The sequence below is a fragment of the Eutrema salsugineum genome, unplaced genomic scaffold (assembly GCF_000478725.1).
Source record: "Eutrema salsugineum unplaced genomic scaffold, Eutsalg1_0 scaffold_3, whole genome shotgun sequence".
Classification (NCBI taxonomy): domain Eukaryota; kingdom Viridiplantae; phylum Streptophyta; class Magnoliopsida; order Brassicales; family Brassicaceae; genus Eutrema; species Eutrema salsugineum.
This window is the reverse complement of record NW_006256756.1, coordinates 11,040,621-11,112,709: the sequence shown is the minus strand read 5'-3', so window position 1 is coordinate 11,112,709 and position 72,089 is coordinate 11,040,621. Positions and strand designations below refer to the sequence as shown.

Genomic DNA, 72,089 nt, shown 5'->3' with positions numbered 1-72,089 from the left:
ACCGGGGTGCGGAATACACCACCAACATATGATGGACTGAGCTTTACACACGACGAACTTTCTTAGGCTGCACGGAACTCAGTTTATATGCTGTCATCTATAACTACTTCACCAAAGATTACCGTTTCTATATTCTCTGCCGGAAAGTCAACAACAATCGCTTGGTCATTGTCGGGTCGCTTCCTTGTATGGTTTCCTATGTAAGTTATGTCCCAGTGGGTTGAAAGATATATGTGCCGGGTGACTTTTCCGATAATAAAATTACGTGTAATGTGTTAACAAGCATCAACTGTAGGTCTCACACGGTGCAGCCCATCTCTCACATTCATGTTTCCATGTATAATAAGTGCGCTGGAATGATCGACGAGAAGATTTACTAATCGGAAATTGGTGGTTTGATCGATGACAAGATCAGTGGGAATAGGTAGTGGAAGAGAGTCATGGTGTTGGACACAGAAACTCAAATGTGGGAGCCTGGGATGATAAAGCAAGACATGGAGCTAGGCTTTAGGTCGCTAATTGGTGGTGTGGTGATGGAGGATAAGATTTACGTGAGAGATTAGGGAATGTCTTAATTTATTTATGTACCAAACGAAAAAAAAATGGGTAAAACGATATGCTGAATTCTGAAAGATGGGATCAAGCATGTGTCGTTGATGACGTATTGTACTATTTTGATGTTTACAAGAACAAGTTAATAGCGTATGATCTAAAACAGAGGTGTTGGAGGGTGGTGAAAGGTTTAGAAGAAGTGGTGCCTAAGACGAGCGGTTCATGGGTGTCAAACACTGTGAGTTTCGGTGGGAAATTAGCTCTTTTCTTTCATAAAAATGATTGCTTTGGAAGGACGCCAAAACAGAAAATTTGGTGTGTGGAGATTGCTTTGGAAAACTGCAAAGGAGGAGAGGTTTGGGGTAAGGTGTTGTGGTGTTGTGGTGTAATGTTGTGATTGGTGGGAGATTTATCATGAAAATCTGTTTAGCTATTAAGGTTAGAAATTTGTTCAGTTCGTTAATCTATGTAAAAATATTCGAATTTGAATGCTTTTTTAAGAATCCACAATGTTTGGTATGGATTTCATAGTTTACAAGGTCTAGAGGTTTAGATGTCCCAATCTTACATATATCTGCCCCTTAGAGGCAAAAGAGCTGCAGAAGATATGTCATATGATTCTTAATCTAAAGTTTTCTGTGAATGTGAAATTATAAGAAAGCAAAATTGCTACAGTATGAACATTCATCGCAAACTTGGGAGCAAGCAAGAGATGCATTTCTTAAGGAGTCTCAAACAAAAATGAAGGAGAAACTTGAGATTGTTCACACATATGTTTGCGGGCCAATGCAAACACCACTTGATGGATATCAGTGTTTCTTATTGTTACTAGATGGTTTTGCTCACATTTGTTGATTGTATTTTATCAAGAACAAGTTTGAAGCCCTCTCAGTATACAAAAGATTCAAACTCTTGGTGAAGACTCAATCAGGATGTTGATTTTAAAAAGTTACGTACGATCTGATGGCGGCACATAATTTACTTCAGCCGAATTCAATCATTTCTGTCAAGAATGTAGAATCGACAAGCAAGTGCCAGTGCCATATTCACCCCAACAAAACTTAGGTCTAGATCAGTTTTCTTTTGTGAATGTGAGATTATATGAAAGAAAATTTGCTAAAGTATGGGCATTCACTAATAGATGGCTACCTCTCATTCTCACTCAAAAGTTCTTAAAACTAATGTCATGACTTAGTTAAAGAGTTTAGTAATGAGGAATTTTGTTCCATCGTTTGGTATATATACTCACATTCTCACAACTATGGCTAGAGAGTAGAGACAGCGTACTTCACAGCAAGAAGGTGGTTTCTTATCCGACTGAAACATTGGTTCTTTCTATGTATGATTCTATGTCTGTTTCTTCCAATTCCTTGTCTTTTAGTTCCAATGGTTTACAGACGCATTAGCTGCAGAAATTTTGGTTAAAAGTGATTAACGTGACTATGGGTAAGTGGAAATTGAATAGACCAACAGATTGTGGTTAAAAGTTGATATTTTTGTCTTTTACAGAGGTTTGTAGTAAACACAGCAACTTGTTCTTCGATTCTGATAATAATAAGATGAATTTTAAAAAGTCCCCGATAAAATGTTCGGTATGATGTAAATCACTTATCGAGAATATAGGAAATTGATATGTCTTATTCCCAAGATCATGAGATGGATATCAAGTATTTCAGAGATATAGTCATCACCACAAGTTTCCGATGTCAGACAAATACAATAGTAGTTATGGGCTTTATAATAGGCATCTAATTAATAATTCACTAGATTTTGACCCGCACTACGCACGAGATTAGAATTAACTGTAAAGTCTTACTGGATTTTTTGATACGTTATAATTTCTTCTGGAACAATCACAAACACTTTTTTGACATTGTTGAAAAAAAGATGGCTTTTCCCGGATGAAATGAAAATAGGATTCATGTAATGTAACATAAGAAATGGATTCTAGAAGCTAAAAAGGGTATCCGTTCTTGGTGGAAAAAAATATGAATGAAAGATCCCACTTTTTTGGAGAGAGATACTATTTCACCTTCGTCAATCGAGTCTAGTTTTAATGTTTTTAAAATGAGAGATATATTTAGTTACAAAGGACTAATGATATAAATATTGAAATATGTAACTAAATAATTCTTGAAATATGATAGTATTTTAAGTATGGTTTACTGTATCGAATTTACTATAACCATTAGATTAGTTTTCTAAGTATTTGATTAAATCATACATGTTTGAAAGATTGTTGATTGTTTGTTTTTTTCAAAATCAAGCTCAAGCTAATGGCCTAGCCTTTACTCGTATGGTGATTATACATTAAAATCGTTCAAAATCTCAACACAACTATCATTATATATGTCTCTTGCTTATACTCGTTTTATATTCAAAATTCATATTATCATTTTTATTTTTTGTAATTTCATATTTAAATCATTCAATTTTAGAAAAATTTATTTATTTTTCATGTGAAACTTTGAAATTTTTTTATCATAACCATGAAATTTTGAAGATTTTTTCTTTAAAATTATTTAAAATTATAATTTATTCAATCAATGTTTTAACAATCAATGTTTTAACTATAGTTTCAAATACTCTACTCACATTATTTTTAATTGATTAATGTTTAAATACCAACAAAATAAGTCCTTAACTAAAAAAAATCATTATGTATTCTTTAAAGTTAAATTCTCTACAATAATTTTAAAGCATATTAACAATTTTTTAATGATTTTCGTATAATTTATTTTTTATAAAATCAATTTCATGTCCACTATTCAAATGCCACAGCTTGAAGTAGTCTAACAAACATTAAAATCAAATAAATCACCAACGATAAAAATTATCAATGTTTGAGTACCACTTCTACCACATTATTTCAAAGTAGTTGAAATTTGAAACTAACTATGAGTTTTGAAATACTTTCTTTATACACCAAATTCATGGTTTTCTTTTTAGGTTTCCATCTTTGTCAGTGATAAAAATTTTTTTAATCTAGATCATGCCAAAACCCCGTTTTTGGTTTAGTTTTCTAATTTGTAAAACTTAATTTCATTGCATTTATAGGAAATTGATGTTCAAGTTGAACAGGTAATAATCCACGATAAAAACAATAATGAGAATATATTGAACCAACAAAAAACTTAAGAATTTTAAAGAATTTTATAGTTAATCATCATATCAATTCAAATTAATCCAAATTGAAGTTTAACAAAAAAAGTAAAAAACCGACATTTTACCACTAAAAATATTTAAAAAGAAAGAAAAAACCATATCTTTTTATGATAAAAGAAAAATAATATCATTCTCTTTCCAGCAGATAAAAGTCTAAGCAAATTTCTTTTGTTGCAGAGTTTAGCTCCAATTCTGGCTCTTCACATTTGTTCCTCCAACTCTTTTGAATTTCTTTTTAATTAGAAGATGTTCTCTTGTATTTCGTCACAATTAAAAGATAGAATTATCTGTTTTCATATATTTTCCTCTTCCTGCCATAACAAAAATTAAAAAAAAGTAAAAAAAACAAATTATACAGTTAAATAATAAAAATCGTTGGATGGATTTGTAATGTCTATTCTGGTTTATATGCAAAAATCTCTAAAATATATAGGCACGTTTAGTTAAAGCCAAAGATATAAGCAAAATTCTTCGAATTTTATTTTCATGATAGAGACTATATATATTTCAATGCTTAAACCACTATTAACTATAATTTTTGCAAGTAAACATGATAAGGTCAGATAATAAAAAATGTATCTGTATGTTCAGTATTATGGTTTAGATAATAAAAAAATATTTTCCTTGAAACGAAATCATAATTTAATTTTGATCTGCGCCTCAGTTTCAAGTAAGACAATTTATTGAAAATATCATTTAAAACTTAAACAATGGGCGAAAAAACTCAATGTTCTTATGAATCCATTTGAGTTCAATAAAAAGAATGATAAAAACACTTTTATATTGAAGCATGTTAATTAATACAAACAATATACAAAACAAAAAATGACCAATACCATTGGATTTGAGTTCTTCTTGTAGAAGCATTTAAAGCTTTCTAGCCATGAGCTATCCTTGCATGTCTAGGATGGTATGATGTGTCTTCGAAAACAATGAGTCACTGTGAACGCTAATCATATCGATCAACATTGCTTAAGGCTGCTGCAGTGAACACAAAAAAAAAAAACTATAGTAATGAACAAACCATTAAATAATTATAGAAATGAGCAAAATAAATTACACATAAACGCTAATTTATGTATATTTATAAGATGAATATACCTGTTATAAGATGGATAGAACTCTTCAGCTCCTTGTTTATCTATATTATGACATTATATCAGTACTAAAATTTCAGATCGATTGTAAGAAACCAGTTCATGTTTCTTTCGACCCAAAGTTAAAAAGATTTTTTTGTTCAGCTCTAAGAATAATATAATACAAATGTCAATTCACAAATCTATAAGGACTCAAAAATATTTTTTTTATGCAACAGAGCCATACCTGGAGATTCTAGCAGGAACATTCTCAACATGTGCAGAACGAAAACAACCTCGATTAAGAACCTAGAGTGAAATTTAATGAGAAAACCGTTTACAAAGTTGTAAAAATCAAGCATAAGAAGACGTACATGCATATAAAGAGAACCATGAGAGAGAGATCATGTAGAGTGAAGCCGGTGGAGTATTGATGATGAGCTTTACCAAAAAAATTCCATCATCTGAAACATATTAAAAACGCACATTAGAAATCGTGGAATCGGCTACATCTATTAATAAAAGAGAAAGCAATAAGAATACATTTGGATATATTAAAGCTTTTGTTCGTTCAATGGAATGAACCCTGTTCTATAAGGAAATTCTTGGATTCACCCCCTATGAGTGAATCCATTTATTTACTCTCTCTTATTTAAACCAATTAGAATGTGACATATAATATTATTTTTAAATAAAAATAAAAAACGTAAATTAAATAATTAAAACACACACTCAACTCTTTAATAAATATATATATATATATATAATGTATATAAATCTTAATATTTTATAATAGTTAATGGATTAAATTTTAGAATTTAGGGATTAGAGTTTTAGGGTTGAGATTTTATTCTAATTTCTTTTAAGATTTAAAAATTAAAATTTATGGATTAGAGTTTATTATTATTTTTAACTTATTTTTAAGTTTACAGAATATGGTTTAAAGTTTAAAGTCCTAGAAATTAGTGTTTAGGGTTTAGGGTTTAAAGTTTAAGTTTTAGGGATTAGTGTTTAAAATTTTTAAAATAGATCAAATAGTTATATAAAAATATATGTTTATCTGAAATTAATTATAAATAAAATTTAATATTATGTTCGGGTTCACTATTTCTAATTTAGGGTTTATTTTTGTTCAATTAGAATTTTATTTAAGTTAAATATTATGCTTGGGTTCACTATTTAAGTTTAACAAATTTATGTAAGTTAGAATTTTAATTTTAAACAAAATTTAAGTTAAATATTATGCTTGGGTTCACTATTCTAATTTAGGATTTATTTTTGTCCAATTAAAATTTTTTTTAAAAAATTTAAGTTTAATATTATGCTTGGGTTCACTATTTCTAATTCAGGATTTATTTTTGTCCAATTAAAAAAAATTATGTTTAAAATTAAATTTAATATAATGATAGGTTTCACTATTTATAATTTATGGTTTAATTTTGTCCAATTAAAAAACTTTTTTAAAAATATGCATTGGTAAATTATCATTTTTAATTTTATTGACATGGTTAAAGTAAGAGGAGGTGAAGGAAAAGATTCACCCCTAGGGGTGAACCCAAAAATCGTTCCTTATATAACAAAAAAAAGTGATCGTGAAGCTTGGTGTGAAATCTTTTAAAATATAGTTGCAAGATCTTTGGAAATAATTGCAAGATTTTACGCATAACAATTACAATATCTTAACGAATCTTTTAAAAATTAATACAAATTACTTTAAAATAGAAAGCTTTTAAGGAAAAGCATGAATATTCTATGAAAATATTAAATGGAAGTTATTTAGAATCAACTGTTTATATTTAATTTATTTATTTTTTAATCAAAAATTGATTGACACCAATTTTGTTAAGATTATTGGGAAAATATTTTCTGAAAGATTTGAGTAACAATAATGTGTTCTTACTCAGAAAACTTGGATCTTTCTTTGCTTTCTTTGATGAACTATTTTCATCAGTTGTTGATTGAGTATATTATTTTTTCTCATTGTTTGTTAATTGTTTGAGCTACTTCTTTCCAGCAAAGCTATAAAAGTATAAATTAGAAGAAGATATCAGTAATAGCATATTTAATATAATATATATAAAATATTACGAAACTGTAATACAGTTACTATATATACTGGCAACTAAATCAGATATATCTACCTAATATATATTTGTTTGCTTAGTTAACAGCAAATTCATAAATAAATTTTTCTTAATATGTGGACTAAATTAAAATTTAAATTCTGTTACCATAACTAACAATCAAAAGATGTGCAAATATTTCCTGTCATTAATAACAACTTATAATTTCACAAAATGTAAGTTTTTTATAAGACAATATTCAATAAATTTAATAACTCATTAAAGTAAACTTCATAATATTCCATATTAAGTCCTAATATAAACAATTACATGCAATCCAATTAATTTATTTGAAGACTACGCTTAATTGTGATAAACAATACATGGCGGTAACTTTTGAAAATTGAAGAATTCCAATTTGTTTCCTATTTTATATGATGAGATTTAAATGCTTAAAGAAGGGTATACAAAATTTTTAATTTCCTGTCAGCTTTTAAAGTATCTTGTAGGTATAATGTAATTCTTACTAGATTCTATTTCGCGCGTCCGCATGTCAATTATATTTTATTTATGTAATATAATTTTTGTTTTTATTTTTGTTTTTTATATATATTTTTTTTAATGATTGATCAAAAAAATTCTGTTTAAATATAATTTATTTCTATTGATTTATTTTTTCTAGTATTATATATGACCACGAGTAGCAAAATATTATTCTAACCCGTCTATTCATATTAATTTGAAAAATATTTAAAAAATATTATTATAACTTGCTCATTTATATTGATCTAAAAAACCAAAATTATTAAAATATTTAACATGTCTGTTCATATTATTTGTATATTTTAAATATTTCGATTCTAGACTTATTTAATAATAATATATTATTTTTATTTCTGTCATTGAAAATATTATTTAAATTTAAACATTTCAATTAAATGTAAATTAATATTTGGATTACTAATTTTGTAAAAATATAATAATAAAAATTTATTTTATAATTTTTGATAATATAACCTATATTTAAGAATTTTTATAACAAATCTACATTAAAAACTAAATTTTCAGATTTATATTAAAATTAAAATTAAAAATATACTATTTTATTAATATTATACTAAATGAAATTATTTAATAAATATAAAATCAAAATCAGAATTGTTTGGTAACAAAATAGTTATCCAAAAACAGAATAGTAGGAAACCAAAAAAATATTCTGTTTGGATACAAAACACCCTTCTTTTTTAATAGTATAGATTTTGTTTAGTCCAACTATTAATGTAAGTCCGATACTTTCGACCTATAATAAGACTACAATTTAAAATCTTCCTATGTTAAATGTTTGCAACAGTGTACATATTGTTTATCTCAATTCCAAAACAATACCTAAAATTGTTTGTTTTGAAAATATATGTGTTGAGTTTCTTTTCTAAATTAATATAAACACGTATAATACTTAGGACTACATGTCAAGTTGTTATACATTTAGGTAATATAAATATGTAAGAAAATAATTTTTTGCGACAAATAAGAAAAGCGAGTTTATTATGAATTACCTAATAACATAATAAATTAATTTGGCAACAAAAACTATAGGAGAGTAAAAATGAATTAATAATTTCTGCAAATGTCAACTTTAATTGTAGTGCGTGCCAAGTGTACTTTTGTGTTTCCTCTTTAATATACTTTAGATACCATCTACTCTTATTATTTTTTTTACTCTTTAATTATCGATATTGAATTTTACTTGAATAAGCTCATTAATTTTTTTCCTAAAAAAGGAGAATAGGCTATTATTATTTTAAAAGTAATGGTTATAAATAGGTCAGCTCGAGAGCTATATCTGAATTGCGTTTTTTTTTTTTTTAACAATTAAAATTCACAACATCCAACATGAGAAAACCCTAGATTTCACAAACCAAAGCCGGAGAAGATTCGTGATTTTTTGAAACTCCGTAACTTCTATACAACCCAAAGAAGCTCTCTATAGATATTTAGGAACTAAAGGCTTCGCTCGGTGATTCTTTTAACTCTATGAGATGTCATCCAAAGTTAGGGCAGAGAAGCAATCACGAGAACCGCAACCATCTCTGATAATGTCACTTCCAGATGACATAATCGTGGATATCGTAGCACGTGTACCTATATGCTATTATCCAACTGTCTCCCTCGTTTCCAAGAGTTTACGGTCACTCGTGGCGTCACCTGAGCTATACACAAGACGATCCTTGTTAGGCTTCGCCGAACACTGTCTCTATGTTATCCTCTATAACTACAACACCAAAAATTATCGTTTCTATATTCTCCGCCGAAAAGTCCATAGCAATTGCTTGGTCATTATCCGATCGTTTCCTTGTATGCCTTGCAGTGCAAGCTTTCTCACAGTGGGTTCAAAGATATATGTGGTGGATTCATCGAGTTCTTTAAGCATCGTATGTAGATCTCACACGGTGCAGCCCATCTCTCACATTCCTATGTGTGTGTATAATAAGGTAGCTGGCATCATCGACGGGAAGATTTACGTAATCGGAGATTGGTGGGATAATGCAAGGTGAGTGGGAACAGGTGGTGGAAGAGAGTCACGGTGTTTGATACAGAAACTCAAATGTGGGAGCCTAAGATGATAAAGCCAGACATGGAGCTAGGCAACACGTTGCTAATTGAAGGTGTGGTGATCGAGGATAAGATTTACATGAGAGATTTTGAAGATAGCTTTGTTTATGGACCACAAGAATGACGATGGGAAAAAGACGAGATGCTGAATTCTCAAAGTTGGAAGAATGCATGTGTTGTTGACGGCTTATTGTACTATTACAATGTTTTTAATAACAAGCTGAGATCGTATGTACAAAGCAGAGGTGTTGGAGCGTGGTGAAAGGTTTGGAAAAATTCCTCCTTAAGATGACCAGTTCATGGTGGTCGCAAACGGTTAGTTACGGTGGGAAATTGGCTCTGTTCTTTTGTAAAGATGGTGACGCACGAAAGATCTGGTGTGCAGAGATTGCTTTGGAAAGACGCCAAGGAGGAGAGATTTTGGGTAAGGTGCAGTGGTGTGATGTTGTAATTGATGATGGAATTTTTCGCATGGTTAAATGTTTAGCTGTGACGGTTTGATGCAGACACATTTTTTATATATACTAGGTGAATACCCGCACATAATGTGCATGTTTATATATTTTGTATTTTTCTAATAAAAACATAATCATCAATTACTATATTATTATAAATCAATCAATTTTAAATATAATATCATTAAAAATTAAAAGTTTTATACCAAAAAACCATCAGTATTTTTAATTAATTATAACATAAATTCTTGTTTAATATTTACATAAATGTTATTTGAGAATTAATTAATTAATAAACTTTTCATATTATTAACAAATCAAAAGTTTTATACAAAAAATCATCAATATTTTTAATTAATTATAACATAAATTCTTGTTTAATATTGACATAAATGTTAATTAAGAATCAATTAATAAAAAAAAACTTTTCATTTTCTTTGAGTGGTTAAAAACATAATATTAAAATTTATTAATTAATTTTCTTTAAAAATTGTAACTTTAAATTAAAAATTGACACATGTCATCTCTATATTAACTTTAAAATGCTGATGTGTCACTCATTTGGAGAGAATTGGTCATCTTTTATATATAAGATATATTAAAATATTCGAATTTGAATGGATTTCTTAGTGCATAAACCATTCAAGTTATTCGTTTCTTAGTGCATGAATTTGAATGAATTTGCCAAAATTGATCTTCGAGCTCTTAGCTTTCTACCTAAAAAATCTAGAATCTATGATGATCCATGAACTTATCTGGTACTCTATCTTCATCACCAAGAACATCTTTCTATCATTAGAAAAAGTATGGATTCTCAATTGTTACAGACTCAGATCAATCTTAGAAACATGTCTTAATTAATGTTTTAGTCAATGTGATAATATGTATAAACTTTTCATTCTTAGTTATTTAATTTAAAATAAAAAATGAAAATTAATAAATAGAAAAAGTAAAGCAAAAAAAAAAACATAAACTACTATATAATGAAAAAATTGTTTTTGGAACCCTAACATTTATTTAGAGAGATTGTTTATCAGATTTATGATTAATATGAATTAATTTTCTAACTTTTTAATTCTGAAATATATACATAAATTGTAAATAATTTAACATAGTTTTAATTTGGAATTTAATTATATAAATTATAATTACGCGGATAGTCAATTTTAAAATCTCAAGATATTCTTGATTTCACGTGTATTATTTGGAACACAATCTGCTTCTTATTTTAAGGAGAACTAGATTCTAACCCCGTGCATCCGCACGGGAATATTTTTAATTGTTTAACGAATTTTGTAATATAATTTGTGTTTTTGAGTTTAGATATAATTATTTTTATAAATATATTTTTAATAAGCGAAAATATTGATTTTTGTGTTTAGATATATTTTATAGTATTAAAATTAATTATGATTATAAAAATATAATTTTAACCCGTTCGGTAATATTAATTCAAAATGAACTATTATAAAAATATAATTGTAATTTTTCCGTTCATATTACCGTATAATAGAAATATTTGTTAAAAGTTTGAGATGTATTAACAGTATTATTTAGCATTATAGTTTTCTAAAATTTAATCAACGAAAGGAGTGTATAACTGGTTTTTCAAACCACATTATAGTGTATGCAATAATTTTTAATTTTTTTATGTTTTGATTTTGTATGAAAAATATAATTTTGATATACATGTATAATTCAAAATTAGTGATATTAGTTACCAAAATATTTTTAACCCAATTTTTTATATATATTTTTAGTTCTATGAATTTTAAAAAATACATTTTTAATATTTAAATTATACATTTGAATTTTAACTATTATTTTATTATTAATTTGTAAATAAATCATAATCGTAAATATATTATATAAACAACATAAATATCATATCATTTACATCATTATAAATATTTTATATTTCAAATATGACCATTATTTTTCATATGTGAATATTTTTTTCAAAAATTCTAGATATTTTTGATAAAATATTTAATAGTATAGAAATTATTTAAATTAGAATCTTTAAATCAAATCTAAATTAATATCTGATTTATTATTTTTAATCAAATCAAATCAAATCAAATCTAAATTACCTATATTTAAGGAACTTTAAAAATATTTTAATTAATAACTAATTTTCGAAATTAAATATAAATAATTATTAAAATTATTTTTAAACACTTAAAAAAAATTAGGAGTGTTTGGAAGCAAGTACTAAATGTGCTTCTGTTTTAACATAATAGATGATTCAAAGTTAATAATTTATATTATCATGACATGTGTCATGATAAACAATCAAATTTTGATCTATGAATTGATCAGAAGATCCGTTCAATTGACTAGAATCCGTTACTTGAACGAAACTAGATCTTATAGAATCATATTGAATATTTGACGATACATTTCGTACTTTGCTAAAAAATCTATCTTTGTTTATCAACAATGTGTGTTTTAAAAAAAAAAAATTATATTTTAGTTAATTTTATTAGAAAAAATAATTTTATTGTTAGTTCTTAATCCTAAAAAGTAAAAGAGATAAAAAAAAATTATGTTAGATTAAAAAGAAGAAACAAATCACAATATAATTTATAAGAAAAAGGAAAAATTATACATATCAGTTTAGCATAAAGAAATTAAACAATATATTACAATCTTAAATAATAAAGTTTTTTAAAAATAAAAATAATCAGTATTTCTATTTGGGTTAAGGAAATTAGAAAATTGAATAGATACCTAAAAAAAAGAATTCTAAATTGATTATTCTGGAGCTGGAGATGAAAGACATTCACGTTTTTCGAAAGATCTGGGTTTAGTATGATAAATTGATTCTTCTGAAGCCACGTTTTGCGACAGCGACATCATAAGATTCTGAATCCGACCGGTGTGCTGTTTGTTGATCCAGAGATTCTGAATCGAAGATTTTGCCAGTGATGGAGGCAACGGTCCAATGATGTTGTTGTTAGAGAGGTGGAGATTTTGGGAAGAAGCAAAAGAATCGAGGAAGGCTTTCCTAAATCTGTAAAAATCTTTCTGATCAAAAATTCAACATGGCTTCCTAAATTCATATATTGATGTTTCAAATACTTCATTTTCTTTGTAACAGATGCAATGATAGTTTTCCATCTCATAACATCAGTTTCATCAACATTTTGGAAGATATTCATATAAACGTGAGAAGCTTCTGGAATAGTTAAGAAACATTCTAAACGTGGTATTTGAAGTTTTTAACGATTAAGAAAGACCTTCTTAAACTAGTATAAATCCTTCCTGAAAATTAGGATGATGTTCTTGAATTAATATATTTTGAAGATTTCTTAATGTTTTAGGAAGGTCTTCTTCTTCGGTGAAACGAGTAGGAGGGTTTTTTTAAATTCAGAGAGACTTTTTTAAACTTGTATGAATCCTCCCTGAAAATTAGGATGGTGTTCTTGAATTGAAAATTTAGGAAGGTTTCTTAATGGTTTAGGAAGGTCTATCTAAACTCTTCCATAACTTAATGGGAAAAAAGCCGATTAGTACCTCAACACCATCATCTGTTACCAATAAATACCCAAACAATTTTGATAGGTTAATCAGTACCTGAACTTATTAAAATCGGTAAATACATACCTCAACAATATTTTTGTGGCCAATAAGTACATTGACTTTCTGTTTGTTAGTCAAACCTGTTAACTTGCAAACGGAATCCAACTTGGATACCACCGTGGATGCTCTATTCGAATGAAACCAATACGACGCCGTTTAAGGTTAAAAATCTGGAAAAAAAGGTAAAAACGACGTCATTTTAAATTTATTATCCATTAAAAAATACACCATCTATATCTTCTTTCGTGGGAGAAAAACATCGATAGTTAGGATTTGGGTGGTGTTCAAAATCAAATCGGAATGACTTTATCGTCGAATGCTAACGCTTCTTCGGAGATTCATGGTAGGTTTAGGTTTGAAATTTTGGTTTTGATTTTGATTCAAACACTTTCGGAAAATCAAATCGAAAATTTCAATTTTGATTTTTTTAATGTGTAATAAATTTAAAACGACGTCATTTTTGCCTTTTTCCCTTGATTTTTAACTTTAAATGACGTCGTATTGGTTTCATTCGAACACCGTATCCACCGTGGCATCTGAGTCGGATTCCGTTTGCAAATTAACGGGTTTGACTAACAGAGAGAAAGTCAATGTACTAATTGGCCAAAAAACATTATTGATATGTATTTACCGATTTTAATAAGTTCAGGTACTGATTAACCTATCAAAATTTTTTGGGTATTTATTGGTACCAGATGATAGTGTTGAGGTACTAATCGGCCTTTTTCCCATAACTTATCCTAACTGATGTGCGATGTGCAATGTTTGTTCTTCCGCTTTAAGATCGTGATTAAAGCAACCGATGAAGCGAAATCGGGAAAAGTTTTCTCTGAATTTGAAGCGAAATCAAATTTGTTCTTCCGCAATACCTTAACTCGAGATCGTGATGCGCCATACCCTAACTCGAATGATTCAAGCGACAGATGAAATTTTCTCCGAGAAAATTGAAATCGAGAAAAGCAAAATCGAGAAAATCGAAATCGATGAGGTTTCATCTGAGGTTTGCGACGGTTTGCAAGAAAATTAGAAAAAGCGTGTTTTCTGGGTTTAATGAAGACTATTGATATCCCCTTCCAAATGAAGGGCTTTATTAGAAAATATTTAGTTTTTAGGGCCATTTTAGAATTGTCTTTTATTATTTTGTGTTTAAATATTTTTATAACTGTTAATAAATTTATTTTAAATTTATGCAATACATATTTATAGGAGATCTCATTTTGTTTTCCATTGTTTTGTTTTTATTTTTGTTTTTATGGGATATAAAATAATTAAATTAGAAATCCCCAACTTCGCTCTCATCTCTTCCATTTCTTCCTCTCGTCTGGAGTTTTTGTCATGTTGTTGTCGAGCTTCGTGGTCAGATATTCGTGTGTTTACCTCGTCAGCGTTCGAGGTTGGATGATTCTCGGTCGTTGCTGGTGTTGGTGAGACTCCGAATAGGACGCGCTGCAAGCGCTGAGTTTCCTGAGCGACTTGCCATTTTGGAACTTGGGTTTCAGACGAATGTAGAGTATTCACTTGATCCTGGCACGAAAGCTGTGCTGCAGCCAGTTCGTCGAGGCGGGCACTAGTTTGGCGATTTATTTCCTCCATTCGACTCATCATGGTTTCGAGAATGGTTGAGACATCGGTGCGAATAGGCATTGTTTGATTCGCATTTAGCGTTGCTGGGGTTAAAGCCGCATTGCTTTCTGCGGGATTCGATGTTGGCAGGCTTTCGTTGGAAGTGCCTTGGTCGTTGGTTAATGACGTATTAGGCTCTTTCTATGTGGCTGTCACTATAATCGGAATTCTTGACATTATCGAGCTACTCTTTGAATGAAAAGATATATGTTGGCCCTAGGGTGGGCACCAATTATTGTTTCATAAGTATGCAGGTGGATAATTTGGTAATTTATTCAAGTGTGGCTCAGAAATTTTTGATTAAGAGAGTGGAGCTCGATATGATTTAGTTTGGCGAGGTCTTTTGGCGAAGTGAAAGATGGAAGTTAATAGTTTTAAGTAACGAGATCTTTATTTCTGATTACGGATGTCGTAATAAATGAAGTTACAGGACTATTTATAGTAATGAAATTAGGTTACATTTCGGTCAGGGTAGGTTGAACGGTCGGGCAGGTAGACCTAACCGACCGTCTTTCTAAACGTCACGGTGGCGAGCTGTTTAGTGGACCGTCATCATGTGGGCGAGCTGCTTTTACTATTCACGGAGCCAACCAGCAAAACGACCTCGTTTCGTTCACCTAATGGGCCCTTAGCAATCCTCGGCTTTGTTGGGCTTTCAAGGGATGAATCTTGGGCCGAGTCAAATTTAAAAAGGGGGCTGTGCTCAGCCCACCTACAAAACACTACACTCTAGATGGGACCATCACGAACAACCTTGTTCTTTCTGAATAATATCCCCTTCCATCTGTAAGGATGGTTCCAAGGTAAGAATTGACGATGAAAATTAAACCAAGAACACTTACGACCCATGCCGCTGAAACGAACATGTATTATCTTAGACAATAAGGACATTATACATCTCATGTTTGGTCTAACCTTATAGTATCACATAAGCCGAAAACATCACTGATTGTCCACTTAAGGACAACATGCATTAAAAGTTAGAATTCATGGAAACATCACTACTCCTTCATACCATAACAGTTGCAGAAGAGATATTGTGAACTGATGATTTTATTTATAAGAGCAGAGGAGAATGTATAGATACAAGGACTTATGAAGTCTAAGAGACAAGTCAAGCAAGAGAGGAAAACTAGGAGAAGATACAATGGATTAAGAGATATGAAGAGACAAAGTCAAAGTGATAATAACGTATACTAATATGCCCCCTCAAGATAGATGTCGGTGAGAGAGGCCAATCTTGTCAGTAAAAGCAATAAACCGAGCTTGAGGAAGAGGTTTGGTTAGAGCATCAGCGAGCTGATCTTGCATGCTGATGTGAGAAACCTGCAGCGTCTTCGATTGAACCAATTCCCGAACAAAATGGTAATCAAGAGCAAGGTATAAAATAGGATTTGCAGCCAAGTATGTAGTACCAATATTATCACAGTATATTGTTGGTGTAGAAGTCAATTGTAAACCAAGTTCAGACATTAGAGACATCACCCATTTGACCTCCAAAGATATAACAGCAAGAGAACGATATTCTGCTTCGGTCGAAGACCTCTCGACACCAACTTGCTTCTTGGAACACCACGACACCGGTTGTCGTCCAAGGTAGACAATATAAGCACCAGTGGAAGAATAGTCATCACGATTTCCAATCCAATCTGCATCCGAATAAGAATGAAGAGTTTACGGTGACTTTGTGGAGAAGAATAGACCTTTTTTAGCAGTTCCAACAAGATAATGGAGAAATCGTTTCACTGCCTCCCAATGAGTAGTTGTGGGCCGATGCATATATTGAGAGAGACAATTTACAGCGAAGACAATATCAGGCCGTGTGAGACCAAGATATTGCAGGCTGCCAACAGTGGCTCGGTATTCAGACGGATCAGCAAGAACGTCACCAAAACAGAGTGTGGGAGGTTGTGAGGACATGGGCGTGGCAACAGGTTTTGCATATGCCATCTTCGTATGTTGCAGCAGATCAGTGACATATTTAGTTTGTGTGAGATGCAGCCCAGCAGGAGTACGATAAGCTTCCATTCCGAGGAAATAAGAGAGTTCAACAAGTTCGAAGACCAATGACTCGAATAATCTCAGCTGTAGAAGAACCTGTGATCATCAACATAAACAAGCATATAGAGGAAATTAGTACCCGAGCGTAGAATAAATAGTGACGCATCTGCTCTTGAATTTGTGAATCCAATGCTGAGAAGAAAGTCTTTGAGTGTGTTATACCAAGCTCGGGGAGCTTGTTTGAGTTATAGATTGCCTTCTTGAGTTGACAGACATGATTTGGTTTATCCTTGTAAATCATTCCGGTGGCTGAAACATATACACTTCTTCAGAGAGAGGTCCTTGAAGGAATGCGGTATTCACGTCAAGTTGCATTAACAGCTAATTGTGAGCAACAACATTTCCAAGCTAGCGGTGTTTGATGTTAGAGCCTGATGAGTGTTAGAGCCTGCAGGTGCCACAGGTAAGCTAGCGGTGTTTGATGTTATTTGCGTCTCCGGTTCAGTCACATAAATTGGTGGAATAACTGATGTCGCCGTTGAATCCGATGCTATGGGTTCAGAAACAGCAACTGGAGAGATTGGTTCTGACGATGGAGGCATGACTCCAGTAGGTGAAGGATCAACACACGGGGTTTGAACCAATGTAGGTGGCCGATGATAGATAGGAACAAGAGAGGTAGAGGATGATGTAGAGGAATCAAAAGAAACAGAGGAAGAATGAGAGGATTTATTTGTAAGTACAGAGAAAGGGAAAATCGATTCAAAAAATTCAACATGTCGTGACACATATACCCGAGAAGTGACGACATCAAAGCAGAGGTAAGCATATTGTGTGAGAGAGTACCCCATAAAGACACACGGAGTGGAACGAGGGCTGAATTTAATATGGCCATAGGGGATCTTATCCATGGGTAACAAAGACATCCAAAGGTGCGAAGCTTCGTATAATTTAGCTCCTGATAAAACAGTAACGTAAAGGGTGATGTGTTTGCCAAATTTCGAGTGATGAGGCGATTGATCAGGTAGACAGCGATAGCAAAGGAGTATGTCCAGTACTTTGTAGGAATTCCAGCATGAGTGAGAAGCGTTGTCTTTCTGCCAGCCCAATTTCTACAATATGACGGTGTCGTCTTTCTGCCATCCCTTTGTGCTCAGGGGTGTGTGGAGGAGATGTGAGATGAGTGATTCCATTTTTGGAGAGATACTCATGAAGAGCAATGAAATCTCCTCCATTATCAGAGTACAAAGTGATAATTCTGTCAAGATTTTGATTTAAGTGGATATAGCCATGTGTATCTAGAAAAATGGTCAACAAAGACGACATAATATTTGTAGCCGTCAATAGAGAGAATTGGAGAGGTCCACACATCGGAGAAAAGAATATCTAGTGGTCCCTTCGAAGTAATAGTAGAAAGAGCTTGTGACTTTATTTGTAGAACATGAATTACAAATTAAGGAGGACGACAATGAGGAAGATAAAGGCAAAGGCAATTTAGAAATTATTTTGCGAAGAGTTTGAGAGTTTGGATGGCCTAAACGAGAGTACCAATCCGAAAGAGAGGTTTTAGAACATGGAAAGGCTGAAATAGAAGGCTGAGAAGTCATCGGCCACTCATACACTCCTTCATTAGCTTTTCCTTTGAGAAGTGTTGTGCCCGTGCTGAGATCTTTCACCTGAAAGGTATACGGACACAATTGAACCATAACGTTATTTGTTTTTGCAGAGCTTATTGACAGATATTAGATTCTTTTTCATTGTAGGAACACAAAGAATATCATTAAGAGATTGCAAGACAGAAGAGAGAGAGAGAGAGAGAGAGAGAGAGAGAGAGAGAGAGAGAGAACATGAATTACAAATTAAGGAGGACGACAATGAGGAAGATAAAGGCAAAGACAATTTAGAAATTATTTTGCGAAGAGATTGAGAGTTTGGATGGCCTAAACGAGAGTACCAATCCGAAAGAGAGGTTTTAGAACATGGAAAGGCTGAAATAGAAGGCTGAGAAGTCATCGGCCACTCATACACTCCTTCATTAGCTTTTCCTTTGAGAAGTGTTGTGCCCGTGCTGAGATCCTTCACCTGAAAGGTATACGGACACAATTGAACCATAACGTTATTTGTTTTTGCAGAGCTTATTGACAGATATTAGATTATTTTTCATTGTAGGAACACAAAGAATATCATTAAGAGATTGCAAGACAGAAGAGAGAGAGAGAGAGAGAGAGAGAGAGAGAGAGAGAGAACCAGTATGGGTGATTGGAAGGCCAGCACCATTACCAATCATCACATTTTCTCCACCATTGTAGGGAGAGATTACAAAGATCACTTGCGATGTGATGCGAAGCACCACTATCGAGCAGCCAAGGAGACAGATCTGGTGAACTAGTCATGGTGTGATGAGCTTGGTTCTGCTACTGAGGCGGAGGTAAGGGAAGATGTGGTGCAAGCCTAGGGGAAGATGCACGAGACTGTGGAGAGGATGGCATGGAGTATGGAGGCGGTGGTGTGAAAGGCTGGTATTGAGGACATCTTTTTGCTCCATGTCCCTGTATTCCACAGATTTGACACTTCTCTAGATAGGGTCTTGGTGCACGAGAGCCATCACGATTGCCATGGTGTCTGCCACGAGGAGTAGAGTAGCCACCATGAGATTGTTGCTGGTGTGGACGAAATTGTATAGAATTTGCAGTGACTGGACCAGTGGTGGTGTTGTTGTTGTCTTCTGCGTTAAGTGTGTTTTCTCGGTTAATGAGCTTTTCATGCAATTCTTTGAGAGAAATTGGAGAATCACGTCCATTCACCATTTCCACAATGGCACGATAATCTTCACCCAGGCCATCAGTGATGTAGTCAAGAAGATCTTCATGAGCAACCGGTGTTCCAAGAAGTGCCAATTGATCAGACTTTTCCACAATGCCACGTATGTAATCATTGATTGATTTGGTGCCTTTGCAGCTTTGTTTGAGTTGTTGTCTTATTTGGTTAGAGCGTCCTCTGGATAGTTTGCCATAAACTGGTGAAGAGTTTGCCATACTTCAAGAGAAGTAGTAGCCCTTGAAACGATCAGTTGAATCTGAATAGTAAGAAATCCAATTAAGGAGCTTAACAACAGCTTGTCTTGACGTTTCCAGGCAGCAAAGTGAGGGTTAGGTTGAGTTTCACCAGAACCAGTGATAACTGTTTCAGGTGGTTTTTCAGCATCGTCAGAGATGAAGTGATGAAGCTCGTGAGCTTCAAGCAGAGAGCGGACTTGTAGACGCCAAGTGATGTAATTTGTGGTGTTGAGTTTTGTGACGCTTGACATTTTAAGCGATATCAGTGTGCTCTTAAGATCCGAGACATTGAAGATAGGAGCCGATTCGGCTGTAGCAGAAGAGTTTGGAGAAGAGTCAGATGCCATTGAGAAAGAAGGGAAAAGGAACGAAGAGGAAAGAAAGAAAAAGAGGAAGAAGAATAATTTGGATCAGAAGTTGATGTGATACCATAAAGAGATATTGTGAACTGATGATTTTATTCATAAGAGCAGAGGAGAATTTATATATACAAGGACTTCTGAAATCTAAGAGACAAGTCAAGCAAGAGAGGAAAACTAGGAGAAGATACAATGGATTGAGAGATACGAAGAGACAAAGTCAAAGTGATAATAACATACTAATAGACTGTAAAAACACTATGATCTACGAGAATGATCTGGATCGGGAACAAGTATGGTGAGAAATAAGAATTCTCTTTCATGCATAGAGTTGGCGGTAGATTATATGGTGTGACAAACAAATACTTTCTATCCACTTTCCTAATGGATTGAACTTGTGCTTAATCAACAGTACACATTTCTCGGTTCATTTGAAAACTCCAGATAAACTAACATGCCATGATTCCATTGTTCGGCGAGGCAACATAGGCGCATTGCTATTGGAAACTGAAAAGGGTCGAGAAGAAGAAGAACAACAAACCCTACCCCCAAATCAAAATTTGTCGCAATGAAAAAGAAAGGAGGAAGAAGAAAAAAATTACACTGACCCACAGTTTCGATAAAATGACGTATGTGTAACGACCACAATAACACTGTTACTAATAATGTATGAATTGTTCTAATATTTGGAATACGGGTATGAATCAGACAAACATTCTTTTTCAAGTATGAAACAACACAACACTATGGTTCGGTATAAATCAATTATTTTCTGAAATCTTCAGTTCTAAATCAACTGTAAGTCCAAGGGAATAGTGTTTTTGAGTTTTATCAAGTATACGTGAAATTTCATACATTTTTTAGTTAAAAGCCAAGAAATAGAACCTAAAACTAAAAGAATCAATAACAACTTGAAGAGCCCTAGAGCACCCACAACGCCGGTTCTTAGCTGTGGATTTAGGAATTCTTAGGTACCAAAATAATTAAACAAAAAAAAATTCTTAAGGACTGCATCTTAAATAAGGCCCGTAAGAAACGATTCTTAAGGGATACGTGTCAATCCATTACGACTTCTCTCGTGACTAGCATTATTTCCCAGTATTTATATGGTATTTTTGTTATAAAGAATCTCTTTTATACAAAATATTAATTTGATTGCCAAACCTATACATACACAAAGACTTACATCTAAAGGAGGCATTTGGAGGCCCTCCAAAGCCACCGCCAGAGGCAGACCCACGTTATAGAATGGAGTGTCACATAACACAGGTTAAATTCGTATATTAGTAGTTTTGTTACGTGTAACTATCATTTTTGTAGATCATTAGGTTAATTTAGCTCACGTTTGACCCCCTTACATAAGTTTGATCTCCCCAATATAATTATTTTTTAATTTTTCTTTCATTATTTTTCATTAGTGTTATATTTTGAACCCCTAAAAATTAATCCAGGGTCCGCCACTGGCTACCGCTGTTAACAACCGTCCACCATCGTCCTCCTCCTAACATGCTCCATCTCCTCTTTGTATCCTCCTCCTCTGCCGCCGAAGCCAAAGACGATTCCACCAGCATGCCCCCTTCCTCCTCCGCCTCTAGATCTGCTGCTAATCACAGCTCAAGCTCCTCCTCTTCTTCTATCCCTGCAAGCATTTTCGATCAAATCTAAATTATAATTTTTTTAAGAACTCCAGAGTTTTTGCATTAAAGGCTACATAATCTTAAATTTTAAATTGAGGTTCTTAACACAACATTAATAATATTATACTATTTTTGTTCAGAATTATTTGATATTCAAGGTTTTTGCACACAGATTAAGAATTCATTTAATTTTTATTTTTTCTACACTAAAAATATTATATATAATTCATTAAAATATAATTCAGCCAAAAAACAATCTACAGAATATAAAAAGTCAAAAACAATAAAAATTCATTAAACTTTATATTGAAAAGTGAAACATCAAATAATTCTGAACAAAAAACCCTCCTAAAACATCAAATAATTCTGAAAAGAGGGAGTATTACTTAAAAACCCCATTAGAGATACTTGCATTGCTGATGCTCATTAAAACCCAAAAAAAAAAAAAATTGAAGAGGCCAAGACACCGTAGTTTGAACCAAATGAGCCACCTAATATAGCGGAGAAGCTTGATATTTTCTCTCTTCAGAAATTCGGATAAATATGCTGTTATATATGATAAGACAATTACGTTCTTCACATAATAAATCTGTCCTGATATATTTATGAAAGTAAATTTGATTAGTTTTGATCTAATAAATTTGATTAGGTTTAGCTCTTTTTTAGATCTAAACTAGATGAATACCCATGTATATACACGGGTCTTTTTTCAATTAATATTTTTTCAACTCGTTCATGCATAGAGTTGGCGATCTCTCTCGAACGATGCTTGGATTGAAGAATTTCCCTCTGGCAGATCTGAATACCTGCGTTACGAGGGATCCGACCACAGACCTGTGATTACTTACGTCGATGACTCAAGAGTGAAACGTAAAGGGATGTTTAGATTTGATAATCGATTGAGGGAAAAAGATGAAATAACTCAGCTGGTCGCAAATACCTGGGATAATTCATCAGCTAGCTCGGTGGCGGTGAAAATATCTGAATGCAGACGAGAAATTATTAATTGGACTAAGAGACAGAACTTCAATAGTGCTAAGATCATTTCTGAGACTCAGCTAGCACTAGAGGCAGCTCTTTCTGCAGATATTCCTGACTCTGAGACCATTGGCGCACTCTCTGCGATCCTAGACAAAGCATACCGTGAGGAGGAACAATTTTGGCAGCAGAGAAGCCGCATTCAGTGGCTCCACAGTGGGGACAGAAATACTGGATTCTTTCATGCGATCACCCGAGGAAGAAGAACATGCAATCGCTTTACAGTTTTAGAAGATCAACATGGCCGTTCCCACTATGAAGAACACCACTTTACCAGAATCATCTCAGACTATTTTCAGGAGATATTTACGTCCACTGCAACAGGAGATCTTAAACTCGTTAATGAAGTTTTGGAACCATGCATCTCGGAAGAGATGAACACTGATTTGACTCGCATCCCAAATGCTGAGGAAATAAAGCATGCAGTGTTGGCGATCAAGGCAAGTAAAGCGCCGGGTCCTGATGGCTTCTCTTCGGGCTTCTTTCATTCATATTGGAATATAGTCGGACCGGATATTGTGAAGGAAGTTCAACTTTTCTTCACATCAGGAGACTTTCCAACGAATATGAACCAGACCCATGTACGCCTCATTCCCAATGGATCTGGTCCTCGCACTGTTGCGGATTATAGACCCATTGCCCTTTGCAATGTGTTCTATAAAATAGTGGCCAAAATCCTTACTAAAAGATTGCAACCAATCCTTCCCCTGATGATATCGGAAAGCCAGACTGCATTCGTTCCAGGTCGGGCCATTTCGGATAATGTTCTGATTACACATGAGACGCTCCATTACCTTCGAATCTCCAAAGCGAAGAAACGAGGAGCCATGGCAGTTAAAACTGACATGAGTAAAGCGTACGATAGAATCGAATGGAATTTCCTCGAAGCGGTTTTACAGAGATTAGGCTTCCACCCCACCTGGATTAGATGGACTATGCAATGCGTCTCAACGGTTACTTACTCCTTTCTGATCAATGGTGGTCCACAAGGAAGAGTAGTGCCATCACGAGGGTTGCGATAGGGAGATCCCTTATCCCCGTATCTATTTATACTTTGCACTGAAGTGTTATCTGGGTTATGCAAGAAGGCGCAACAGGATGATAGTCTACAGGGGATTCGGGTGTCTAGAAATAGCCCACGAGTGAATCACCTTCTGTTCGCAGATGACACAATGTTCTTCTGTAGATCTAATGTGGAAAGCTGTCGGAAATTAGCTTCTATTCTTCGCCAATATGAGGCTGTATCAGGACAATGCATCAACTTTCGAAAGTCCTACGTCACCTTTTCGTCCAAAACTCCTCAGTCTCAGCGTGCTCGAGCGAAAAGGGAGCTACGTATCCACCAAGAAGGAGGCAACGGCAAGTATTTAGGCATTCCCGAAAATTTTGGCAGAAAAAAGAGGGACATTTTTGCATCGCTGGTAGATCGGATCAGGCAACGATCTCACCGACTCCCCACCCGTTTCCTCTCCCCCGCTGGAAAACAAGTCCTGCTAAAGTCGGTCCTATCCTCTATGCCTAACTATTCAATGTCATGTTTCAAAATTCCAGTATCCCTATGCAAGCAGATACAATCGGTGTTGACCCGTTTCTGGTGGGATGACAAGCCCGATAAGAAGAAAATGAGCTGGTTGGCATGGCATAAGCTAACCCAACCAAAGAATTGTGGAGGATTGGGTTTCCGAGACCTAATTGCGTTTATTGATGCACTCCTAGCTAAAATAGGCTGGAGATTGATTCGTAAACCATCATCCCTCCTAGAAAAAGTCCTACTTGGGAAGTACTGCTCTCAATCTTCCTTCATGGAATGCTCGCTGGGGTCCAACCCTTCTCATGGCTGGCGTAGCATTATGATAGGAAGAGAGATTATCACTAAAGGTCTGGGCTGGAGAGTGGGAAATGGAGAAAAGATCAAGGTATGGTCAGATTCATGGTTATCAACCTCTGTCCCTATGAAACCTATTGGCCCAGCCCCATTAGCTACCCAGAACTTTCGAGTTTCAGATTTCATGATTAGAGAATCTAACCTGTGGGATTGGAACAAAGTTAGACGACGCATCCCGACCTTTGAGCACTGCATCCGCACCCTTCCTATGAGTTCAATCTCCCGTGAAGATGAAATGATGTGGTTGCCTGAAAAAAATGGTGAGTATTCAGTGAAAACGGGTTACGGAATTATGAGAACGGAGGAAACGTCGGAGGCTTTCCGCAGTTTCAATTGGCAGAGAAATATTTGGAAAGTGAAGGCTTTACCAAAAATAAAGAGTCTCCTCTGGAAAGCAGCTGTTGGAGCCCTCCCGGTGGGTCAACAGTTAACCCGCCGTGGCCTACAAGTGGATGATAACTGGAGGAGATGTGGTGCCTTGGAGACTTCGCTACATGTGCTCCGAGACTGCCCTTTTGCTCGTGCAGTGTGGAACGAAAGCCCTGTGATCCTTCCACCTCAATTCTTCAATGGTGACGAACTGGATTTCATTGCCGCTGCAAAAAACCTGATAACCCTGCCACCAACTGGAATTTTTCAGGCTGATTTGGCGGCATGGATTTGTTGGAATATATGGACAGCAAGAAATCAGTTGTATTTCGGAGAAAGAATCCTCACTTACCGAGAGTCCATCCTCAAAGCGGTTCAGGAAGCAAAAGCATGGCAGATCGCTCAAACCCACCTTCACCAGACTCCGCCTTCTAAGCCTCCTCCGCCGAGGCCACCGGAGTCCTTTTCATCGGGTTTTCTGCTCTTCGTTGATGCGGCGTGGAATCCCCAATCTCTGAATAGTGGATTCGGCGCCGTTCTTCAATCCAACCAGATCCATCGACAAGTCGCTACCTCTTCACGGAGATTTGTTAATTCAGCGTTGGCAGCGGAAGCTTGGGCACTGAAAGCAGGGCTGGAAGTTGCATCTCGAAATAGATGCGAAGAACTCCATGTTTTCTCTGATTCTCTCTCCCTTATCAACCTGGTGAAATCAAATGGATCGCACAACGAAATCGCTGCTATCCTAGCTGATATTCATTTTCTTTCTCTTCAATTTGGAGTTATCTCCTTTGATTTTGTCGCTCGAGCCTCAAATGTAGAGGCCGATGAACTCTCCAAGCAATCCTTGTTTGCTTTGGACTCTTTATCTGATTTTGTTGATTAATTAATTAATATCTTGACCAAAAAAAAAAAAAAAAATTTATAAGTTAATGTATTAACTATTTTGTTTTTCTTGACCGTGCACTCCATTAGTAGGCTCTATAATCCTTTCGTTCAACACAGCTAGTATGTTCTTAGTTTCTTCAACAATTCGACCATTTTTAACTCTTCCATTTTCCTTTTTTGTGATTCTTTCTTGAGCTTTCTCTGTGCATTTCTTCTCAGACTTACAACTCTCTAATTCTCCCATATCCTTCACCAATTCTAGTTTCAATTTAGCAATTTTTATTTACAAATTATTTCAAAAAAACATTCATTTGCAATTCGTTTGTCGCTTTCTTTTGCTGATTGTCTTTCTCTCTCATCTCCTCATTTTCTCCATTTCCCTCACTCTCAAAACTCCAAATGTTCTTTCTAAACTGATCCCTAACTCTCTTCTCATTCTCAGCTCTTGCTTTCCTAAAACTCTATGCTTCCTCCTCATAGCTCTCAAACCTCTAACAAGTGATGCTTCATATAAAAGAATTGTCTAAATAACTGAGTCAGAACTAACAAATTAATATAATTATGATAGAGAATGAACCAGAAGAGAAAGTAAAAATTAGTTTACGTACGTATCAAACATAGTGGAGGATAATTCAAAGCGAATTTCATCTTCATTTTGACAGATGTAAAGTTTTTGCCTGTTTTGAGTTGTGGACATGTTTTTTTTTTTGCTTTTACCAAAAGATATGTGAAACACACAATAAATAAATCTAACTTCAAGAATTAAAAATTAATCTGAGTAGAAGTTTGACCATCAAATAAGAATTTGAATTTTTTTTTTTGGCTGATGTGTCAAAATTATAGATGCTGATGTGTCAAGATTGTGAGACACAATTCAACTTTTATATAATAAACTAGGTGTTGGCCCACGCTACGACGCTACGCGTGGATGTTTTTTTTACATATTTTTTTAATAGTTTTCATTATAGATTAAAATATTTTAATGAATTTTTAATGGCCATTTTGTGCTTTTAGTAATCCTAAAAATCTTAATACCTTTTTTTTTCTTCTTTTAAACTAAGATGTTTAGAAAAAAAGTGGCCAATATAGACAACTACAACCACCAATATGTGTAAAAAGCAAGGATTAACTTCTTACATGATTTTTTACGTAGGGAAAAACGATCGTAGAAAATCAAACTTGTTAAAGTTTGTAAGCGTGAAAAAGACAAAATGACTCATCGTCTCAATATCTCTTTGCTAGAAATATTATATTTCCTCTAGAGAATATTTACTTCCATCTCCTTTGAATGATTTTTCGCAAGTGAAAATCACGCGTCTTTAGTTAGATCTTTTCTCAAGATAGTTCATCATCCTAATCTACCCGTTCAAAGCTAGCCAACCAATCGAGAATATGGACAGTAAAATTCATTTAGGAGTCCAACATCAAAAGAGTGAACCTCTTTTACACCAAACACGACCATTTTAAGAGACTGGCCAAGAGTTTATGAACTTGAGACATTAATCCAACAATATCACAAAGAAACAGAGTTCTTCATACCCATATACTGTAACAGTTTGTATTATTTTATTTAAAAATAATTTAGAAATGTGGGACACTATCTAAGTTCTTAAACCACTAAAGTACTTCCAACATATATCGATCCCCCAATTAAAGATCCATACATCAATCAAGGTCTGGCTGAAAATGCAGAACACCAAAAATTTATCTGCTTACTTTTGTTTCCCGTGATAACTACACCGAGGTAAGTGCCGTCTTTTTCTATAAGCAGTTTCCTTTGATCTTAAGCAAAAGAATTTCATGGATGATTTTTCTTTAAGCGAGCCTTTTTGATGACTACACATCCTACACATATGGTAGTATATAATGTTATCTAAGTTGAGGCGAGAGCCTTTTTCTTTAACCGAAGCCGGTCCTTGATTTTCGTTCGGAACCTTGCTCGCTGACGAAGACCCCGCCGGTTCCACCGCCGCCTAGTTTTTTAAACAGCTTAGGTCCGACCTGCAGATCAACAATACGATTGTCATCTTAGAGTTCAATTTTTTAGGTGTATACAGAAAAAAAAAACCAGTCAAACACTTACACATTTTTCAACACAATGCCAGTAATCAAAATACTGCCAGCGCAATGTTTGTGGCCAGACTCATCATCTTGGATCCTCTTGACGCACACCTGAATCACAACAACAAAATGTTATTCGTCTGAAACCACACTCCACACCATGTGGTGTAAGCGCCGGAAGAAACCGCTCCTCTTGATGTCAGCATACTCATATTTTGCAATACAAGGTTATAACCAAAAGCCAGCTGAAGTTGAATGTAAACGGATTCACCTGATATTCAAGCAGTGGCTTCACACATTTTGGTTTGCAAGATTCCTCGAGGCACTTTTTCGGATCAACAACTTCCGCATCTGCCTTGTAATTATCGGAATTACAGCAACCATTAGGGTGGAACATCAATTTTTTAAACAAAAACCCTAAGATTATGGCCTAGTAGCAATGAAATGTTCATAACAATGAAAGACCGCACTGTTCTCAAAGTAGTGCTGTTAAAGGGATGAAGCTCAAATTCTCATTTTTATTCTGCAACTCTGACGAACATACACAGATATACCCTTCAAAAATGGAGAGAGCTACTCAACAAACTACAAAATGATGTGTGCAATAAGTCATCGTACATCTTAGTCAAGAGAAAAATTCAGTTTACTATGAGTAAGGATTCAGATAGTTCTTCGTCAGCTCATTATTTTATCAGATAATTACAGGGGATAGCTCAAGTCTAGCATATTAGAAGAGAGAAGAAGTAAATTGTAAGTGATGTAATGAACGGAGAAATATAAATATGTCAAGCACAGACTATAATTAGAAGAGAGAAGAAGTAATTTATTACCAATTTCCGTGCTTGATAGGATTATAATTTATAACGCAGAATCTAGAGAAGTGCTCGAAGAAGAACGAACTTACATGGTGAAATTGGAAATGAAGGATCGCAAGCTTGACCGGAAATCTAATAGAGAAAAGTAATATAAAAACCAAAAAAACTTTAATCATCGATCTATATGAAATGAAAAGTAGATCCGTCGAAGGAATTTACATAACCTGATTGATTGCCAAACGATGACCGTCACACACAAAGAAATCGAGGTAAGTAATTAATTTTTTTTTTCCGTCCACTAATTCATGTGAGATATGACGAGACGTAGCTCTTCCGCTTCGAAGTGTTTCTGTTCTTCTTCTTCTCCTGAAGCGTCGTCATCTCCACGGCCCACCAAGCGATCTAAGGTGAAGATTGATGCCACCGCTGCTGCTCTTGAGCCTGTTCGTAGATTTCCTGAGATTTCTTTTTAATCATTCCCTCTGGCTTGATGAAGAAGACGATTGGGGGAAATCGAATCGAAACATTAACGTTTTTTTATTAAAATTTAAGTTGTCACGTGGCACTCTCTCCAATGATTGATGTGGCGATCAGCTGGAGAGAGTTGGTCAAGTTTTATAATAAAGATACCTGAGTTCGTATTTTTTAAAAAATCTAAGATATCCTTCTTATGCTCACTCCTGAAACACAAATTTGAATTCCTTTAAAATAGATTCATTTGTATATATTAAGTTCAATTCCATTATAATTCCACCTAAAAACTACATGGCCGACATAACAAAATATCTAAAACTAGTAACCATTGGCTTTAGGCGCTTGTACATAAAGGTCTCAGTCCACCACACAAGTGTTTCATATGATTAATGACTAATGAACATATCTTTGAAGAAAAAACAAGATGCTAGATTTGTGAAGAAGAAAACCACCAAAAGAACGGCTGTTCACAAAAGAAATAAGAAATATCAGACCAAAAAAATTAAATTGGCTAATTTAGCTTACAAAATCTACAGTAAAATTGACTTAACAACAAATTTACGAAGAATATTAATGATCAATCAATTGTTAACTCAAGGTTTATCTTTTGTTTAACAGTAAGAGAAGTTATTAATTATGTACGTTTAGAAGAAAGTCATGAAGATGACTACAGTCGATTGTCATAGTGGTAAAATCCTTGTTATGTGACAAGTGACATACTATGTGTCTATGTCATAGTCTATTTTTTTCTTTAAATCTAATTCCTTAATGGTTCGGATGTGGCAGGTTTTGGATCCAACACTAAACCATTTTTGGACAATATTCACTTAGTTTATTTTTTGGAATTCGCTATAATTCTTACAATCTTGTGTAAATTTTGGAGAAGTTTAAAGAGTTGTAAACAATGTAATAAATATTAAAAGATCAAGAATCAAACTTAATCATTAAATCATATTTATCTGAACCGTCTAGTTTAGAAGTGATTTTCATAATATAAAGAGGTGGGATCAGTCATTTTTGTAATCATCCAAACAAATTTATTAAAAAGTTCTCTCTATTTTCTCTCTTTAAAACATTTTTTTCCATCTAAACAGAAAACACCAAAGTTTAAATTAGGAGGAAGGCTGATTTAGCAATTATGGAGTACAAAAAAAACTAAAATCGCACAATTTTGTTTTTATTTTTTTGGTGGTAATATGCTAAATATTACACAATTTTCAAAATTTGACATAAAAACAAAGAAATACAAAAACTATAAAAAAAAATACAACTACAATGGAAGGTAGCTTTAAAGAGGACATAAAACAAATGCCGAATAATGAACCCGCTCGAACCGTAAGATGCAGCAAACGAACTGGAGCTGCACTCGAAGTCACATGAATTAATTGACGAGAAATCGATTTGACTGATTCTATCTAACGTGGTTAATAGACCAACTAATATGACAAAAAAGACAAATAACAAACAAAGAATACAATGGAAAATTACACATTCAGCATATATATATTTATATATACATAATGTGGTGGTTAATAACGGATGCTTATATATATCTCTGGTGGTTAAGACTTAAGAATGGATTCACTTCATGAACATACTGTTCTTGGTGATGTTGCACAAATAAGGTACATTTCTCTCATAAAACTATTTTTGGTATTTTCTTCAAAGAAAAATAGGTACAACTTCGAAAAGATCCTTTATGAAACTCATATTTGTTCGTTTTTTCAAAAAAAAACCCATATTTATTAGGTTTATTACTTAAGATGATGCGAAAAGGATTTGAATAATAAGGTTTTGGGGTTTAGAGGTACCATATTAATCTATGTGGGCGAATTTGTGAGATATTTAAAATTCCGTCAGTGTCAAAAAGAAACATAACGATTCCGATTTGGATTCCGATTTTGGGATTCAGTGCCAGTAATCAAATGCAAACCGTAGAGTTTACCGGCGATGTCGATCGTTCTTTTTCTTCTCCGTCGTGTAGTTTCTCTGGCGGTTTGGGTATTACTTTCAAGACCTTTGGAGCGAGAAGAGAAGCTAAGAAGAGATGGAACAGGTTTTGTTTCTGATTACCATTTTTCTGGCTTTGTATTCCGGGAGATGCAGCGATGTTTACAGCAGGAACGATTTCCCGGAGGGATTCGTATTCGGATCCGCTTTGTCTGCTTTTCAGGTTTGCAATTCGAACTAAATTTGATTTCAGAAGTTCGAAATCGATTTTTTGGTGATCGGGAAAAAATTGGTTTTGATCTTGGAAAGTGGGAAGGAGCTGTTGATGAAGACGGAAAGATGCCTAGCATCTGGGATACATTTGTTCACTCTAGTAAGCTCCTTCACAAAAACGAATTTGAGTTAGAATTCCATGTAACTCACAATCAATCTTCCTAACGATGCAGATGCTGGACCCACCAGAGATATAGCCTGTGATGGGTATCATAGATATAAGGTTTTGTCAATGGACTCATGTTCCTCTGTTTTTAAATTTGTTTGGTGCTCAAAATTTGATGATAATCAGCTATGAACAATGGTAATGTTGCAGGAGGATGTAAGGCTCATGTATGACATGGGTTTAGATGCATTCCGACTCTCCATCTCGTGGTCGCGGCTTGTACCAAGTATGTGTGTGTGTGTGTTTCTTTGCCAAGAACTCTGGATTTTGTTACCTTGCATAGAGTTTTTAATCGTGTTATTTTTTTCGTTTGGGTTTGTCAGGTGGAAGAGGTCCTGTGAATCCAAAGGGCTTACGGTTCTACAAAAACCTCATAAATGAGTTCAGAAGACATGGTAAGATTATGCTTTCTCATCATCAACCATGTGACGTGATTATGTTCTGTGTCTTGGAAGAAAATGAATTGAGTTTGTTTTGGTTCTCTGCATGGCATGAACGGGGGAGTACAGGAATTGAGCCACATGTTACATTGTATCACAATGATCTCCCTCAGGCTCTTGAAGATGAATATGGAGGATGGATTGACCGCAAAATCATGTGAGGCCAACATTTTTGTTAAAATTTGACTCTACTTATATGACTCTCTAAGTGAAGTGTGTGCTATAATCATATTGCAGTGATGACTTCACGGCTTTTGCAGACGTTTGCTTCAGAGAGTTTGGGAAGGAAGTGAAATTCTGGTCAACAATTAATGAGCCCAATATGCTAGCAATGGGAGGTTATGACTGGGGATTTGTACCTCCTGTCCACTGTTCACCTCCTTTTGGGATGGTCAACTGCTCCAGAGGAAACTCTTCGACTGAGCCATATATTGCACTCCATAACATGTTGCTTGCACACGCATCCACCATGAGATTGTATAAACAAAAGTATAAGGTAATCTTACACGAAACATGTACACACAAACACACTAACATTTATCCCTGATCTCTTGAATACTCGAATGACCTCTTATCTCTTTTTCTCTCTGTCTCTCGTGTGGTGTTGTAGGATAAGCAGAATGGATCTCTAGGTATTACCTGTTTTGCATACTGGATGGTTCCTCTTACTAGTTCTGAAGAGAACAAGATCGCTACTCAGAGAGCCAAAGATTTCTATTTAGGCTGGTTTGTAGAACACAATCATCTTGAAAAGATTGCGTTCATTTTCAAATTCTTCTGCGGCTGCTCTGATGAAAAGGGCAAAAACATTTTCATCTCTTAATTCCAGGGTTCTGCACCCACTAGTTTTTGGGGACTATCCTGATGTGATGAAGAGAATCGTTGGAAAGAGATTGCCAAGTTTTTCGAAAGAAGAATCAGATCTCGTTAAAGACTCATTCGACTTCTTGGGAGTCATACACTACACAACAATGTACATCGCACACTTATCCCATTCCCACCACGAGGATTATGTTTCAGACATGAGTGTTTTAATGAGCCGTATGCTTTTCTTTCCTGGGATCTGTATGTTTTTTTTTCTCAATCTACCATACCTGAGTCCATAGCTGATACGTTATTTCATTTTCTTGGACAGCCTTTGGGAATTCTACATTGGTCAAGGTGTGTTTCCAAAGACAAACCTGTTTTCGTTACCCTAACACTTTTCTTATCAATCTTGATTCCTTATCATATATCCACAGTTTGATGTACTTCCTTGGGGTCTTGAAGGAGTGTTGGAATACATAAAGCACAACTATGGCAATCCACCGGTCTACATTCTTGAAAACGGTCTTTGTCTCTCTCTCTCTTCTCATTGTTCTTTTACTTGGTTACCAAACATTACGGATCTTGAGAGAGTTCCTCTGTAAATACACATAATCAGGTCGACCTACCAACCACCATTCATCGCTAAACGACATGGGAAGAGTTGAATACCTTCATGCTTATATCGCTGCCGTGCTCAAATCAGTGAGGAATGGGTCAGAGACAAGAGGCTACTTCCAGTGGTCGTTCATGGATTTGTACGAGTTTGTCAATTACAATTACACATACGGATTATACCATGTGGATTTCAGTGACCCGGAACGTCAAAGATCTCCGAAAACCTCTGCTTTTTGGTACTCTGCTTTTCTCAAAGGGTCCAATGTTAGTTTACAAGAGCCGAAGAACCTCCCTCTATCTTTCTCTCCTGGTTTTGCTTCTCAGTAAAATAGAAAAATTTGACCCGGTTTGGTTTCCCTTCCGGGTTGGTTTTCTTATTCAACGAGAGGGGGGTTACGAAGGTGCTTAAATAAAGAATAAATAAAGGAAGAGGAGGTTACGCACCTTGATAATAGTTTATTGTTGTTGATCATGTTTGTAAACTATATCACTTCACAATGGCCACAATGATATATATGCAGTTGAGTTCTACACAATCAAGTCTAATGAATCAGCACGATGAGGAATAGAGGTAAGGACCAAAGACAAGTGGACGACACACATGATAATCAATCTCTGATACTTGTTCTTTGATTGCGATAACAAAAATATCAGATTTCTCTCTGTCCTTGTCAAATTTTCTATCAGAATTATTTTGATATGATAGAAAAAGGATATTGGAATGAAGAACATTGAGTGATTAGTATTGTTGGCTCTATGTCAAACCTTCTCTTATGGTATTATTAACGGAAATGTTGCCATAACTTGTTTAAAGTCCTTGTAAAAACAAGAAGGATTAAAAATAATAAAACCAGAGTTTCGCAGAACACATTCCTTAACTTTTGACTTCTTCACCTGGAAACAAATTCAAATGCATCTAGTATTATACATCTCCGATTCTATTATAATAAATTTAGCCAAACATGAGTTCGAAGTTTAGCTTCTATTAAGACATCCAATGGTTGATTCTCTCATGACTGGCTAAATTTATTAATAGAAGACATTCAAATCATTCAGTTTTTCTCCAAAGAAGCCAGAAGGGAAGAGTTTTGTTGTTCTTAGCTCATATTACAATTTATTATGAACGGAGAGCAACATTTGAGAATTGTCTTCTAGAAATACAGAAGGACAGAGTACATGGAAACATTGTCGTGTTTAATTCGATACTATCTTATAAACTAGGTTTTTACTGGCTATTAACCTTTATTTTTTAGTCTTTTTTTATCAATTCCAAATGTCTTTGTTGTCTTTTAGTCCTTTATCAGATATTTTCAAGTTTTAGGCCATTTTGGAAGAAACAGTACGCTGCAGATCATGCAGAAGCATCAAAAGTTTTTCATTCTTTGAAGGCTTTCCACCAATGGATCGTGCTACAATTTTGATGTAAGACCATGTTACAATTAAAGACAATAAGACTTTGTTGTTTACTCTCTTTACTCTCTCTCTCGCTCTCTCGTTTGTTGTTCGATCGGTTTTGTGTTTTGAAGAAATGAGAAAAACAGAACAGAAAATAAAAGAATACATGACAAATTTAACGACTTCAGGTCATAAATTTGAGCCCTACTGTCGCCGGGCCGGGATCTGATGCCCAAAATCCACTAGAATCACTTTGGTTTTATAGTTCATACAACCACCTACTACAAACCATGCATGCTTTTAGTCTGTAACCCTATTGCCGACCTTAGAGAATAGTCCAAACTTTGGCTCTACACCATTTCTAATTCTGATAGAAACAGAGTCTTTACCGACCATCACTGCTTTGATTCTGTTTTTGGAAAACCTCACGCGCACGCCACATGATCTTCTTATCTCCTCAAAATGGGTTTGTCGGGTTACAAGGCTTGTGGGCTTCGTCTCTTTTGATCCATTTCTTCTAGACGAAACCTTCTTCATGCATTAGAGTCTCTCTTGGACTTAGTCTTGAGACAAGAAATCTTCATCTTCTCTTGACTCAAATACATAACACTCACAAAACTCCACGCTGGATTTGAGTATTTTGATTCTAGTTCTTGGATTCCTCCCGAATTCTCATGACTTCCGTCAGTTCTTGGAAACTTGGAGCAGCTCCAGAGCTTCTTGGAGCTTCCCCACAAGTAATGCCTTTGTTAATATATCTGCCAGATTGTACAAGGTCGAAATCTTGGCCACCTTCACCAAACCATCTGCAATCAAGTCACGAACGAAATGGTACTTTTGTGCTATATGCTTTGTTCTTTCATGGAACACAGCATTCTATGATAAGGATATAGCTTTCTGAGAATCACAAAACACTTCAACAGGTCCTTAATGGAACCCCATCTCCTCCATCAGACCTTTTAACCAAACCGCTTCCTTTGGAGCCTCTGATAGTGCCATATACTCAGCCTCCGTTGTGGACAAAGCAACAACCTTTTGTAAATTTGATTTCCATCTGATTGTACCACCTTCTGCCGTGAATACATAAGCACCAATGGATCTTCTCCGATCCAAGTCTGCAGCAAAATCTGAGTCACAGCATCCCCTTATGATGAACTCCTTTTATTTCTTGAACACCAGCTTCCTCTCTGTTGATCCTTTGATGTACCTCATGACCCATTTCACTGCTTGCCAGTGATCCTTTAGAGGCTTCCTCATAAACCGACTAATCATAGTAACTGGATATGCAAGATCAACCCGAATACCAATCATTGCGTACATGATACTTCCAACTGCACTTGAGTAAGTAAGGAATGGACTTCATTTCGTCTTCTTGTTCTCTGAATTCCTTCTCTGTGGCAGATTTCAGTTTGAAATGAGCGCCTAGTGGTGTTGAGACTGATTTACACTGATCCATCTTGAATGTATCCAACACTTTTATTAGATAACCCCCTTGAGATAAGGACATAGTACTTTTTTCTCTATCTCGATGTATTTCCATCCCCAAACTCTTCTTAGCTTCTCCTAAATTTTTCATTTCAAATTTCGAGCTTAGCAGTTTTAGCTATATATACATCCCCAAAATCCCCAATATACAGTTTTAGCTATATATACATTAAATTACTATCAGACTACTATATCACCTTAAGATTTGGATTTTGAGCGGTTACATCATATGTCAAAGGACAAAAATAATTCAAAACCATCCACTCATTCATCAGGAAATCTATGGCCAAGTAAATTCTTCCAAGACCTCCATTTTCATAAAAATGCTGAAAATCAATGACATTGATCAAGTATTGAATTGATAACGACAGATTAGGATGACTGAGCTTATCAAATCTACAAGAGGCAATAAGATGTATGATTTTCTAGGGACGATTATTAAAGTATCCTCCAAACCTATGTTTATTAATAGTTTGACACACTTTTATTTTTTATACTAGAGTAACCTCGTATACCGATCATGCCCTTTTGGGCTTTGATGGAAAAAAATTATTACGAAAATGCCATTACTTTTTATATGCCATGTAAGCAAAAAGTAGCGCGAAATTAGACATAAGTCTACCAATATTTGTAGTAGACTTGTTAAAATTTGGTCAACGCAAGTTTTTGTTGCTAGATTTATTTGACAGAAGGTAGATTTGTTGAAACTTAGTAGACTTGTTTTGGTAGACATATTTGAATAGAATGGTCGGCTTATTTTTTGTTGGTAGACAAATTTTTTGATGGTAGGTTTATTATTTTTAATGGTAAACTTATGATTATCTTTAATGGTAGACTTATGAATATTCTGTTGACTTATGGTAAGTGTTTGACTTTTTGGGTAGATTTAAATAATAATGGCGACAGATTTATCTTAAAATTTGGTAGACTTATTTGTAATGGCGAGAGATTTATATACTTTGATGTACAGTAGAATTATTTAGGTTGGTAGATTTATTACTATTTATGGTAGCTTTATTAGAATTTGGTAGATTTATTAGTAATGGTATATTTAAAACCATCGAAATTCAGTAAATAATGTGGTAGATTTATTTACAAGTATGGTAGATTTATTAATTCTTAGTAGATTTAATATTTCTGATTTACAATCATGGTAGACTTATAAAAGTTTTTGGTACTTACTCAGATTACCTCTACTCGAAAAAATATTATTCAGTTTTGTAGATTTATAAATTTTTTCGAGGATGGTAGACTTATTAATATTTTTGTGTGGTAAACATTTGACTTTTTAATTATGGGAAATAACATTTTTGCCCATATTTATTCTCAATTCTATGGAAAAACCAGACATCCAATTTTGCTAAGTATGAAATGTTTTAGTGTTTTATGGTAGATTTATTGTAACGATGGTAGATTTATTTTCTTACATGAATTTTTTTATTAACCTTTCTATTAACGTATATTTCAATGGATATATATTCAGTTGGCAAGTACACATTGAAAGAAAAAATATGTACGTGGTAGGCTTGATCTTGATAAAATCTCTTGTGTACATATCATAGCCACCGCTTAAGTAAGATAAACTTCACCTATATCTACCTATGTCATCCCTTTTACTAAACAAACTACTTACAACATGCTTATGCGAATAGTGTAATGCCAAGAAATGTACAACTTGTTTCGAAATCTCTTGTAATAATCGATCTATTAGACTTGTACGATTTTCTGCATTTTCGAACTCTCTTGTATTAATTGTATTTGATGTAAAATATTTTATGGTTTAGACAACAAATATACCAAACTTTCAAAGGACCAACATCATGCAAAAAAAAGCATGGTCCTTTGAAAGTATAGTTACAGCAATAAGTCCTAATAACAACTGACCAAAAAGGATACCGTTTTGATGTACAAAACAATATAAATCTACCATCATTAGAGCTCGACATACATAATAAGCCTACCTTTCGTCCAATAACAAGTCTACCATCAGTTTAAAAACAAATCTACCAAATCTATATCTATAATATGTATAATAACACGCCGGATTGATGCCACAAATTCCATCGGAGACTCGTCCGCTACAACAAAGCGTATAACATATTAGAGAAGAACAAACAAATGTCATCATTCATATGTTAAGTTCAAATATACAACTAAAAATCTACCATATTAAAACGATAACTCTACAATCATTAACAAACAAATCTACCAAACTACACAGCAAATCTACCAAATAAAAGCAAGCTTACCTGAGAGTTGTTCATGATATCATTGAAAACTGTATCTCCAAGTCTACCAAACTATACTATACCATTTAAATCTACCAGTATACAAATAAGTCTACCAGTATCTATCATTTATGAACAAGTATACCAAACCAAAATTCTATCATTTATAACCAAGTTTACCAAACTATACTATACCATTTAAATCTAGCATGAAACTAAACAAATCGACCACAATGTTATGAAGAAATTGACCATACAATAACCATGACTCACCGCAAATTCTTCACCCTCACTGGAATTTCGTCACCCACACCGGAATTTCTCTTAACCCACCGAAATTTTGCCTAACACCTGCAAAAAAAAAATTAGGGTTAGATTTTTCACAAAAAATCGCCGCTGCCACCGCCGCAAGCTCTAACTTCACCGCGGAGACGACTCGACTGTCAGAAGCTGTCATTGAAACTTTTTCTCGTCGTCGTAAACTCTTTCTCGTCATCTTAACTCTGCAAACTCGTCACAACCTCTTCGTCGTCGTTAATAACACCAGATTTTGACCATTTTTATGGATCACTTTAATATCTTTTACAGGTGTTTTTACTCTATTTCTAAAGGTTTTCAAAGGATTTCTATGTTTTCGGATTTTAAAAGACTTTTCAGGTAATTTGGGATAAAGAGGCACAAATTGGAACAAAAAGACTCTTTTGGATAAATGCAAACCGTCAGAACTCTCATAGAGAGACGAAGACCTTCTCACCGTCTAATCACCCTCAAAATTGGACAACTTATAGAAGAATCAACCAGCTTTCAAATGCACTTGGTTTGGAGACATTCCAACGGTTGGATCTCAAGATATTCCATTAGCCCCGGAGCCACTCGAAGACGGCCAGCAAGTCATGCGACCGCGGCCAACAGCCCATTTCCCGCGGTCACAAGCCTCCCGACCGCGGCCAACCACCTATTTCCCACGGTCACGTCACTCCCGACCGTGGCCGTTAAACTCCGAACTAAAGCCCATATATCTGAAGCCCAAAGTCATTCTCAGCCTCAATTCCGGAACCCTAGAGACCATGGAGTATTGAAGACTATAAATACTTGTCATTTAGGTCGTTTTTAAACACAACCCTTCATACTTTACAGAAACCCTTTTCCTTTAGCCGTTTTTATGCGATTTTTGTAGAAGATTGTTCAAATCCGAGTTATTCAATAGAGAAGCTTTCTTCATCTCTTTTCTTTACTGTTTTTCATTACTTTTATTAAAACCAATGATGATGTCGACCTCAGCCATGTTTGAGTAGATCCCGAGTTGGGCTTAGGGTTCCCGAAAGGGGCTCTCATAATCGATTAAGACATCTAGGTTTGCATATGAAAATTATATCCTCTAACCATCAGTTTCTACTTTTCATTATTTAATGTATCTATATTCTTTTTTGTTACACATGATTGCACAACATTAATTCTTAATAAATTTAGAGATTTATTTCGATATCTATATATCTATATATATAAAGTAAAATATTCTCTCTTCTCATGATGCCATGTCATCTTAACTCTTTCTATTTTGGTGACACATCATCACCTAAAATTCTCTTCTAAACTCGCTTGATCGACCGTAACATTGGGCCAAACTTATACCCAAGCATGGTCCAACTATATTCTGCTAGAAATGATTATTTAAACCCAATAAGAATTAGGCCACACAGAAATCCACTTTCACTTCGAACTTTTCGCCTCCTTCCTCTCTTTCTCTGCAGAATGAATTTCCTAATTTGGAGCACCCTCACCTATTCTCTACTCCATTTCTCCATTCAATGTCTAAGCCGTTACTTTTTTCCATACAATAACCACTCTATATTTTCACCATTACGACCTCAACAACATCAAATTCTGTAACTACCGTACCAATTAATCATCTCCTTCAACTCTCAAAACTAATGCTGCATCACCAAATCTATCGTATAAATAGGGCTCTATACACTCCTATCCTGTTATAAATCAATCCAAACAAAAAAATTCAAACAAACAAAAACTTATCTCACCAGCTCAAATTCAGACAGATATTCCATTTCTTTTTGGTGACTTGACAGCCGACGTGGTGTCCAGCCAGTTGTCGCAAGGCTGCTTCGGTTTTGGGAGGCCCGAAACATTAAGAAAGGTGGAGAGCTCATGGGTATTGACATGCTCCTCCTAGATAAGAAGGTGAATTCCAACTTTAAGGTTTCTCCTATTAGGTTCAAAATTTGGGGGATTATTTTGGCGGTCGTTTCTTTTCAATGTCGTTTGGGTTAATTACTAGACTTTGTAGTATCAAATCGGCTCCATGAGCAATGAAGTGTATGTCTGGGGTTTTTGGAATAATAATACTCCGTCTAACCAAGCTCTGTCATTGTCATGGCAGTCAACTCTTATTCAAGACTCAATTACTGTCCACCGTCTTAACACCTTCAATCACCTTATGCACGAGGGTTCAATGTCACCCGCAGCAACCCACACTTCAAGCACTGTGAATCCAACATAGCCAAGGTCAAGGATAGACACAGACATTCTCATAGCCAACCTCAAGACGGATAAAAGGATTCCAACATTTGAAGAGCAAAATGAGGAGTGCCCAATCTGTCTACAAACATTTAAAGGAAGATAAGATATACTACCATGTCATCATATCGGGTATCGCCAAGGATGCGAATGGCAGTAAGACGGTTTCGCAGCCCTTTGTCGATGAACTTTATCAGCTTCGACGGTGGTGAAGCATTAGCTCCATGCCTCCTGTCATTCATTTCCCTCCACAGCGCATGGATTGTCATCTGAAGTAAGTAATGGACAATGAAACACTTCAAACACTTTAGGTGGTTTTGAGATATCAGCTCAACAACAGAGAACCAATCGGAAGCGAAATCTTGTAGCAGAACTCCTTCTCCCACATTTCTCCACACTTGTGAGGAGTAAGAGCACGCAAAGAACAGATGATTGCGAGTTTCTAGAGGCTCCTGATTGCAGAGCACACAGACGACGAGAATATTCGGACTCCAGGCTTGCATTCGGTCGCCTGTGGTGAGGCGATTTCCCCTGCATCTTCAACAACCTCGTCCTCAAAACCTTATCCAGAGACATCGGTGGATAGCCACAGCTCCCCTACTTCTTCTTCTGCTTGAAACAAGCCTCTGTTACACTATACTACCGCATACTGCTTTGCAGTCCAAAGAAAATGTCACAGTGACAGTTCATTTTCGTCCACTCAGGTGAATGGTGATTTTCTGTATAGGATTTTAACGCTGAGTTGATGTTCGTTCTATGAAGTTGACATTGGTTTATGCTTGACATAGCCCACGGGAAATCTGCCAAGGGGAGGAGATTGCATGGTATGCAGATGGGGATTCAATTGTGCGGAATGAGCATAATCAATCAATTGCTTATGCCTATGGTTAGTCTTAACAGTCTGACTAGTGTCACAAGTTTCCGTGAGCATCGTAAATGTTGTACTTAGAGCATTGCAACACTCATAAATACCAAATGAAGTATAAAAGTGTTGTGGCATATATTGAAGTTTCGTGCATCATGCATTAAGGCCTGAATTAAACTAGATGTCAAATTTCTGTCTTGAAGGTCTGTCCTTTTTTGCAGATCGTGTTTTTGGGCCTACAACGACAACACGCCATGTCTATGATGTTGCTGCTCAGCATGTCTTTAATGGTGGTATGAAGGGGACCAATGGTATGGGAGTAAACACTTTTTTTTGGGTTGGCAGAACTAGTTAGCAACATAAAACTTGGTCGTTACGTAGGGACACCATTTGAGTCGTTCGGTAGCATCTTATGAAAATGTTATTAATTCGTCGCAAATTAGGAAAATTTTTAATAAGCGACAACAGAGTGATGCCATTAGATATGACGCTAACTAGCCATATATTAAAGACGAGAAATGTTAAGTTTTCTGGGTTTCCAATTTAAAACCAATTGGCGATAAGTGGAGAGGCCCAAATCCCTTATATACTAGTGTTAGTCCCTTTAAATTTCCGATGTGGGATTCTAACACGCCCTCTCGAGATGATGGCTCTTATCAGCCCATCTCGAACCGAATTCCACTTTAGAACCGATGATAAACCCTTTTTAGGCCATCCTTCTTGGATCAACAAACGAGGCTCTAATACCATGTTAAAAAAGCCATGCGATTACTCACATTTATCGGTTTGTTGCAAATATGACGTTAATTGCAATTACCAACGGATTATTGACGTTTGTTGGGGGGGGGGGTCGTTACTGATCTCTTTTCTTTGTAGTGAAGCAACAAAAGTGTTTAGGGTGAACGGAAAACCTTAAAAGCCAAACCCAGATTGTTGTAGTCAAAAACCATTACGTAATAGCTAGTTCATAGCTTATAATTGAAGTTGTAATTGCTATAAAACATTTTATCTCGGATTTGGTATCTAGTTTGTTGTCGCAGACACTGCAACTTCTTCTTTCCTTCAGAGCGCAATATGATGAAATTTTACCTTTGCCGTTTTTAAATTTTACTTTTAGTTTGGTAGCTTATTACAGTGTGTTTTTTTAGGGAGAGTAGGGAATTTCCAATTTTTTTAAATCTGAGATCTTTATTTTATTATTAAAAGGAAGCATACAAAACCGGCAAAATATATCATCATTCCCAGAGATAAAAGCGGCAGAAATCAATATTTCTCCATTTTTCAAGAGTCAAAATCCTGCAGAAAACAAAATTTCTCCGGAGACATAAGCCCTATGAAAGAGAGACACATATAAAAAAACTAAAAATAAACAACCAAGTAAGTCTATGACTCTATGAAACTAAGTCCATCCATGAAAATACGATGTAATAACCTAACGAAACTCCTTGTTGAAAATATGATCTGTCAGATTGAAACTCATTTTTCGATCCCAATATAAAGCTCCAAAAAAGATCGAGAGATAACTAAAAAAGCACTAAACCTAATTACCCAGAAAATTAAAACCCTAACAATAGAATTAAATCTATCAATCAATACTATTATTTGCGAAGTCAAAAATCTGATGTGTCGTCTCCACAGCGATTGTACAACGTGTCATTATTATAAAATATTATGTGGCGTTTTAATATGTTCTGATAGGTCGATCATTAATCTTACGTGGAAATACCCATGACATGTCTTTTTCCTTCGATAATAGGCCAACGATTTTGTTTATGGGCCACTAATCTCGAAGTCGGTTATAAGCCACCGATATCAAAGTCGGTACTAATCTATACTCTAGTGTATCTATCGTGCTATATATACTCCTCTCAGTTTTCATGTTTTCTTACATACAATGTCCGTCTTCTAAAATCTAGCATCCTTTTAAAAAATTCATCTACGTCTTTTAAAAAAATAGATATATACTATTATTTATTCATTTCCGTAATGACAACTTACTATTTTTTTATAGTTCATACTTTGCTAATTGAATATTTCCTCTACTGCCTTACAATAGAATCGTCAGGTAAAGAAAAAATTATGTTTTTATTTCAGTTTGTGCTTAAAATGTTTTTTCTGCTTCAAGACGGTAAATCAATTGCCTAATAATTCTTTCCTTCAAAAATTTTATGAATTTTCTATAGTGACTAGCAATCTTCTCCTCCATGATCCTCAGATTTTTTCATATCATCTGCCTCCATCTCAAATCATTTTTACAGAAGATGAACATTTTTTCTGCCGATTTTAACAGTGATAAATTTACAAGTTAGTTAAAATGTAATTAGTACTATCCTGAAGCCATATATTCCGAATTTCCGACCCATTGGGTTTGGTATCGTAAAAACATCAATGGCATCTCCGTCTTTGCGGCAACTCCAGACTGAGTATTATAGCCAACTATAACCCTAACGCTGGCGAAGTCTACTACTTGAGGGTTTCATTGCATGTCGTTCGTGATCCATGTTTTTATATAGATATAAGAACAATTAATGGTGTTGTCCACCCTACTTTCAAAGATGCATGTTATACTTTGGGTTTAATTCACGATGATACCGAGTATGCCGAAGCTATCTATGAGGCAAGTTAATGGGTTCTCACTCCTCTCTTTGAATGATGTAAACTGCTTTGTTACGTGCATGTTCTATGATGAATCATTTTCATGTTTGGAGATCCATTCAATGTTTTTAGTATAAGTTTCGTCAATTATTTGCATTGTCCTTGATTTTTTTCCCTTAATTATCTTATTTTAACAACTTCTTAGATTTTTCGTTGTGTTTGGATTTATTTATTTTTTCTAATGTACTTTCTAAATTTAATTATCATCAATAAAAATAAAAGGTTAAACAGATTTCTAATTAATTTTTGCTAATTATATATTGTTCTTATTTTTACCCATTCATATATTTATTGTTAAAAAAGATGTACAAATACTTTTCCTAATAAATCATATATATTGCTCTTACTTTTATTCACTTATAATTCTTATTACTTAGAAGTATAAGTATAAAAAAGAAGATGTAGTTGATGATAATAACTCAAAAAAGACGAATTTGAATAAATCCATGGAGAATAAAAAGCAGATGAGAACACGAAATAGTGAAGAAGAATAAGGAGATGAAAAAAGATGTTGGAGTTAAAGAAGAAAATGGGAAGAAAAAAATGAAAGATGAAGAAAAAAATTAAAAGAAAAAAAATGAGAAAATAAAGTAGGTGAAGATGAGAAAGAGATCAAGAAAAACCAGAAGAAGAAGAGTTTGATGAAGACCAAAGAGGAATAAGAAGTAGAGAATAAAAAAGGCTACTAAAAATCAAAAAAGAAGAAGAACTGAGAATACATAGATGGTGAAAAAAAACTCAATGACAATGATGAATATGAAAGAAAAGAGTGAGGAATAAGAAAATCGAAAGATATATAAGAAGAAGAAGAAAAAAGAGTACAAGTCAAAGACAATGAAGAAGATGAAGGAAAAGCAAAAAAAGTACAAGTCAAATATGATGAAGGAAAATATGGGGGAAAAATAAGATGAATAATTTGGGGTAGAAAAAAAAGGCAAAAACCTTCAAATTGGAAACTGAAGAAGAAGACGAAAAAAAAAAGAATAAGAAAAATACGGAGAAGAACTAAACCAAAAAAATAAAGAACGGAAAGAAGAGTAGAACAAAACAATAGAGCACTAGTAAAGAAAATGTGTACAGCCACACAAATTTTCATTGCTAAAGCCTAATTTTCGTGGCTATATGATGATATAGACACGGAAAGTCACGAAAAAAATCGTGTCTATAAGATCGTGACTAAAATTTTTCATGGCTTTTTGTGACTAATTAATCACGATTTAGACACATAGATTTCGTGGCAAAACTAGTCACAAATTAGTCACATAATAATTGGTGGCTATATAGCCACTGTTTAGTTCGTGGGTTTTCCGTAGCTAAAATAGCCACGAATTGCTATGGAATTTTCATCAATATAGATGTCGCTTTTTATCTTCGTGTCAAGCTCTTTAGGTACAGAATACCACAAATTTATGATTTAATTCCAAAAACAAGAAAACCTGAAAACTTGAATTTAAAATTCTAAAATCCAATATCATATATTACCAAATGTTTTACAAAGATCCAATCATATATTACCAAAAGAATTATAAAGTCTAATGACTTACAAAAGCTGAACATTTTAATCCCAAAAACATTAGCACACCACTTATCTAACTGGGTAGTACCCAGCACTATCGTAGTCGGGTTAGTAGTCGTGGTAGGGTCTTAATCCAAAGAGAATTGTTCATTGTGAACCATCTCCTTAAACTCATTCTTCAACTCCACCAAGTTCCCTTTGAGAGTTGTCACGCCAACCTTGAGATCTTCAAAGAAAAAAAAAATTTAGTATTTGTAAGTTAGTAAACAACATTCATTGTGTTGAGTAAAAGAAATAGTTAACTTAGAGAAAACAAACACTTAAGTCTGCCACCACACATCTTTCCTCTCTCAAGGAACATATTTCCAGCTGCTCCATGGTATATTGTAGTAGCCTTGCCAAGTTGTTCGGATGAATTTGTGGAAAAATATGTCTATACAATTGTCAGAACAAAGAAGTATTAAAGACCTGAAGCTGAAGTCTGCAAGCCTTCTCTGTTGCATCTATCGAACATAACAAATCAAAGATGTTATTACACAGCCATAATTAATTATAAAATCACCCTTGGTTTAATAAAAGCATTCATCATAAAGCAAGAGAATAACAGACAATATGAAAGAAATTAAGTGAAGAAGCTTCAGCTAAAGACATGCCAAATCTCCAAACCACTATTAAGCAGGCCTTCTCTGTTTCATCTCTTGAAACATAACAAACAAAGAAAATCTTACACAGCAAGAATTAATGATAAGAAATCACATACCTTGGTTTAGTAGAAGCATTCATCATAAAGCAAGAGAGAAAACCTGACAATCTAAAAGAAATTAAGTAGAGAAGCTTTAGCATAAAGACATGGCAAATCGTGAAACCAGTATTAAGCAAGAGAATTTGAAAATATATCTTCTTATGCCTAAGTGGCCTTAAGTAAAGAACAAATCTAACCAACAACACATAAGTCATTCTGATGCAAATTTACAAACACAAAACGTCTGTATTATACAAAGTTACAAATACGAACACAAAAAGTCTTTAATGCACAGCCAAAATAATGTTAATTGAAAAAAAAAATGCTAACACCAAACAGCACAAAAGAAAAAGTTGTAACTAAGTATCCTTATTCTACTTCATGGTTTTCGACACTTATAATAAGGAAACAAAAGCTTTGATAAACAGTGGCTTCACAATCTTATCTTACTAGTTCCAATCAAACGAATTTTGCAAACCAAAACTAGATAGGCATTTTTTTTGAACGAAGAAAACCAAAACCAAAACTAGAGAAACATTTTATCATACTAGTAGGCAACTTATATGTCAAGAACACAAGAACACCCACGATGGAAGAGAAAATCAAAACCCAACTCGAAACCCCCAATTCCAAACGCTAGATGATACCCAAACACCAAATCCAACAAATTTTTTACAGATTAAGCAGATTAAGCATGTAAGAGAAACAATCAAACACAAATTTCACTAAACAATTTCAAACCCTAAGAATTTATACACAAATTTCACAAAATGAAACTGAAGAAAACTTATGGAGAAAGAGGAGGAGCAGACTTACCCGGCGGAATCGATTCGGAGGGATGTGCGCGGAGTGGATCGGAGGGATGTGTGCGACGACGGTCAGAGTTTTGGCCGAATGAAACCATGGCGAGGAGGAAGAGATTTGAGAGTAGAGTTTTCTTTCTAAGGCCTTGATTGTTTGTAGTTTTTGAAACAGATTTTGGCTTTTGATTTTCAAAAATCCATTTGATTAACCAGTCAAGTTTTTGAACAAATGGATTTCCTAGAAAACTAGTTTTTTAGAGTTTTATATTTTCTAAACAAAAACCAAAAACTACAATTTATGAGTTTTTGAAAGAAGTTTCCGTAAGTGTTTGTTGTTTTATTTATTTTATTTATTGCTATTTTCCCAATCAATAATGATTGAATAAAAAAATACAAAAACAAACAAAAAAATCTCATTTCTAGTTTTCTACAATAAAATATATAAATCAAAACAAAATCTCATTTCTACAATAATTTATATGTGCATTTTTATCTATCATATTTTATTGTAGAAAAAATCTATAATTTTATAATTATTTATTCTTACTTATAAATTTTTGTGAGTTATTGTTTTTTATAAGAAATATGATTTTGAAACTTTAATTTTATTCATTAAACTTTAGTAATTTTTAAACACTTTAAACTAAACTAAAAACTAAAAGCATATAAATATTTTTTAAAAATAATAATTATTGATAAGAAAACCAGAAACTAAACAAATTCTACCATTCAAGGTTTTAAGAAACCAAAATCTACAGCAAAATCAAAAACCAAAATTTTAGAATCCAAAATCCAAAAATCAAAAACCAAATTCAAAAAGCCAGAAACAAAAAAAAACTAAAAACCATGCAAACAGTCATGGCCTAAGTGTTATGTCGTCATCGTGTCGAGAGGTTTTTTTGTCGAGTGTTATATGAGAGTTAAGTGTCTTGAATTGAGAAAATTTGGTCACGGTTTAGCCTTGAATTGTTTTTGTAGCTGTATACTCAGAGATATATTGTTGCAACATTGTGATAATTGTGGTCATGAAAGTATACATCACTTATTTGTGGCTATTTTAACCACGAATATCCACGAAAAATTCACGTTTCTATTATTTTCTTACTTCATAGCTTTTTTGTAAATTTTTCGTGGCTAAATTAAAAAAAGCCACGGATAATCCATGACTGTTTCGTGACTATACGAAAAATTTCTACTAGTGGAGGAAGAAGAAGAAGAAGAAGACAAATCAGAAGAGAAAAATGAAATAGAATTGGTAGACTATGAAGAAGAGGAAAGAAAATATAAGAAATAAGAAAATTGACGTGATGATAAAGAAGAATGAAAAGACGAAGAAGAAGACCAAAAGAAAAAAGAAAAGAAAAATCAGAATAAAAAAAGTTATGATAAAACAAAAAAATTTGAGGAATAAGAAGGAGAAGTGGGTGATGAATTTGGAGAAAGAGGGAGATAAAGAGAAATTGAGTTAAAGTTTTCAGGGACATGTAGATGCTTCAGGACATGTCTATGGAGAGAGTGTAAAGGAGAGAAATAGAGGGAAACATAGAGAGAGAGAGAGAGAGAGAGAGAGAGAGGGAGAGAAAAAGAAAGAGAGAGATAAAGAGAGATAGAGAGAGAGAGGAAAAAGACAGAAAGACAGAGAAAGAGAGAGAAATGGTAGAGAGAGTTAAACTTTCTTGGTACATGATATTAAATCTATGTTAGTTCATATTTTATGTGTTTCTATTTTTTATTTTCGAGATACTTCTTACTTTAAATTTAGTTATCTAATTCGTATGATATATACAATTTAGGACTACGGAGAGAGAGAAAGAGAGGGAGGGAGGGACGCATAGATGGGGAGAGAGAGAGACTTATAGTTTTCAAGTACATATATTTGATTGATATAAAAGATTAAAGAAAATAAGAAGAATATGAAGTTAGAGAGAATGAAGAAGACGAAAGCGATGAAGAAGAAGAAGAAGTATAATAGAAAGAAGATGGGGAAAACAGCAAACAAGAAGAAGATGTGACAAAAAAAACTTAATGAATAAGAAGTAAGAAAAGATATATAGAATAAAGAGGAGAAGGAAACAGAAAATGAAAGAAAACTAAGAAAAAAACGTGAGAGAAGATGGAGAGATAAAGATGGAAGACTATGAAGAAATATAAAGAAAAAATAATAAAGAATAAAAACTCAAAGATAAATAAATAAAAAAAGGTGAAAAATAATTATGTGAAGACGAAGAACTCGCTTTTGTCTTAATTCAATTGGTTTGTGAGTTCAATACAGTTATTCGTAAACATTTTTGTCTTTAATGTTGGATGGTATTTATTTTTTGTGTTTGCTTTATTTATCATGTATATTTTAAAAAGTTGTTTTTAATTTTTTTCATTGGTTTATAACATTGAAACTTTTATGTGTGCGGGCCGAACACCTAGTTATTAGTTATAAATATGTAAATTCAGAAAGCAAAATCAGAACACGTTTCTTTTATTAAATCACAAAACCCTAGTTGAGAGAGAAAGGTCACAAAGCTGGAGAAGATTCATGATTGTTTGAAACTCAATCATCTATTCAACCCAAAGAAGCTCTCTATAGATAATTATGAATCAAGTATCTGTGCTTTCGCCTCTCTCCAGTGCTTGAATTTAAGGTTAAGAGCAAGTGCAACGGGGGTATTTAACCACCGTCTCTACCATTTTTCCCAAATTAAATAAATGAAAAACACAAAAAAAGCTGAAAGACGTTTCTTAATTTAGAGATGTGAGAAACATCTTTTGAGCTGCACATGTCCAAATTTCATTGGATAAAAGAGAAGAAAGTGAAAAAGTTTGTTTTGGGTCCTCATTCTTTTTGTTTTTTACCTGACAAAATTCAGGTTTCTCCAATTGAACTTTTAAAAAATTCAGGTTTCTCCTATTAACTCTCTAATACTAAAACAACACATTTTAATAATAAAAAAAAGGTAAAGACCCATCAGGATCTCTGTCATTGCACATGCTCTAACTCTGGTAGATGTTTTCCAAAGTTAGGGCACAGAAGCACCACCATTCACCATCCATGATTACGTCACTTCCAGATGACTTTATTGTTGATATCGTAGCACGTGTACCAAGATGCTATTATCCAACAATCTCCCTCGTTTCCAAGAGTTTTCGGTCACTCGTAGCGTCGCCTGAACTATAGGCAAGACGTCCTTGTTAGGCTGCACTGAACACTGTCTCTATGTTGTCCTCTATAACTACTACCCAGTGATTGCTGTTTGTATATTCTCCGTTGGAAAGTCAACAGCAAGGATCGCTTGGCCATAATCCGGTCACTTCCTATTATACCTTGCAATGGAAGCTATGTCGCAGTGGGATCAAACATATATGTGGTGGGTTCATCAAGAGCTTTAAACATCAATTGTAGATTTCATACAGTGCAACCCATCTCTCACATTCCTAAGAAGATGTTTGATAAGGCCATTGGCATCATCAACGGGAAGATTTACGTAATTGGAGATTGTTGGGGTGATGACAAAGTTAGTGGGAATATGTTGTGGAAGAGAGTCATGGTGTTTGATACAGAAATTCAAATGTGGGAGCAAAGCCAGACATGGAGGTAGGTAACATGTTGTATGATGGTGTGGTGATGGAGGATAAGATTTGCATGAGAGATAGAGATAATAGCTTTGTTTATGAGCCAACAGAAAGTAAATGAGAATTGGAGAAGACGTTAAATTCTGAAGATTGGAAGGGTGCATGTGTTGTTAACAGTGTATTGTACTTTTACGATGTTCACAAGAACAAGTTGAGAGCGTATGATCCAAAGCAGAGGTGTTGGATTGATGTGACAGGTTTGGAAGAATTGTTGCCTAAGACGGCCTGCACGGACACAGTTAGTTATGGTGGGAAATTGGCTCTTTTCTTTCGTAACAATGGTGACGCACAGAAGATTTGGTGTGCAGAGATTGCTTTGGAAAGATGCCAAGGAGGAGAGATTTTGGGTAAGGTGCAGTGGTGTGATGTTGTAACTGATGATGGGAATTTTCACATGGTAAAATGTTTAACTGTTACGGTTTGAAACTCTCCTTCATACAATTTTTTTTTTCACCTAGTTCCTTAGATCTTATTTTATGGTTTGAAGTTTCTTGAATTCGTTAATCTGAAATAAAACTATTTAGTTATAATCAAACTAGTATTAGTATTTTCACCAAATTTTGATATTATTACTGGAGATCACATGACCAAGATGTAAGGTTGTTTCTCAAATCAAGAGCCCGAACTCGTTACACTGACTATATCCTTTAAGCGTAGGAAAGAGCCCTTTTCTACCCAAAACCTACGATAATTGTTTATAGGAAATCGGCCGTCGAAAATTTTAAATGGTAGGAAAATTGTAGGAAATTTCCTACGAAAAATACCGTAGGAAATTTCCTACGCAAAATTAGGTATAAATTTTGTCGGTAAATCTTGACGAAATTCCTACCAGTTTGCTTCGACTATTTTTCCTACAATACTTAACCTACCTTTATATGACGGATAATTACTTCCATTTTCCGACAAAACTAACCTACTAAAAGTCTATGAATATCTTCCTGCCATTTTCCTACGAGATTTTCCTACCACCTTTTAATAAAACCTACGAATTTACAAACAGATTACCTACAAAACCATATGAATGAAATTATGTGAAATCACAAATGAGATGAAATTGGAGAAATTAAAATCATAATAAAAGTTCAAATCACATAACCACAATGTTTAACAAGATAACATAATGAAACTTTTTAACTAGAGAACCCAATCACACACCAAAAACCAACCCTTAAAATTCATCACCACAATGTCATCCCAAAAAAAACCTAAGCATTATAACACAAACACTAACCACCACATCTTCAGCCTTGTCTTCCTGCAAACTCCTACTCCTGCGTCTCATCATCTTCAGAATTGTCTTCCTCTGACTTGTCTTCATCGGCATCCTCATCTTGGGCGACCTCATCCTCTGCCTCGGCATCCTTATCATCTGCCTCGGCGTCCTCAGCATCTGCCTCGGCCTCTTCATCATCTGCGTCCTCCTCCTTTGCCGGAGCTGATGGAGGAACCAGATCAGGAAACTTGCTAAGAAGGAGCTTGTTGCATTCCATTAGATACTTAATGTGTGCATCTTTCTCAGCTTCAGATTTCTTCATAGTCTTTATAACCTCTTCTAATGAATCTTGTGTCTGATTCTGAGTAGCCTTTGTGGAAGAAATGCCTTTGCCATCAGCCATAGTACCAATCCCAAACCGCCGACCTCTGACCTTGGAAATTTGCTGGAAATGAAAAAAAGGATTGTGAGGAAATGGTGTTAGATAAATCGTAAAACAAACAATGTAAAAACAGAGACATCACCAAAACAAATGTAAAAACCAAGTCATCAAAATCTGTTTCCTTACACTACACGAAACAGACATGGAAACTATTATTCAAAGGAGACATGAAATGTGACCTTAAATGAGGCATGATATGAACAAGCAGACTTTGTCAAGTAACCAAATTAGCCATGATCATGTCCAAATGAAAAAAAAATATCAACTACAATCAGTGCTACCAATATGACACATGAGCTGAGACATGAAATGAGACATATGAATTCACTATTACTAAAATGAGACTATAATGACAACATTTTAACTAAGTTCTAAGGTATATAATGATAACATATACCTCAAGTACGACTGCATTTATCTCGGCTTGAGTAAGGATTTGTGAGCCTTCTCCTTGAGTTTGTCTCTGAGTAGCAATCTCCTCCAGCCTCGCCTTAGACTCATTCACGATCTGTCTAGCTTTGTTATCAGGTATGGTCTTTGTCTTCTTACAGGTGTGGACATCCTCAATGAATGTCAGCATGTCCGGCTCTTCTCCATTTCCTTCCACCGTCTGCAATTAAAAAAAAAACAATGAAAAGAGTCAAACATAGAAATGCAACAAACCGAGAATGAAAAGAATGAAACTAGACTGATTTACCAGCTCATCTCATCGCCTTTCCAATGTTTTAGCTCCATTGTTGTGAATGGCCTGGCCTAGTCCATTTCTTGGACTTTTACGATTCTTGGAGTTCTTGGCAGAGGTTTTTTTCACATGTGATGAGGCCCACATCTTCAGGTAACCTCCAAAGAGAGACATCCGAGACTTCATCCAATCTGGTGCATTGTTTGGACCTTTCTTCTTCAGAGTCTTCTTCCACTCATGCAAGTTGGACCGAAATGATGCATCAGCCTGAAGGTCATAAGCTGATCTCACTGTTTCGGTGATGGATGGATCCCAATTAAACTCTTGCTGTAAAATGTAAACCAAGTTGTTATATCAAAAGTAACTGAACCAGCTAATAAAAGTAATAAGGAATGTAGAGAACTCCCTGCAAATGCTCTGAACCATTGGTTTTTCACAGCAATTGGGAGGCTACAGTAAGTGGGATATGATCTTGGGAGATAGGACTTCATCATCTTCAAAATCTGTTTAGTGATCTTCCCTGTGTTGTCATGTCTAAACCTATAACATATTAGAGATTAGTTAGTAAGCAAACAATTAATGTATATCTAACATTTACGATGACAATGGAAGTGTAAGCTTACCAAGTGGCTCCTCCGATACGATCAGGATGCAAGTATAGCAAATTCTGGCACCTAGGAGCAAGCAACAGGTCGTCGACGGAGCACAAGGTCTCGGTACGGGTTTCAGCTGCTTCGGGAATCCTGGGTGAGTTTGATTCTTCGGTGTCTCTTTCAGGAGTTGACCGGTTGACCTGAGGAAGACTCTGAGACGGAACGAATCCGTCTAAGGTGCTGGAGTTGAGCTATCTCGGAGATGTCCCTCCTGAGTCATGAACTGCTCGAAATCTTCCCGGGTCCGTTCCTATATACAAATGTAAACACCAACTATTGTATTAAATCAAAAGAAATCAAAAGAGATTGAGCTTAGAACTTGAAATAGAAATTTTGTGTTATACACATTTCATTTTGACAACTCATATGCTTGTTCTAACCGAGAATCTCAAACATGCAAGCAGAGAAATGAGAGTTTTACCGTGAAATTGGGAATGGTGGAGAGTTGGTAAAGCCCGTTATATCTGTTGTGTCTCCGGTGGTAACCAAAGGCGGATTCTGGCGGGTTTTAGAGGGCTTCCGAGGTATCCGGTTACCGGCCATGGTGTATTGTTAACAAAACAGAGGCAAAGATTGCTGTTTTGAACGGAGAGAAAGGTGAAAGAGGAAGAACACGAGGTCGGCTGTTTAGGAGATAATGAAACACTTAAGAGATTATGGATGATATAAAATTAGATTTACGGTTTAGGGTAGGTATTTGGTAGGAAATTGGAAGATATAATTAAAAATTAGTCAGTTTATTTATTAATTTGTTCAGTCTATTCTAATTGGAAGGAAATTGGTACAAATTGGGTTGGTATAATTACAATTACTTTGGTTTAGTGATATAGGAAGGGAATTCATAGGGAATTAGTCGGGGAAGTGAATTGGTAGGAAATTGGACGGAATTTGGTATGTGATTTGCTTAAATTGTATAATATATAGTTGGTTATATATAGTATGTAATTAACAAAAATGTGATGGATTGATTAAATAATTGCAAATAAATAGTTTAATGGAATTTGATGTCTTTTGAACTTGATTTAAAAAATAATAATTGAAAGACACATACAACAATTCCCTTTACTACTCACTCTCCGATGAATAGTCTGTCGATGACGAATCACATTCTTCATCTTCAAACTCTCCTATGTCTTCCTCTGAAACTTCTAAAATATTGTCAATTATTTCATCCCCCAATTTGGCCAAAGGCGTTTCTCCGATAGATTGATCAACACAACCTATTTCGGCAAGATGAGTTTGTTGTAAAGGATTGTGATCTGTCACTCCATGTACTCTTCCCCTTGGATATATTTGTGTAACGGTAAAAAATTGATAACGAACATAAAAAAAATGAGGGAAACTCTTCTCCAATGGTACATAATTTTGAGGGAAAAAATGAGTTTGTGAACAGTACCTCAAATTTGAGGGAACATTATTCATCCCCTCATTTCACTTTTTAGCTTTGTTTATTTGCAAAATGATCCTTATAGTTTTATATGTATCTCATCTATATCTAAACAAAGTTTTAAACTTTTATTTAGTATACAAATAAAATATTATTATTTTTAAAACATAATAATAAATAAATATTAATTAATTTTATAAATAAAAACGTGAAAATATAATTTTAATATATAAAACAAACATAGAATAACTTAACAAATAATAACAATTAAAATACACAATTATAATCATAAATAAACTAGGTACCTGCCCGCAGCGCACAGACGTAATTACTATACAAATTTTTTTATAATTTGATTATATCAAATTCTTTATTTAACATATTTTGTAATTTTTTACCACATTTAAGAAGTTTTTCTAATATATACGTGACATTCTCCATTCTCAATAGTTGGAACTAAAATATTATATATCCATAAATCACGAAAATTTATTGGATTATTTATTATTCTAAATTGATTCATGATATAATCCACGTATTAGCGTTTTTTTAACAATCGTCTCCATTTATAAATAGATATATATATATAACGTAATATAAGAAGTACTATATTAAATGTCTATACTGTATAACTTTAGTGGATATATATAATGTAATATATGAAGTACTATATTAAACGATAACCAAATGCAAAGGAAAATATAATAAAAGAAATATCAAATAAAATAGAAAGATTCGACATAACATAAGATAGAAAGCCTTATCATAAGAAAAAAGAAATGTAGCTTATACAATGATATTATGAGGACATAACTCCATTAAGTTTTGTTGCATGGAATTTAAAGAGATAAAAAAATTAAAACTCCATCATAATCAAACGATCTTGTTCAGGGGTCCTTTTTGTGCTTGTTCCAACTTGCGTCCGTCATGTTAAACTTGTTTCGAATCCTGAAATCTTAAGACACACATACGTATTTAAAGGTTATTGTATATATAAAATATTCTCAATATCATTGTCGGATTACTTATTTTCTCTTGAAAATCAGGACATCATCAGTAGTAGGAGAAAAGAGGAGACGGGAAAAACAAATTGCTTCATGAGCATTGATAGTTATTTCATCTATATACATAAAACGATCAGTAAGAACTATACATGCAAAATAAAAAATTTATGAAATTAATGAAGATAATAATGGCATATGCTTCATGATCTATACCTTCTTTTTTCTTTATGCTCCAATCGGTTAAAACACAAACTGCAAGAGGACCAGTGAATCATTTGCTTCTTTCTTTGATGTCAGCAGCAAATTCCCCGTGTGCGATACATTTCAATTTCAAATCCTTTTGATTTAAACAATAAAAAGTTACAAACTTTATTACCAAGTCATAGTGATCATGAAAGAAAATATTGTTTACTCGAGATCTCTAATGGTGAAAGTTATTTTCTGAACAGTATCTTCATCAAGATTGTCCTCGGTTACGATGTCGCTAACATCTTCCATCACATCAATGAGATCTAAAACTCAATCATGATAAGTTTCATAGTTATTTTATATAGATAATTATCATAAATGAAGTTCACATAAATATTTTTATATATGTGTACAATTATAAAAACGGAAACTTTATAAGGAATATTAAAAGATAATCTTACCAACAGGGTATAACTGAGCATAAAGATCTCTGTAGATCTCACTAAAAGGGATAATTTTTATGAAGGGATCCACTGTCAATGGTCGTAGAGATGATACTTTTGTCTCGGTAGTTAGAATGATCTGATAATTGTGTCTTGTGGTCCTTCCCTGGTTCTTCCAGTCAGATGGTATCAAGCCGAATCTAGACAATTCAAGCCACTATCCTTCAGGCCCAATACGACTAAAATATGGGAGGGAGAGGTTACCACATGAAGCATTGATTCTGCAACCCTATATACAGTGAAATTGGAAGAGAGATCAAGCAAACAATAAATATAAATAAAAGATTTATATGCTTGTGTTAGATAATACTTACATTTTTGTCGACTAAAAATGAAGTTCATGCCTGGTAAGCCTTGTCGCAGGTTTGTTCCATCTTTTCAAAACTTTGACACGGATTTCCCAATCTCGCCTTCATCCATGCAACTCATCAACAAAGTGATATGCAGCCATAGAGAAAGTGTTTTTAAAAAGGAAAAGAAAGGGTCGCGGAGAAAGATTGCTTTGTTGTTAGTTTTTATAGAGGAAGAAGATTTGCATGTATAGAAATGAGGATATATATAACGTCTAGTCAACAGTTAAACGATTGTAGATATTTAAGGGAGAGGATTCGGTGAGTCGATGCCTTTTACATCTTTCATAATTTAATGTTCAATATTTTAAAAGTTGCAACTTATGATGAAGATTGTAGAGATTTTATTAGTTATTGCGGTTTATATGTTAGTAAATGAAGTGCTGAAAGTTGTTTTAACACAAAAATATTGGGCCCATATGGTGTGTATAATTTGGGTGCAACATAATTAACCGTTTATATCAAACCGATTCAGGTTTTCTATTATATTAACTGGTTAAAATTATTTTATTAAAATTTTGGACCCTTATCGTAATACTTGGAATTGAATTTAAAATTGTTAAAGACTATACTCTTTACAAATTTCGCTATAACTTACTAAAATAAATTTGTTTTTGATATGCTTTTAAACGACACATCACATTTAAAATAACACAAAACATAAAATAAAAATAGGAAAAAACAAACGATACTAAATCCCTAATGAAAGAAACTATAATAAGTTTCCATTTGGAAAAAAATTTATAATAAAATTCGTAAGACTTGACGGATACACATCATATATATTTGACTAATATAAATGAAATCTATTTATAAGCTTAGTGATATGTGTCATTTTAAAAAAAATATATTTGATACGTGTTAATTAAATGCATCCTTATAAATAACATTTAATTTAATATGACCATTAAATAGTGAACCTAATTATAATAGTCATCATATAACGATTGGTATTTTTGAAGGTGAAATTAACTGGTGCCTTAATGATAGACTTGTTCGTTATCATCTATAAAATGATGAAACGATAAAAAAAATTTATTAAACAGAGAAAATATTTTTGAAACTCAAAACTTCACAATACAACCATCTTCTCGTTTCTGATCAACTAAAAAAATGTCTCCAGGCGAACGTATCTGTGAACTGTATTTAACTTTGGAAAATTCTTGCATATGCATTCAGGTTATCAAAATTATCATCGGATACATCGATTCCAATGCATAAAAAATGCTTCTCTTGGCGGATGAACATGTAAGTACATAGTTGCAATACCATATATTTTAACGAAACGGTTATCTAACTTTTTTATATATTTTGGTCAAAGTATGATAGAATTGTAGCAACAATGCCCAGTAATTTAGTGGATCAGTACAGTGACCGAATTTCTGAAAGAAATTAGTATTTTATTCGTAATTTTGGCATCATACATGATATACGTTCATCAGCTGCGATCTTCAACAAATATCAATTGTGTTTCAACGAACATACTCGCATCCAAGAAACATCATCAGTTCTTAAAGATCATCTATATTCATTCATATCGTTCAGTGAAATATTCAATATTCCGTCTAAACGCTCAAGGATTGGTATGTTTCGTATACAATTTGATCGTGTTGTTTTAGACTTATTTAGTATTTAGATCTAACCAAAGCGATAAATTTTAATTTTGTAGTTGACTTGATCAGAAGAATTATCAAAGTTCGTAAATTAAGCGAGCATGTCGGGACAAAATATGGAAGATGCCATGTTGATTCACAGAAATGCATCAAGTTTACTCTTAGAAGTGTTGAGTAAGTAAACATGTCAGATTTAAAAAAAAAAAAAACAAAATACACGAACTTAATTTTTTGTATTAGAGAATATTAGTTAAAGTTTTTGAGTGACCATTTGTTTATGTTCATAGATGTGTCGATATCAAATGTGTGACATTTGGTAAAGATGTTATTGATTTCGCAGCACTCTCGCTAAATATTGAGATACGGCGCGCAGGCATACTTTAGAATTTTATACAAAATAACATACTGAATTTATAGATAATTAGCTTGTTCAATTATTCATTTTTTAAACTCACTACTCTTTATATTTTTATTGAATTATTTTGAAATTAAAAATTCTAAAAGACTTCTATAAACATTCGTTATAAATCACTTCTATAAAATTTATTTTTAACCGATGCTCAATTGACATAATTTTATTAAATATACATAAAACGTAAAGTAAAAATAGAAAAAATAAATGGTATTAGGTCCTTAATGAAAGAAATATTAATAAATCTTCCTTTTTAGTATACTCTCTAAGCCTGAGTATCTAGAATAAGTTTTTTGAGGCGGTGAACTTCAGGGAATAGAGGGTTCAACAAAACTGTACTGCATTTGAAGGGTGTTGTAATAATCCAAATGTCATGTATTTGGATGACCTTCACAAACCTCAACACACAGATGATCACATGTTTATTGGTTGATATAAATATAAGTGATTTTTCAACTACATATATCACCTTTTTAAAAAATAATAAACATTTTGTATCTATATTAATCTATTGAATTTTTAAAAATTTAATTTGTAGATAAGATTAGATAATATGTCTTCTTGTTGGTCACTTCTCTACAACATCTCCACACACCTTGGACTTGAAATATTATAAGAAAATATTAGAATATGGGTAATATGTTGATACACAAAATAAATAATTATTGGGCTTAAAATAAGAATAATATCAGAACTACATCATTAAATAATAAACCCAATTTATTGGAATCAATGAATACCAACAAAAAAGTGTTGATCAAAAACTTTTTTAAGAAAATCAAAATCAAGTAATAAAAGAATCTATAGAAAAAATGACATGAAAATGCATAATATTGCCATAAAGAAACTTCTTTAGAATATGATTTAGATCCGTTTATGTATTAATTTTGATCGTTAAACACACATACGAATTTGATATATCTATATATACATTTAATATTTTATGACCATTAAAAAGCTAATCTAAATCTTAATAATTCTCATACAACAGTAATTGGAGTCTTAGTGATATATTTGTAAGTTATCATCTATAAAATAGTGAAATGATACAATTTTACACTAAGTAGAGAAAATTTAAAACTCAGATTTTGCAATATACAACCGTCTTTTCATATCCGATCAACAGAAAAATGTTACCTGTCAACGAATTCCCGAACTGGATTTGACATCCGAAAGATCGTGTATATGCATTTAAGTTATTAAAGATATCATTGAAGACATTGGTTCTAGTGTCTCTCCAAGAAAGCTTCTTCTTGCTGATGAACATGTCAGTATAAAAAAAAAACTATATTACTTATTTTTAAATTCACTATCTAACTTGATCATATATTTTGGTTAAAGGGCAACATAATTGTTGCTACGATTCCTAGTAGTTTAGTGGATCAGTACGATAGCTAGTTTTTCGAGGGAAACTGATATTTAGTTTGTAATTTTAGTATCATTCCTCAACTAAGATCATCAAATGCACTCTTAAATAAATATCATGTATGTATAAACGAAGATACTCATATCCAAGTAATATCATCAAAGTATGAAGACCGTGTCTATTCACTAATGTAAATTTATTAATAATTTTTGAAAAAAATATTAATGTAATTTTTTATGTGAGAAATACGAAATTGTAATTATCTATTGAATTTTCAAATAATTAATTTGTACATAATCATTACAAAAGAAGTTAGAAAGGTAAACTTAAAATTTTATAAGATTATAAAAACTATTTAATTTATTTTACCGAATGTTTACATTGTCTTCTTAGAGCATCTCCAGCAGTGGGATTGTATAAAAGAATCCTTAACATTTTTAAATAAATAATTTTGATTAAATAATTTCATTAATTAAAAAAAAAAGAGAGAGTACAAATCACGTGTCTGTGGGAGATTGCAAGAAAGGAGAGAGAATGTTACAGAAAAAAAATTAAAAAAAGCTAATCAATCAATGCAAGAGATGTGTACTTAAGGGTTGACCCTAAAACTCTTTATATAAGGAACCCCTCTTAAAAAACGCCTATTATTCTATTTTTTTAATCCATTTTCTCCTAAGAATCTGAGCCAAGGGACTCAGTTGGAGATGGTCTTACACTTCTTCCAACTTTCTCATCTTCTTATCCTTATTTCTTTTTTTTTCGTGATATCCTTATTTCGTTTTGTTTTCCTTTGGCTTATATATTGATTTCTTACACAAATACTATAATAAATTACAAAATGTTTTTAAAAGCAGACGATATTTCCATATTCACGTACATATCAGCATCTCATATAACATTTCACCTGATTCTTGGCTTATCTAGTAAAGCCCTCCTATTTTCCTTCATCATCATCACTCGCCTTTGTTGTCTCCTGTTTTTTTTCTTTAACTTTACAAAATGAAATTCAAACGTAAACAATGAATTTAAAAGCATAGACCCCGGCTCCCTCCCCCTGTCTATGAAAACAACAATGAAATTAGTATTAAAACCCTTAAAAACTGATATCTTGCAGCATCTTCAATCTTCTTGTGTTGTATAAGCTATCTTAAGGGTCAGTACACAGACGTTGTCCACAGGTTATGTTCAATCAGATCAACGAACTCAAAAAGACCAAACCTTGAGTTCACTTCGAGTGTATCTATTTGTCATTGTCGGCAGTTCCTTGTAACCAAAGTTTTCTCTTTGTTCTCTGCAGCTAAGCAGTCTAACAATAACCTTATGAAAGAAATCCCAGTAAATTAAACGAAACCAAAGCCAGATAGTGTATGCATTAGTTGTGTTATTCCGACAAAAAAAAAGATTACTGGATTAAAAGACGATTTGTATTTTATTAATGTTTGGAATGATTGTATTCATCTATATTTAAAACACACACTATACGTCTCTCAAAATCAGAAAAAGCGAAAACCAATAATCTATAGAAAAACCTATATTTATGGCTGCTGTTTGTTTTGAAACTGGTATGGCCTTTGATGATCTAATAACTCAAGTCTAAAGATATTTCCTGTTAGAACAAAAAGAAAAAAAAAAACAAAAGAAAAATTAAAGAGATAAACAAAGAAAGAGAAACAAATAAATCTTCCGGCCATACAAAGAAAGAGATCGAGATCATCTCCTTTAAAAGTCTTATGACCTGATATTTATCTCTCTTATAATTAAATTTGGTTAGTAAAATAGATGTCTCTATCTATATTGGTTTGTGTAACTGTAAAGTGTTTCTAAGGAATGTTATAGAAAATGGAGTCTGAGACGAATAGAGCAAGTCATAGATATGAACACAGAGGTTCAAAGAATGAACTATCGATTGATCAAAAGAATTCCAAAACTCTTAAAAAGGACTCTCCTTTTTAATCTAATTATTAGAATTTCTCAGAGTTCAAAAGATAACATAAAAACCTAAACCATATATAGATAACAAAAATATAGCTAATCAAAGTGTGGGCAAATCAAGAACAAAGCAAATCTGGTACATAGATCGTAACCTCTCTTTCGTATATAATCATCAAGATCACAACAATACTCCTCCTTATCATCTTCTTGTTCTTATTCTCGTTCTCATTCTTTGGTTGTGTAGATTAGACCACAAAATTGGAAAGCTAAACAAAAAATCAGATAATAATGACGATTTATTTAAAACGAAATAACAAACACTACTCAGAGGACAATAAACAAATTGAAAAAACACTTAGATGACTTAAGAATTACCTTCATCTTAATAGTTGTATCCTTCTCCTTTCTTGTCTTGTTTTTGCTCTTCTTTGCCTTATACTTTAAAGATTTTTAAAAAATGTAGACAACTACAATGAACCTAAAGATCTGACACGCTCTTACTACGTATTCTTTTTCTTCTTGAAATAAAAACGGAAATAATTACATGATGCTTATGATTTATTTAGCTAAAGCTAGTATTGAATGTACACATACTACATTGATGCCTTTCGTTGTGGAACTTCATCTCGAAAACCATCTCTTGGTTTTTCTGGCTTGTTTTTGTTTTTACTTCTGGCCAAAAAGAATAGCCAATCATCAAAACAAACCACTTCAAAACTTATGATCCAACGTTTTTTGGTTAGAAGACATAAATTTAAATCAGCACAATTAAAATAAAGAATCAACTTCTGCTGTCTTGATTATAGTTGTTGCCAATTTGCCATATCCGGTATATGTCACATTGTTTTGCAACCGACCATTTTCTATTTCATTTATATGTGTTAGTATAATAAAATCCATATTACAATAGGAGATATCAAACTGAACACAAAAACCTAAAGCATATATCTAACCATCTTGATCTAGATCAAAATCGATTTCAAACTCTCCTAGTACCTGAAGTAGATCAGCTTATATTTGAAAAAATTATATAAATAAATTATCAACCAAAAAGGCATAACAAAACACAAAATATATGAAAATATGACAATAAAAAAAAGAGATACCCTTATGTTTTGAATTGAGATGATGCAGATTACGCAACTTTGTCTTCCTCCAAATCTTTCCTAGGCATAACAAAACACAAAATATATGAAAATATGATAATGAATAAAAGAGATACCCATTTGTTTTGAATTGAGATGGTGCATATTACGCAATCCGTCTTCCTCAAATTCTTTCCTATGAATATTACCCCATCTGATGTACAAAAAAAATCCAACAAAAAGAACATAGAAGTAGACCAAACGATTGTATAACAAAGGAATTACCTTCTCTTCTTCGAGTTCTCTTCACCGTCTTCCTCTTTTTCTTTGAGGATATAACATGCTTTTGAAAATTATAACAAACAATTAGATGACGGTGAGGAATTATTTATCTATAATGATTTATAGAACATAAATATCAGAACTGAACAACTTAAAAAACATATTGAATAATCAAATAGACAATACAATAAGACCACAACAACAGTAAAAAGAAACTGATTAAATATTCAAATAACACCAAACCAAACGAAAACTTACCTAACAATATGCTGCGAAGCCCAAAATTGTGATCATACTTTTTGATGGATTCAAAATACCATATCTAGAAGAACACATAGTTAGATTAGTCTATAAGCAAAGGAACATATCGGAAATAGCACGAAAAAAAAATTAAAAAAAAAATACGTAGAGTAACCAATCGCCAAAATCCTAGAACAAAACGTAAAAAAATAATAGTATATGAATATGAGCGGAGGCAAAAAATATTTATTTATATAGAAAACGATTTAAGGTTTCTTTATAATTATCACAAATATGAGCTTGAGCTCACTTTTCTCTAGATCTGATCCACGATTGGTTAAATTGATTTAGAAAGAGAGAAATTTAGAAAAAAAAACATGATTAAATTAGTTTAAGATTCAAACTTGCTACCTATGAGATAAGAATTCATGTCACTAACCATTGTAGTTTGTCTAATTTTTATGTTATCCAATCAGCATTTAAATATATATATTTTTATTGTCGACAAAAAATGGTATTATGCCATTTATTTTGTTGTGTATTAATTATGAAATATTTTTTTTTAAATCAGATTTTTTTTTTTTAACTGCAGAATAATCAACTGACCAATCAGAATAGAGTATTTTTATTAATGGCATAAGTGTAATTTAACATCTTCCATCAAAACGACAGAAAAATAATAATAATTAATTAACATCAACCAATCAAAATATAACATCAGCTGACCAATCAGAATATAATGATTTCATTAATCAAAACGACATCAAAAGCTGTACATTGAACCACAGCTCAAATCACTTCACAAGTACTATAATAGATATAAAAGATAACAAATAAAATTAACATGAGTTTTTTTTTTTAGAAAAACTTAACATTACATAAACTATTGGTTTAATAATCTGGTAGATTATTTTGGGATCCACCAAGATTATTAAAATATTGTCCAAATGAAATAGATGGACAAAGAGTTTGTTGATCTTGTTCTTGTGCAGCCCTTTTCTGTAGAATTTGTGTTTGTTATGCTTAAACATATGCACGAATATTCGCATCTTGTATTGAATCCAAGTCTTGAAATAAATTTTTTTTTCTTCCTTCTCTTTTTTCAAGACATAATTCATACTTTGAATATTCAAATGTTGTTGTCTTTGTGCATTTATCTTCTTTAGTTGTTCCACAAGTTGTCTATTTCCTTCTTCTAAGTTGCTTAATGCCATTGAATATCCAAATGCTGTTGTCTTCACTATTCATGAGCTTGAACATATGTTTGAGTTTACATCATTTTGAGGGGGAAAATAAGGGAACCCATTGGAAATGCTCTAAGAGCATGTACATTTAGACAAATTCTCTCTGGAATTCCTAATAATACTAAATTATTATTTTTTGATGTATGAATAGTGAAGACTGCCACCTATCCGGAGAGAGAATGTGTTTTTATTCTTGATCGAGCTTGGAGAGAGAATGTATTTACAATTTTTTTAAGCAATCACCAATAGAAGTCTGCCATCTGTTTTAACAAACTCCCAAGGATCAGTTCTTAAAATTCTTCTGCAAAGAGCAATCCTTAAGTATTTGAGTTTTTTTTAATTATTTAAATTCTAGGAATCCCACTTTAAACCCTTTAAAAACTCTTAATGGACCTAGTCTAACAACGAGCAAGACCAACAGGATCACAAACTTAAGAAGACTTGTAAAAGGGCTTCACTAATTATATATAGGAATCAAAGAAAAAGCAACACAAGAGTTTTTTTTTTTTTTTCACACAAGAGTTTAGGATGAACTGAAAACCTTAAAGCCGGTCAGATCAAGAACTACGCAATTTATTTGGCTGCACAACATATCCTCTTGCGAAACCATGTCACAAAATTAGAGAAACGTTAAGGGAAAATCCAGTCTATTCATCTACGCTTCCATGACGATCAATTTGCCAAAATCGACTTCAAGTTAATAGCTAGAATCTGTAAATTCCTGAAATTTAGCTTGATATTTGCTCACCTTAGATTGCACATATCTAACTAAAAAAAACTCGGGATCCTCACATACGATTTCTATTACCAAGAAAAACATTCAATCATCAAGTACTGTTGGAATTAGCTATGAAGATCAAGACAAAATACAAAAGAGAAAGACTTGGAGAAGAAGTTGTGAGCTCAATATACAAGAATCACGTGACCAAAGAATTGCAGGACCACAAGGAAGTAACCGTTGATGCAGGTCTGATAAAGCAAAAGGAAAAGTAGTCTTGTCTCCTATGAAACTACAAGATAAGGACGAGCATTAATTGCTACTAGCCAAGACAAGGGAATTTGGTGGAAGATGCAAAAAGAACATGAGGTCTATTCGTGTATATATATAGAGCCGGTCAAACAATTGAGAGAGATAGCACAACACAATGTAGAAAGATCGAGAGAGAGAGAACATCACTAAAAGTGTAAACTTGGTGAGTGTTCTTGAGATATAGAGTGAAAGAGTGAGAACCGAGAGAAACCTTTGTAAGAGGGCTTTTGGGGTTTGGGGATCTCTTTGTACACTCTATCATCTAGTGGATTCCGGGAAGAAATCCCGGCGAGATGTAGCGACCCGAGTTTATGGGCGTGAACTCGTTAAATGTTGTGTGTGCTCCCTTTTCTTTTCTGCTCTGTTCTTATATCTTCTTCGTTTTGTTTCTTGCTCTGTTTTACGTTGTGGCTGGTGTTTTCACGTCAAAGACAACTCAAAGCTAGAACCTTTGAGAGGCCAAATCCTAACAAACTGGTATCAGAGCCCAGGTTTGGCGAAGAAAGGTGCAAGCTTTACAAGAAAGTCACAAGCTTTGTCAAGAAAGTCGACAGCTTTGTCAAGAAATGGCTTCCGGAAGTGCAGGTCTAGAGAAGTTGATGGATCTGGGGATGTCTCAATGAGACGGGTGTATCTTGGTCATCTAGAGGGTTTAGATCTGTTGAAGCATTGAGAGAAGGAGATAAAGACAGAGGAGTAAGGTTTCTGCAGAGAAGAAGTTCAGCTGGAGACCTTGGATTCGGAAAAGAAGTTTGTCGAAAGCTCTAACGGTTTCTCAGAGAGCTTGAGACAGGAGGTTCTCTCCAGTAAAGGCAGAATCTGATGGAATGGGCTCGAGGTTCTGTTTGACTCCGAGAAGAGCAGAACCAGAGTCCGAGACGAAAGGGATAAAGATCTTGAAGTAAATCAGATCAGAAGAGAGCAAGGTTGATTTTGGAAGTTCATGAAATCAGAGGCTCGAGTGAAGGTGTTTCTTGTCAACGGCAAAGAAATCAGTGGAAATCGCAGAGGCAGTAGGGTTCAAGTTACCGGAGTAACCGCCGAAAGAAGCAAAGACTACAGTCACGGAAGGAGTTAAGAATCGCCACAGTTTCGGCGTGAGCTTGTGCGGCCACCGGAGAAGTCTCCGGAGGTTGAAAATGCGATAGATATTCACCGGGAATTGGAGCGTTGTCCAACGTTGTCCACCGGGATCGTGATCGGGAAAAGAGGAGCTTCAGTGTTCTCGTCGAGAAAGAAAGGAGAAGAAGCGTAGAGTTGACTTGGGCTTTAGTCAACATTCCTCTTGGGCCTATTTGTTTTTCTTTGCAAAGTTCATGCTTTGGGCTTAAATTGAAATTTAGCCCATGTGAAGATGTTTTGTCTTCTCGTTTAGAAAGGAGAAGAAAATGTGTTCGTGGTTCTGCAACTTCATCATGAAGGAAGGAGAATTTTGGTGGTGAATAGTGAAGGGAAGAGTCATGGTTGAATCAGTGATACTTCCGGTGAACCTAAGGCAGATTTCTGTGGTGAAATATTGTCTTTGTAAGAAAACTCAAAGACTGATGCTGAATTCACATGATTAAAGATGATGTTCTTGATATGTGAAGAGTTAAATCAGCATTGACTTGATTTAAGGTGGAGTTCTGCAGTACTAGTTCGGTTCAGGTTCAAGAAGGTACAAGTCAAGGTTTTCTGACTAAAACCTATGAAGATAGAATCAAAGCATCATTCAACAAGACAAGCTCTACAAGCAAGCAAGATGAAAGTTTCATCGGGTGAAGAGTGGATTCAGATCCTGGAAATGTTCTTATTCCGCTGCTACACAAGGTATGTTGTGTGATACTCTAATCTGAAGTTTCTGGGTTTCCCAAAGATCTGCATATTCAAAGAACGTGAAAGCTGGGTGGAACACAAGGTTATGTACTGATTTTACAAATGGATTGGCCAAGATTCAGTGTTGGGTTTTCATGCTGAATTTTGGGTTTGAATTAGTTTGGTGAAGTCTGCTACAGTTGGTGTTCAATTACTGTTGGGATGATGGCCTCGGAAACTCATAGAGTTCATGGGATTAAGGGACGCCTTATAAACTTGAATTTTATGGGTATTGGGCTGTCAAGTATCAATAAAGAGTTTTCTGGTATTCATGTTGAAAGGGAAGATGCAGAATGGGTATGAAGCAAAGATCAGGTCATTTGTTGGGTTAAAGACAAGACTTCAGTGATTGGTTGAGTTTTAAAGAGGGTTTGTTGCAGGGCTATGTCTCAGTATTAAGAGGTTAGATTCTTGTGAATCTAAGAGTCTACAGTCGGTGTATCATCAGTGATCGCAGGTACAAGGTTATTTCAGAGCAGATGAAATGATGGTGCTGAGTCTGTAGCAGTTATTGATGCAGGTTTGTACTGGAACAGAACAAGATTGTCGGTTAAGTTGAAAGTTTAGTTAGACAGTTTGGTCTCAAGATTCAAGTCCAGGAAATAGCTGTCTTCAGAAGAATGTTTCATTAAGTTTGAAGTTAAAACTTATGAGACATATAGAGCTCCAAGGAATTTTAGCTCAAGGTGGAGCTTCATATCATAAGATTGAAAGCAAGAGCAACTTAGGACGAGTTTCTAAGGCTGGTTACATGTAAATCAAATGCATGCACCAAGAGATAAACTTCAGGTTTTGCAAGGGTATATTGCTGAGAGGTTAGTCGATTGGGGAAACTTTGTTCATGGAAAAGTTGTTGGCGTTCTTGGAGGGTTTTCTTGGAGACTGTTGGATGTAGCTACAGGAGGTTCTACAGTCAAAGTACACAAGGATAAAGTGTGTGAAGAAAACAGGGGTCCAAGAGAAAATGAAGATGTCTAAAGGTTCAAGCTAATCAGGTTGCAACCAGGGTAAGCGTTTTGAAGCTTTGTTTTATCGCTTGATGGTAGTGAAGACATCTAGAAATCAGTTGCAATTTTTGGAGCAAGTTCAGAGTTAAGAACTAAGTATTTGCAACTGAATTGAGATCCAAGATAGGATCAGAATGCAGAGGGTAAAAGCTGCATCGGAAAAGCAGAACAAGCAATGTTTTGGGTCACCTATTTGCATCTTAAGAAGGTCTGGTGGATGAATCTTCAAAGGGTTCACTTGCAGGAAGTTCAAGTTGAGTTGTTATTAGTTGGCACACTTAAAAGAAGCTCATGAGTATAAGGTGAAGATTCAGTCTGATCTTTGAGGGTTAAGATGTTAGTGCCAAAGGTAGGTGGAGTTTGCATACAGGTGAATGTGATGCAGGGTATATATGTATAGCGAGATAGTGACTTCAAGGGTTCTAGAGTGAAGTGCTAAGGGCTATACATTGGTGTCTCAGGCGTTTCCCATGGTTGTGGATGTGAGACATGTTTCAGAAGCTGAATTCAAGTCATTTGGTGGAGTCTTGTATATTGGTTGAAGTATTACAGGGCATTTCTTATGACTAAAGGAGGTATCGCAGGTTCTATATTTGGTGTGGAAGTAGCCGTACATGATCGTCTCAGGATTATCACAAGTTTATGTTGATATAAGACAAGTTTTAAGGTGCTGGTAGTGCTTAAAGTCTGCTGGCTGGTGCTCTGTTTAAACAGAACGGTTTTGACAATGATGATGTTTCAGTGCTGTTGGTTCATACAGGCTGACGTGAAGGCAATCTCAGATTATGCAGTATTTCTAAACAGGCTGTTGGGGTTGTTTCCAAGGAGATCCAAAGGGCTTCTTATTGGAGGATAAAATGCCTTTGTTCTTTGTATTTGATTCAAGAAGAATGTGTTTTGCAAACAGGTTTGTTTCAACACAGTGTTTGGACCAAGCTTGTGTCGAAAGTCTGTTCAACATTGAGGGTAGTTGGATGGCGTGTTCTGTTAGAGATAACGGCGGTACAAGAAGTGCTCAAGGCTAGTATGTTTCAAGCAGAGAGAAGAATCAGGGATTGTTTCAGGTTTGAAACATGTATGATTCAGAGTTTGCTGCACATAAATCTCAAGGAATTTTGATTCAAGACTTAAAGCACATGAGTAGAATCAAAAAAAAAAAAAAAGGGCCAGTGAGGGAATCAGGTTGCAGAGAAACAAAGGCAAACAAAGCTTTTTTTTTTTGGAGAATTTATAAAAACGGTGGAGCTTATGGAGAGTTCTGATGTGGTTAATTGGTTTAATGGAAATTTAAACTGGTTAATGTGTTTTGCTGAGCAGTTATTTCAGGCATTCAAGATTTGAAAGCCTCATGGATTGATCAGTGGAGAGTTGAGCTCAATACAAGTCGGTATTGAAGCTGGTTTTCACAACTCTGGTGATCTCAAGAAGCTTTGGTGGCTCAGGTTCAGCAGTGTGAACATTGAAAGCTGAAGGGCATGGAACATAAGTTAAATGCAGTATGGATTGAGCAAGTCTGAGTAATCATACTCAGGAACCGGGATTGGAATCCACAAAACTAGATGATCATGTCTATCTCAAGCTCTTCTATTTCGTGGTTGGTATTTGTTTGATCTCTCATTGCTAGGTGGAGATTTGTTGGAATTAGCTATGAAGATCAAGACAAAATACAAAAGAGAAAGACTTGGAGAAAAAGTTGTGAGCTCAATATACAAGAATCACGTGACTAAAGAATTGCAGGACCACAAGGAAGTAACCGTTGATGCAGGTCTGATAAAGCAAAAGGAAAAGTA

At 34.1% G+C, this 72,089-nt stretch overlaps 2 protein-coding genes, 1 long non-coding RNA gene and 2 pseudogenes across 4 annotated transcripts; 3 read left to right on the top strand and 2 right to left on the bottom strand.

The window, feature by feature from the left end:
• Positions 1-21,172: 21,172 nt before the first annotated feature.
• On the top strand, positions 21,173-26,363 carry LOC112085404 (annotated as a pseudogene).
• A 2,073-nt stretch (positions 26,364-28,436) lies between these two features.
• Positions 28,437-28,823, bottom strand: LOC18014425 (annotated as a pseudogene).
• A 2,939-nt stretch (positions 28,824-31,762) lies between these two features.
• Positions 31,763-34,506, top strand: LOC18014424 (beta-glucosidase 3). The gene is made up of 12 exons (XM_024154294.1): positions 31,763-31,888; positions 31,975-32,038; positions 32,112-32,161; positions 32,255-32,330; positions 32,428-32,499; positions 32,614-32,701; positions 32,782-33,040; positions 33,155-33,270; positions 33,374-33,585; positions 33,680-33,705; positions 33,786-33,873; positions 33,968-34,506. Exons 1-12 carry the CDS (start codon positions 31,763-31,765, stop codon positions 34,291-34,293), a joined length of 1,503 nt encoding a protein of 500 aa, XP_024010062.1. The 3' UTR covers positions 34,294-34,506.
• A 12,079-nt stretch (positions 34,507-46,585) lies between these two features.
• LOC112085102 lies at positions 46,586-48,424 on the bottom strand. Of its 2 annotated transcripts, XR_002898717.1 has the most exons (3): positions 48,201-48,424; positions 47,403-47,453; positions 46,586-47,145 (listed from the first exon to the last, which is right to left on the bottom strand). It is a non-coding gene; the product is annotated as an uncharacterized LOC112085102 (long non-coding RNA). The 2 variants fall into 2 exon arrangements; XR_002898716.1 differs by having other exon boundaries at positions 46,586-47,453; positions 48,201-48,423.
• Positions 48,425-51,621: 3,197 nt separating this feature from the next.
• Positions 51,622-52,235, top strand: LOC18014423 (F-box/kelch-repeat protein At4g38940). Its single transcript, XM_024154615.1, has 2 exons — positions 51,622-51,773; positions 51,929-52,235. The coding sequence occupies exons 1-2, from the start codon at positions 51,622-51,624 to the stop codon at positions 52,233-52,235; spliced, it is 459 nt and encodes a 152-aa protein (XP_024010383.1).
• The last annotated feature ends 19,854 nt before the right edge of the window (positions 52,236-72,089 follow it).

What these genes read in the sequence shown, in the direction of transcription:
- LOC18014424 (XM_024154294.1), top strand. Translation starts at nt 31,763, where the DNA reads ATGGAACAGGTTTTGTTTCTGATTACCATTTTTCTGGCTTTGTATTCC. An exon ending in CATGAGTGTTTTAATGAGCC is followed by an intron (nt 33,586 to 33,679) that starts GTATGCTTTTCT and finishes TTTCTTGGACAG; the next exon opens with CCTTTGGGAATTCTACATTG. An exon ending in GGTCTACATTCTTGAAAACG is followed by an intron (nt 33,874 to 33,967) that starts GTCTTTGTCTCT and finishes ACACATAATCAG; the next exon opens with GTCGACCTACCAACCACCAT.
- LOC18014423 (XM_024154615.1), top strand. Translation starts at nt 51,622, where the DNA reads ATGTTTGATAAGGCCATTGGCATCATCAACGGGAAGATTTACGTAATT. An exon ending in GAGCAAAGCCAGACATGGAG is followed by an intron (nt 51,774 to 51,928) that starts GTAGGTAACATG and finishes TGTTGTTAACAG; the next exon opens with TGTATTGTACTTTTACGATG.